The sequence below is a fragment of the Nerophis ophidion genome, linkage group LG26, assembly GCF_033978795.1.
Source record: "Nerophis ophidion isolate RoL-2023_Sa linkage group LG26, RoL_Noph_v1.0, whole genome shotgun sequence".
Classification (NCBI taxonomy): domain Eukaryota; kingdom Metazoa; phylum Chordata; class Actinopteri; order Syngnathiformes; family Syngnathidae; genus Nerophis; species Nerophis ophidion.
In genome coordinates, this window is record NC_084636.1 from 28,944,951 (window position 1) to 29,017,039 (window position 72,089).

At 41.1% G+C, this 72,089-nt stretch overlaps 4 protein-coding genes and 2 long non-coding RNA genes across 13 annotated transcripts in view; 3 read left to right on the forward strand and 3 right to left on the reverse strand.

Moving 5' to 3' along the window:
* The window catches only part of ssbp3b (single stranded DNA binding protein 3b), a 46,885-nt gene extending 46,188 nt beyond the window's left edge, over positions 1-697 (reverse strand). For 2 of the 5 annotated variants that reach the window (XR_009804408.1, XM_061888211.1), the window contains exon 1: positions 469-697. Coding sequence is in view for 4 of the 5 variants with exons in the window: in XM_061888211.1 (XP_061744195.1) it covers positions 469-524 (56 nt within the window). In the remaining variant the exon portion in view is untranslated. The remainder of the gene's footprint in view (positions 1-468) is intronic. The other 3 variants (XM_061888212.1, XM_061888213.1, XM_061888214.1) reach the window with 3 other exon arrangements.
* Positions 698-4,960: 4,263 nt separating this feature from the next.
* acot11b (acyl-CoA thioesterase 11b) lies at positions 4,961-39,639 on the forward strand. The gene is made up of 16 exons (XM_061888210.1): positions 4,961-5,118; positions 13,613-13,786; positions 16,189-16,258; positions 16,365-16,425; positions 16,511-16,612; positions 21,995-22,130; positions 22,222-22,375; positions 24,191-24,310; positions 24,375-24,513; positions 27,244-27,299; positions 30,731-30,797; positions 30,879-30,962; positions 31,142-31,275; positions 33,280-33,411; positions 37,165-37,291; positions 37,368-39,639. Exons 2-16 carry the CDS (start codon positions 13,615-13,617, stop codon positions 37,560-37,562), a joined length of 1,749 nt encoding a protein of 582 aa, XP_061744194.1. The 5' UTR covers positions 4,961-5,118; positions 13,613-13,614; the 3' UTR covers positions 37,563-39,639.
* LOC133543568 (uncharacterized) lies at positions 13,069-16,242 on the reverse strand. Its single transcript, XR_009804409.1, has 2 exons — positions 16,043-16,242; positions 13,069-15,709 (listed from the first exon to the last, which is right to left on the reverse strand). It is a non-coding gene; the product is annotated as an uncharacterized LOC133543568 (long non-coding RNA).
* Positions 39,640-49,546: 9,907 nt separating the features above from the next.
* Positions 49,547-57,969, forward strand: fpgt (fucose-1-phosphate guanylyltransferase). 2 transcript variants are annotated; one of them, XM_061888289.1, is made up of 6 exons: positions 49,547-49,648; positions 52,276-52,453; positions 52,534-52,701; positions 53,518-53,610; positions 56,296-57,748; positions 57,860-57,969. In XM_061888289.1, exons 2-5 carry the CDS (start codon positions 52,360-52,362, stop codon positions 57,705-57,707), a joined length of 1,767 nt encoding a protein of 588 aa, XP_061744273.1. In that variant the 5' UTR covers positions 49,547-49,648; positions 52,276-52,359; the 3' UTR covers positions 57,708-57,748; positions 57,860-57,969. The 2 variants fall into 2 exon arrangements, with proteins under 2 accessions (XP_061744273.1, XP_061744272.1); XM_061888288.1 differs by lacking the exon at positions 49,547-49,648 and adding an exon at positions 49,669-49,963.
* LOC133543613 (uncharacterized) lies at positions 55,572-60,105 on the reverse strand. 2 transcript variants are annotated; one of them, XR_009804426.1, is made up of 3 exons: positions 59,964-60,105; positions 59,504-59,622; positions 55,572-57,573 (listed from the first exon to the last, which is right to left on the reverse strand). It is a non-coding gene; the product is annotated as an uncharacterized LOC133543613 (long non-coding RNA). The 2 variants fall into 2 exon arrangements; XR_009804425.1 differs by lacking the exon at positions 59,964-60,105 and having other exon boundaries at positions 59,504-59,961.
* Positions 59,527-72,089, forward strand: part of tnni3k (TNNI3 interacting kinase) — a 60,944-nt gene continuing 48,381 nt past the window's right edge. For both annotated transcript variants that reach the window (XM_061888286.1, XM_061888287.1), the window contains exons 1-5: positions 59,527-59,716; positions 59,838-59,946; positions 60,021-60,106; positions 64,661-64,758; positions 72,077-72,089. The exon at positions 72,077-72,089 is cut by the window's right edge and continues 98 nt beyond it. In XM_061888286.1, coding sequence (XP_061744270.1) covers positions 59,677-59,716; positions 59,838-59,946; positions 60,021-60,106; positions 64,661-64,758; positions 72,077-72,089 — 346 coding nt within the window. In that variant the 5' untranslated portion in view covers positions 59,527-59,676. The remainder of the gene's footprint in view (positions 59,717-59,837; positions 59,947-60,020; positions 60,107-64,660; positions 64,759-72,076) is intronic.

The window sequence follows — 72,089 nt, forward strand, 5'->3', positions numbered from 1 at the left end:
TGGTGAACAATGGCTGCCAAGGAGGCTGTGGCACAAACATTAAATGCTGGGGACCCCAGCCGGAATTAACCTGATAGGAGCAACAGTAACCACACCAGTGGTTACTGGTGGAAGATATGTGCCTATAAAGGAACGTGAAAATAGAAAACAAAGCTGGCTATAGCTTCAACATGCAACACAATGAATGCATGCACTATAATGGGAGCTAAGCCATGTTATTGTTTTCATCCACTGCGTGTTATCGACGGATTCAGCTCCCTTAAAATTGTCCTTATTCAATCACTAAATAACACATCGAGTTAACCGTGAATGTGTTTTTAAAAAAGGGCGAGCAGATAAGGCGGTTCATTCAATTCCTTTCTAGCAGGAAATCGCCGCTTTGCTAGCCTCTGTCCAGCGAACAACAGGCACTTTACGAGGCGAGAGAGAGAAAAAAAAGACACATTAGTAAAGGTTTTCTGGCCTTACTTTTCACGGGCTTGGCCATCCGAGGGTACCGGGGTACCTTTGCCTTTCGGGAACATTGTTTTGTGTCGTGGAATAGTCGCTTTCTTGCCCGTTTTTTTTTTTTTTTTGTCGCCCCTCTTATTTCTTCATCCGTGGGATCATCGCGGCCGCGACCCTCTCGCACTCCAACCGCACTCTTCTAGCTCAGCCGAAAACTCAACTCAACCGAGTCTGGGCCAAGCGGTGGGGGTGGGCGGGGCCAAGACTTGACTGACGCTCACATCAGCCAATAGGAGGATGGTGTTTTTATTTAAGGTCTCCCTTCACTGTTGTCGTTGTCGACTGCATTTATCGACCTGATATAAGACAACCTTTTTTTTAAATACAGGTGCATCTCAATAAATAAAGATATAGTACAAACTTTTTTTATTTTATTTTAGGAATTCAATTTAGACAAAAAAAAAATAATAATTAAAGGCTGATTGATTAATTGATTGATATAAACTTGTATTAGTAGATTGCACAGTACAGTACATATTCCGTACAATTGACCACTAAATGGTAACACCCCAATAAGTTTTTCAACTTGTCCACGTTAATTCATGGCTCAGACAAAATGTTTGTAGTATATCTGCTGGTCAGCGCAAGAATCAGTAAATCACAATATTTTGAAATAAATGTTTCACATTATATACAGAGGTGGGTAGAGTAGCCAGAAATTGTACTCAAGTAAGAGTACTGTTACTTTAGAGATTTATTACTCAAGTAAAAGTAAGGAGTAGTCACCCAAATATTTACTTGAGTAAAAGTAAAAAGTATGTTGTGAAAAAACTACTCAAGTACTGAGTAACTGATGAGTAACCTGTTCGTTTAATGATTACGGCAACAAATAATGCACAAAAACATAAAAATAGCAACGAGCAAATTCAGAGCCAGGAATATCTCTTAAGCAACTAAAACAATAATATATATTAAATAATAATACATTAAAATAAAAAAAATTAAGCACATTTAGCCACAATAACTTAATAGCACCATAGGCTCAGTAGGCATTGATTGATTGATTGATTGAAACTTTTATTAGTAGATTGCACGGTACAGTACATCCATCCATCCATCCATTTTCTACCGCTTATTTCGTACAATTGACTACTAAATGGTAACACCCCAATAAGCTTTTCAACGATAATCAATTACTTAATAAATGACCTAGTCGAGGTGATCTACCTCATTTATACATACACACACACATATCATATATATACATATACATACATTTATATATACAGTATATAATTTATATTTATTTATTTTGCTGTTTTTGTTCACATGTTGAAGGTGTTTTAATGAATATACATGCATGTTTAACATATAGATTCCTATCTTTCATGAAGACAAGAATATAAGTTAGTGTATTACCTGATTCTGATGACTTGCATTGATTGGATTTAGACAGTATAGTACTGATAACGTCCACGTTTTGCCGTATTAGACAGAAAAGTTCCTCTTTTCTGTCTAATACCACATGAAAGTCGTTGATTTTTGGCATCTTATCTGTCCAGCTTCCATATTCGTTTTTAAACACTTTACAAGAAATACATTGGCGGCAAACTCCGTAGCTTGCTAGCTTGTTTGCGCTGGCTTTCGGAGACTCTTATTTTGTTAGCGCAGGCGCAATGTAGCGGCACTTTTATTGTGAAGACAGGAACTGAGCGATCAGTCTTTAGGGTTATGACGGTAAGTACGGTTGAAATAAAAAGTGGCTTTATTCCTTTACACTTTTGATTGATTGATTGAATCTTTTATTAGTAGATTTCACAGTACAGTACATATTTTGTAAATTGACCACTAAATGGTAACACCCCAATAAGTTTTTCAACTTGTTTAAGTCGGGTCATGTGACCGCCTGGCTCTGTTTGATTGGTCCAACGTCACCAGTGACTGCATGTGATTGGTGAAACGCAGGCATGCGTAGATCCTACTTTGAAAAACCAAAACAAACATTAATAGATCGATTTAAAAAAAGTAGCGAGTAGCAAGCTGAATGTAGATAAATGGAACGGAGTAAAAGTAGCGTTTCTTCTCTATAAATATACTCAAGTAAAAGTAAAAGTATGTTGCATAAAAACTACTCTTAGAAGTACAATTTATCCCAAAAGTTACTCAAGTAGATGTAACGGAGTAAATGTAGCGCGTTACTACCCACCTCTGGTTATATATATATATATATATATATATATATATATACATTTAATTTTTTGTAAACTGGAATTATCTACGGCCCTGCGATGATGTGGCGACTTGTGCCCGATTGCCGATTGTAGCTGAGATAGGCACCAGCGCCCACCGCGACCCCAAAGGGAATAAGCGGTTAGAAAATGAATGGATATCTTTGTATATGTTTACATTTTTAAAAAAAGCATTGTTCGTATTGTATGTAATTATAATCTTAAAGACAACGCTTTCTCTTATTTTGAGCAATTTTCCCATATTTGCGTTTTTTAAAATTTCATTATACAATGTGCTGCGGTGCTAATCTATATAGTGGGAAAAGTTTATGGACAGTCCTGCTGTGGACCGCTTGTCCCTCTCAGGGGTGCTGGAGCCTATCCCAGCTGCATTCACCTCATATTATTACACAATTGCCTATGCATCTAATTATATTATGTATGCGCAAATTGATGGGTAGCTTTCTTTGAAATCATAGGTCAGGGTGATAGGCACAAATATAAAAAAATCCAAATAAAAAAATAATAAAATATATATACAGTACATATATATACATATGTGTGTATATATATATATATGTATATATATACATATATATACATACATATATATATGCATATGTATATCTATACATATATGTATACATATATACAGTATATATACATATATACACAGGGTGTACCCCGCCTTCCGCCCGCATGTATATATATATATATATTATATATGTATGTATATATATACATATCAATCAATCAATCAATGTTTACTTATATAGCCCTAAATCACTAGTGTCTCAAAGGCCTGCACAAACCACTACGACATCCTCGGTAGGCCCACATAAGGGCAAGGAAAACTCACACCCAGTGGGACGTCGGTGACAATGATGACTATGAGAACCTTGGAGAGGAGGAAAGCAATGGATGTCGAGCGGGTCTAACATGACACTGTGAAAGTTCAATCCATAATGGATCCAACACAGTCGCAAGAGTCCAGTCCAAAGCGGATCCAACACAGCAGCGAGAGTCCCGTTCACAGCGGAGCCAGCAGGAAAACATCCCAAGCGGAGGCGGATCAGCAGCGCAGAGATGTCCCCAGCCGATACACAGGCGAACAGTACATGGCCACCGGATCGGACCGGACCCCCTCCACAAGGGAGAGTGGGACATAGGAGAAAAAGAAAAGAAACGGCAGATCAACTGGTCTAAAAAGGGATATATATATATATATATATATATATATATATATATATATATATATATATATATATATATATATATATATATAGATATATGTATACATAAATGTATGTATATATATATAGAGAGAGAGAGATAGATAGACAGACATATATATATATATAGATAGATATATATGTATATCCATCCATCCATTTTCTACCGCTTATTCCCTTTTGGGATTGCGGGGGGCGCTGGCGCCTATCTCAGCTACAATCGGGCGGAAGGCGGGGTACACCCTGGACAAGTCGCCACCTCATCGCAGGGCCAACACAGATAGACAGACAACATTCACGCTCACATTCACACACTAGGGCCAATTTAGTGTTGCCAATCAACCTATCCCCAGGTGCATGTCTTTGGAAGTGGGAGGAAGCCGGAGTACCCGGAGGGAACCCACGCATTCACGGGGAGAACATGCAAACTCCACACAGAAAGATCCCGAGCCTGGATTTGAACCCAGGACTGCAGGACCTTCGTATTGTGAGGCAGCCGCACTAACCCCTCTGCCACCGTGAAGCCCTATATATGTATATGTATATGTATAAAATATATATATATGTATGCATATATATATTATTTGTATTTTTTTATTGTATTTTTTGTATTTCTTTGGGGGAGGGGAAAAAAACAAAAAACAATTGTCTGTTTTCTCACTACCTGTATTATGATTTCCCTATCAAATGAATAAATCAAAATAAATATTTAAAAAAAACACATGTATCATGCAATAATATGAATTAAATATGCAACGTGCATATGAATTTAACACCGAAATGCACAGTGATTGGGCGCATTGATAGAATTCTGCATGAAAAACTGTAATACATAAAAAAAAGACGATGAAAATGTGTAATAATAATTACTATCATTCATATCATTGTTATTAATATATTTGCCCCAACAATTTTTAAGGTACATTTATTTTTTTTGACCCATTTGTACTTCCGGTTGTGGTAACAGTAATTCCACCTTAAAACATGCAGGAAGCAGTAGCCAGTGTAAGGGAATCTCTCTCTCTCTCTCTCTCTCTCTCCCTCTCTCTCTCTCTCTCCCTCCCTCTCTATCTCTCTCAATGTCTCTCTCTCTTTCTCTCTAGTGGCAGTCTTGAAGTGTGTTGTCACTTAAAAATGGGGAAATGAAGACAACTTCTCCCCGAGCCGTCTTTCGCTACTCACCTACCCGGTTTTTAACGTACTCCTCGCCGGTAAGTCTGCTCACTTCCAATATCAACACTTTTGTTTTCGCCTTTCACGTTTACATGGATACGCTCCAAACTTTTCCAAAACAAAGTTAAAAAAAAAAAAAAAAACACCGCAGGCTTTGTGTTGTGTTTGTCACCGGATCACAAATAGCACCTGGAGTCAGAAGAAAGGTCATTGCAATGATAAGTTCACATGCAAAACCATATATCTCTCCAGTATAATTACTGTTTGTCCCGATGAATATGGGAAAGTTTGAACTTGTTGCTGTCTAAATTCCTGTGGTTTGTAGGCTACATCAGGAACTCCAGGTTTTGTCTTTCCCAATCCAGCGATTATATTTATTATTATACACATAACCATTTTTTAAATATAGTTGGAACATGAAAAATTATTTAATGTTTATAAAACAGGGGTGTCAAACTCATTTTAGATCGAGTAAAATCTACTCCCAAGTGGGCCGGACTGGTAAAATCACGGCACGATAACTTAAAAATAAAGACGACTTCAGATCGTTTTCTTTGTTTAGAAATAGAACAAGCATATTCTGAAATTGTAAAAATCAAAATAATGTTGGGTTTATTTTACAGTTACTGGTTAATAAGCCGGAAGGCAAAGCTCTCAATTTACCGGTCGATCTACGTTCCCATCCTCACCTATGGTCATGAGCTTTGGGTCATGACCGAAAGGATAAGATCACGGGTACAAGCGGCCGAAATGAGTTTCCTCCGCCGTGTGGCGGGGCTCTCCCTTAGAGATAGGGTGAGAAGCTCTGCCATCCGGGAGGAACTCAAAGTTAAGCCGCTGCTCCTTCACATCGAGAGGAGCCAGATGAGGTGGTTCGGGCATCTGGTCAGGATGCCACCCGAACGCCTCCCTAGGGAGGTGTTTAGGGCACGTCCAACCGGTAGGAGGCCACGGGGAAGACCCAGGACACGTTGGGAAGACTATGTCTCCCGGCTGGCCTGGGAAAGCCTCGGGATCCCCCGGGAAGAGCTAGACGAAGTGGCTGGCGAGAGGGAAGTCTGGGTTTCCCTGCTTAGGCTGTTGCCCCCGCGACCCGACCTCGGATAAGCGGAAGATGATGGATGGATGGATGGATGGGTTAATAAGCGGTAGAAAATGGATGGATGGATGGATGGTTAATAGTATATATATTTTATTTGTCGTTATTTATATTTTCGGAATACATTCTGTGATAATGTTCATCGGTCAACTCCATCCATCCCATCCATTTTCTACCGCTTTGTCCCTTTCGGGGTCGCAGAGGGTGCTGGAGCCTATATTTTTCAATCCATCAAGATAAAGAAAAATCAGCATGGTGGAACAGGTCACAATACGAAAGTCTGAGTAGTCCTGGGTTCAATCCCGGGCTCGGGATCTTTCTGTGTGGAGTTTGCATGTCCTCCCCGTGACTGCGTGGGTTTCTTCCGGGTACTCCGGCTTCCTACCACCTCCAAAGACATGCACCTGGCGATAGGTTGATTGGCAACACTAAATTTTCCCCAGTGTGTTTGAATGTGAGTGTGAATGTTGTCTGTCTATCTGTGTTGGCCCTGCGATGAGGTGGATTCTTGTCCAGGGTGTACGCCGCCTTCCGCCCGATTGTAGCTGAGATTGGCACCAGCGCCCCCAAAGGGAATAAGCGGTAAAAAATGGATGGATGGATATATCAAAATCAAATTACAGTATGATATTTATGTAGTTTGATAATTTTCCTCAACTGATGTACTAACATCATGGGGTTTATTTTGTACATATGTTGTTATGGTCTTGGTCAGGAGGGGTGACCCCAGGATGCAGAGATGGGAGACAAGGTGGAATTACAAACATGAAATTATTTAATAAGACAGAAGGGATAACTAAGGGCGGTGGGGCAGAAGTGCACACCATGTAACCTGGACAAAAATAGGTTCCTCAGAGGTCGGTAGGAGAAAAGGCCAGGGCGCACTGAGCAGGGCAAAAGTCCAACAAAAGAATCCCCTTTAACTCAGGGAGTATGGGAAACCAACACAGAAGAGCTTAGGGAATTCAGGACTAAGTAGCAACAACGTACCAGGTCTGGTGAGGTGAAGCAGGCGCATGCACAAGAGTGGTTCAGGATACATTAACCGCCAAGGCCAAGCTGTCAGTGACGAGTCTAAATACTGGCGGGCTAATTGCCAGCAGGTGTGCCTCAAGGTCCGCCCCTCGCCGAGGACGAATCGCTGAATACACAGGTGCAGACAAAGGACAAGGCAGGATAAAACTAAAAGACAACATACCGTATTTCCTTGAATTGTCGCAGGGCTTACAGTATGCGCCTGCCATGAATTACAAACTCGCTTCCCCAAAATAATTAACGCATGCTTAGTATTACCACGGGGTCAAACTCGTGACATCACGAGTGACACTTCCCCTGTCATCATTTTCAAAATGGAGGAGGCTGATTTCAATACTGGTAATTTGAAATCGCACAAAGGGAAGAAGATTAACAGCTATTCAGTAGGATTTAAGGTCCAAGCTTACATCACACTCAAATTTTTACTGCCTACCTTTGGTAAGTGCCGGAGTGAGAAGACGTTTTAAAATAATTAGCGCATGCTTACTTTTACCGCATGCCTTTGGTAAGCGCAAGAGTGAGAAGAGGTTTTAAATTAATTAGCGCCCTGACGGCAATTCAAGGAAATACGGTATGTAGCATCATCTACAAAGATACAAATAATTGCTATTGTGACATCAAGTGGACACATTTAGAACAGCAGTTTCTTTCATTCAAAAATTTCAGGTACATTTTTATACTTAGCAAACTCATCCCGTGGGCCGGATAAGACCTGTTCGAGGGCCTAATCCGGCCCTCGGGCCGTAGGTGTCACACCCCTGTTATAAAATTAAGAAGGCGAGGCCATCCATCCATCTATCTTCTATACCAGGGTTCATACAGGTGAGCTGGAGCTGATACTAGCTGACATTTTGGGTGTAAAAAGGTTCCGTTCAGTTCAGTTTATATCGAACATGCATACGATACAATGTGATGCATCACACATTTCCAGTAGTTTCATTACAGCATGTCTGAAAAGGAGTAGGAAGAAGCATCCATCCATCCATTTTCTACTGCTTGTCCTTTACGGCAGGGTTCCCCAACCTTTTTTCCACCAGGGACCAGTTTAAAGTATGCATTATTTTCACGGACCGGCTTTCCATGTGTGTCAGATAAAAACAGCAAAAAAAATTAGCATGAAAAAACAACTCACCATAAGACTGAAGTAGTGGGAGCCATCGGCGTGTTTCTTTGCAAAGACATGTTGATGGCATATACTGTATGCCAATGTTTCTTAACCATAGGGCAGTGACCCAACACTGGTCACCAAGTAGAATGTAATATACAGGTATCTGTTTTTCAGCCGTGGTCCGTATCGGCAGCAGCGGTACTCTGTTGTAATACACTTTTTCACCACTTGTTGCAGTAATGACAATATCAAACAGTTTAATTTAGTTAGAAAACACATTTATTATTAATTCAGTTTATTTTAACACAACATAATACATATTGTATGCAAATGTATTGTTGATTTGATTAGTACTTATTTTTCAAATCAGCCTTGCCTAAGCCTAAGATTTATTTTTCAAATTGATAATAATCTTTATGATTGAAAAATGCTTTTATTAAATTTGACAAGGCCTTTTCATACCATAGCAATTATATTATAACCATAACCATATTATATCATATCATAACCATCCTGAATGGACTGCCCCACTGACCCTCATAACTGCCTTCTCTTTGGTGCAATAATCTATTCCACCAACCACCCTGTTTTTTCATGTAGATATTCATGTATACATTCATTTCACCCACTGTACAGAGTGTACATTTGTACAGAGTGTATAGTCACATTTTTACAGAGTGTACACTGTTCTCTTCCACTCCTTTCTTTGCACTCCTATATTTTTTATATTTCTATATATTTGTACATTGTTTTCTTGCATGCACACATCACACTGTATGGAATGACCTCAATCTCGTTACCCTGTGTAATGACAATAAAGCTAATTCCGATTCCGATTCTGATTCTGATTTCCTTGTTCTCTTAACAAGGAACAAATAAGTAATAAATAAATAATATACCATAGTAAGCAAACAAATACATAAATAATCTTTGTGTCAATAAAAAAAAGAAAAAAAAACGGGTTCAAGATGTTCATCATAATTCTTGTTCTGTGTACTTTGTGAACACTTGTAGTTTGAACAGTCTCTTAAATTGAATCATATTGGTGCTTTGTTTGATTTATTTGGTCAATCCATTACATAATTTAATTTCACATAGAGATATGGTAAAGGTTTTAAGTTTTGTACGGGCATACACATGTATTGAATTAGATTTTTCTCTGAGTTATATTTCTCCTCTTTTGTTGAGAATAATTGTTGTACATTCTTAGGTAGTAGGTTATAGTTTGCTTTGTACATAACTTTAGCTGTTTGCAAATTCACCAAATAATTTAATTTCAATAATATTTGAATAAATAAAGGGTTTGTATGTTCTTTATATCCAACATTATGTATTACTCTGATTGATCTTTTTTATATTGCAGTTAGTCAATGAAGTGCACATTTGTTGGTATATCAAACACACTTAACGTGCATGTTTTCAAATGTGGGAAAAAAGACAGACTACATGGGCCTCCACACAGGGATATTCCAAGACAGATTTGAACCTGAATCTGCCCTGTGATGTAAATGTGTTAAACACTATACCTCTGTGCAGCCCAGAATCAGCAGTGTGGACACGCTAAATCAGGGCTACTCAACTGGCAGCCCGAGAACGACGCCATTCCGACCCTCGAGTTCAGTTCAAAACTTGAGAGGGAAACAATTTCATATCAAATTCCTAAAAACACTAGAGCAGTGGTGTCAAACTCATTTTCGATGGAGAAAAATCTACTCCTAACTGGTAAAATCGCGGCACAATAACTTAAAAATAAAGACGACCTCAGATTGTTTTCTTTGTTTAAAAATAGAAAAAGCACATTCTGAAAATGTACAAATGATAATGTCATTTGTTTGTTTTTTTTAAACTTAACATGTTGCAGTTCATAGTATTTTATCTTTATTTGTCGTTATTTTTACTTTATGAATAAATTATGTGATAATGTTCATCAGTCAACTCATTGGTGTTAATTTTCACTCCATCAAGATAAAAACATATCAAAATCAAATTACAGGATTTTATTTATGTAGTTTGCTCATTTTCCTCGACTGGTGCACTGACATCATGTGTTGTTTTTTTGTTGTTTTTTAACATATATAGCTTAAGATACAAAGAATTGCTATTGCGACATCTAGTGGACACATTTAGAACAGCAGTTTATTTCATTCAAAAATTTTCGGCTCATTTTTATACTTTGCCAACTCATCCCGCGGGCCGGATATAACCTGTTCGCGGGCCTGACCCGTCCCTGGGCCGTACGTTCGACACCCCTGCACTAGAGTGTTTGTGTTGTATAGAATAACTTGGACCACTGGGAACACCAATGCAGATCCTTGCATTGACATTTTAACCTTGCGAGCAAAAATAGCACACATGTCCAAACTTGTGATTTAGATGACTGAGGCATTTCTCAAGGCATCCCTTCAAGTACTCTCCTTTTTGTCAGTTAATTTCATTTCCTTTATTGTTATTTATGTAACTAAGATGTTGCCGGAGCTTGTTTACTACAGATGCAGTCAGTAGTCATTTGTTCAACAACTTTAGGCATACTATAGTGTTCCTCAAGGTTCCATTTTAGGTCCTCTTTTTTGGACTATTCAACTAGTGGCCCACGGCTTCAGTTCAAAAAACTTGTGAGAGACTCACATTTTTGCAGCAGATTCTTAAAAACACAAGAGTGCTATCATAAAGATGATCTTTGATGAGCTTTTTTGCAGAAGGTCCTTAAAAACAGCAGAGCGCCTGTAACTCTGGCAAAATAAAAAAAGGACTGTAAAGGACGCTGGTTCTCCGGAATATAAAAAATAAGACTGATAGTGGTCCGTAGCTTTCTGGAAATTTAGCTTCTTAAACACTTGAGTTAAATATTCTTGCTATAATTGTACCAGTTCTTTTTTTGGATATACCGTAATGTATTGACCCAGTCCTTCACCTTACAAAAATACTCCAAATCTGTCAGCCAATGAGAGGCATCAGCATAGCCAACCTACAGAACTCGCTACAGATTTTACATTGTAATTAAGTCTGGTTTCTCGCTTTGGAACATTCTATACTTTAATAGTCTTCTTGCAAACCCATTTGGCTGTATACTTGGTGTAATTATGACGCTGGTTTCTGGGCCAAAGCTTTACTAAATCTTAAAATCCATCTGACAAAAACCCATTCAAATTCAACGAGTAATCCAGATTTTGTGATTAAACCTTGCTTAATCAATCAATCAATCAATGTTTACTTATATAGCCCTAAATCACTAGTGTCTCAAAGGGCTGCACAAACCACTACGACATCCTCGGTAGGTCCACATAAGGGCAAGGAAAACTCACACTCAGTGGGACATCGGTGACAATAATGACCCAGTGGGACGTCGGTGACAATGATGACTATGAGAACCTTGGAGAGGAGGAAAGCAATGGATGTCGAGCGGGTCTAACATGATACTGTGAAAGTTCAATCCATAATGGATCCAACACAGTCGCAAGAGTCCAGTCCAAAGCGGATCCAACCCAGCAGCGAGAGTCCCGTTCACAGCGGAGCCAGCAGGAAACCATCCCAAGCGGAGGCGGATCAGCAGCGCAGAGATGTCCCCAGCCGATACACAGGCGAGCAGTACATGGCCACCGGATCGGACCGGACCCCCTCCACAAGGGAGAGTGGGACATAGAAGAAAAAGAAAAGAAACGGCAGATCAACTGGTCTAAAAAGGGAGTCTATTTAAAGGCTAGAGTATACAAATGAGTTTTAAGGTGAGACTTAAATGCTTCTACTAAAAGTGAAAAACCAGCTTGTTAAAAAATGATAGTGATAAATGCAGATTACGTATTGTTTACACTCAGATCCTATGCACTATAAAACTCTACCAGGATTTCACCGCATTTAACAGTATTTTTTTTTTATAGTAAAACACTGTAATCAAGATTTACCGTGACATTACAAGAAATGACAGTTAGAAATTACAATATCCTCATATTTCACAGCAAATTAAATATATTTCACAGTAATCCACTGTAATCAAAGTAAGTGGTGGTATGCTGCGAAACCGAAAGAGTAGTTAACTATAAAATTTCAATTGTAAAGTTAGAGCGGGGGTCGGCAACCCAAAACATTGAAAGCGCCATATTGGACCAAAAATACAAAAAACTAATCTGTCTGGAGCCGCAAAAAATGAAAAGCCGTATATAAGTCTTATAATGAAGGCAACACATAATGTAAGTGTCTATATTAGCTATGATAGCCTACTATCAAAATGTTTTTGTGTCGCAGGCTGAAGCAAATCTTCGTTGACAGAAATTTAGAAATTTAATATTTATTCTACACATTTTTACAACATTATGCACTATTAGTGAATCAGAGGCTACTCAGAAGGTGAGATAACCCCTGGAAATTACTGGCGTTTAATGACCAAAGGTATATATGTGTGTGTCCAAGTTAAAGGAAACGGCAAGCTGTCTTCTTTTAATAAATTTATTGCAATCTTTGGCAAGCTCGTTAACGTTTCCTGTGGTCTGGAACAACAAGGAACACAAACAACAATCTGAAATGCAGCCAATATTACATACTGATAATGTGCCATGAGACATGCAAAAGTAAATTATATACAAAGAGGATAAAAGCAAAGGATATTAATTGACCTCAAATATACCTACAAATGAGGCATAATGATGGAATATGTACATACAGCTAGTCGAAATAGCATGTTAGCATTGATTAGATTGCAGTCATGCACTGATCAAATATGCCTGATTAGCACTCCAACAAGTCAATAACATAAACAAAGCTCACCTTTGTGCATTCACACCCAGCATAAAACTTTTGATTGACAAAATGAGACAAAGAAGGAGTGGAAGATTTTACATACAAACAAACTGTTGGGTCACAGACCACACTATGGTGAGTTCAAGAATGGTTTTCACCAAATGCTCTCATCAGTGAAGCATACACACAAACATATTAAACAGTAAGCTTTCAAACAATTGAAAAGGTGTGTGTCATTTTTGTCCTCAAACAAAAAAACATACAGAAACAAAAATTTTCCCAAACCTTTTTCAATTTTCAATCCTTTTTTAAAAAATGCTCCAGGGAGCCTTTAGGGTGGCACTTAAGAGCCGCATGTGAGTTAGAGCATTTACTTATTGTGATTAAGCATAAACAGACATTCCACAGTAAATTACTGTAGGTGTTGCTGTAAAAATAATGCAGTTATTAAACAGTCTGCTGTGAATTTAGAACTAAAAGTTTTACAGTGTGCAACAGCTTAACTGCAATGACATGTTTGACACCGTGACTCGCTGTCACATGTCCCCTGTCTGTGTAGTCATGATGTCAGAGGTGAACGACGACCACAACGTGACGGAGAACGGCGAGCCGTACAGAAACCCCACGGAAGTGAAAATGAGTCAAATAGTGCTGCCCTGCCATTCCAACCACTGCGGCGAGCTGAGCGCTGGGCAGCTTCTCAAGTGGATGGACTCCACTGCCTGCCTGTCAGGTAAAGGCAAAGAGCCTCAATTAGAATGTGTCAAACTGATAACACTAAGGACAAAAACAACAGTATCCTATCACCTTTCTATATTTCCTGCACTTTGTACTTTCCCTCCTTTTCAGGGAATATCTGAGCTCATAATGCAACATCATCATCAAGCCACGCACACATACAGTATACCTAAATGCATATGATAGTAAAGGTCCCATTTTTTAGTATATTCCAACAAGTTTAGATAAGTCTCAGAGGTCCCACAACAGCATATTGGAAGAATCTTGCCCCAAATCTAGACGTGATGCTGGAGTGTAGACAGTTTTAAAAGTGCTTTTAACAACACGCTGGTTTGTGTGTCTGTAGCTTTAAATGGTACTACGCTGTATTTGAGTGTGTTTTACATAACTGTAACTCTGCACTTGACCAACATGACAAATGCAGTATATCACACACAACAAGGTGACATTAAGGCATGGGACATAATGTAATGGTTCAGTGGAGAAGGAGAGGGCACTGAGGCAGGGACCTCCTTTAGCCTTAGGCGTATTTATTAATATAATAAAATGATGTGTGTCGTAATTCCAGAGGTGTATGGTGTGACTATGTGGTGCGTCTAGCTCAGGGGTGTCCAAACTTTTTCCACTGAGGGCCGCACACTGAAAAATCAAAGCAAGCGGGAGCCATTTTGATATGTTTTTATTTCAAAAACCAATACAATATATGTGTAAAAATATACATTTAGGCCTCCACTCAGGCTTGATCCCAGGGACCCCAAAATGTAACATTATTTTGTACTATTGTTATTCAAGGTTTAAATCTATAGATCAACATTAGGTCTATTATTTTTAAAGATTTAAGTTGTATACCCTTTTTGTCAAAGAAAACCCTGTTTTGTTATGGGGGAAAAAAACACCAAATATGCAATAGTTTCCCCCAATAGAATTTTAAAGTGGAATATTTGAGATTATAGAATAATTGGAGCCTTAAAAATGTCAACACACAACACCCATCCATCCATCCATTTCCTACCGCTTATTCCCTTTGGGGTGGCGGGGGGCGCTGGTGCCTACCTCAGCTACAATCGGGCGGAAGGCATGGTACACCCTGGACAAGTCGCCACCTCATCGCAGGGCACTTTCAAAAGACCATTGATTTCAATTTGTTATTATTTTTTTAGCAATGACACACTAAAAAAAATCGCACTAAAATTATTGGGGATCCAATAGGGTCCTACTCATTAAAAATAAAAAACTTTTTTTTTTTTACTATTAACTGTCAACAATCGTCTTGAGATCAACTTCAGATCATCTGTCAATTATAACTTTTACTGTTGTTTATGTTTTTTGTTTGTTCTTATTAGGCCCTTCTTTAGAAAAAAAAACAAAAAACTTTATTTTTCATATGGCAAACACAAAATATGCAACATTTTCCCCCAAAAATATCTCAAAGTGGAATATTTAATGTGACATTGATTTTGGTTAAAAACATTTTTTTAAAGAAAATAACAGCCTGCATGGCAGTTTTGTGTTATTAGAGTAAACATTGCAACATTTTCTTGTCACATTTCACCTCTTTACTCTTTTATACCACTTTTTCAGTTTTTTATTTTTTTAATCGTATTTTTATAATGTGCTTAAAGCCGTTAAAAAATTACCCGCGGGCCGCAAATGGCCCCCGAGCCGCATTTTGGACACCCCTGGTCTAGCTAGTGAGTGTTACCGTACAATGTTGAAGGTGCGTGTTGTGAGAGGTGCGGAAGTCCAGAAGGGGCAAGGCAGGCTCGGAGGTCCGTGGGCAAGCAAATGGTCAAGGACAGGAGCGAGGCGTCAGAATCCGTGTCCAGGCAAGAGGTCGAGATCCAGGAAGGCAGCAGGTAGTCCAAAGGGGATCCAGGGAGACGAGAGACACAGCTCGAAACCAGAGAATGGCGCGAGGCTGCAGGATGACGCCACAGGACAAGACACCATGAGCGCAGAGGAGGGGAAACAGAGAGCGAGTAGGCACATGAAAAGGAGCTAGAGACGTGTAGGCTTACTAAAACAATACAGGTAGCTACATTCTGGCACTGAAACACAGGACACACTGGCTTAAAAAAGCCGTCAAGCTCTAATCAGCGTCAGGTGTGCAGATTGCAGAGGCGCAGGCGCAGCAGGAGAGGAACAAAACACTAGAAAACTACAGTGCTAACATTAGACTCACTTTTTAACAACAACGTCATGCTAGATTAGCCCAGTTGCTGAAGAAAAAAAACGAAATGATCATACTCACAGCTCGTACGTCTATAGCTGACTGGCGGATTGTCGGATGTGTAGTGAAGCCTGCTTTTGAAATTTTTTTTATTTACAAAGTTCACAAAGTCCATTAGAAAGGAGGTTTGTATATTGTAAACAATTGTTCTTTTCCTCCCTTCTCAGCTGAGAGACATGCCGGCTGCTCCTGTGTTACTGCGTCTGTAGATGACATCAATTTTGAACACACCATAGGGTAATGATGGCTGGGGGTTCAGCCTGTGTTGATAGTGGCATCACCTCTCCATGTTGATGGTAAAGACAATCGTTTGCATGTGTGTGTGTGTGTGTATATGTTGCAGGGTGGGAAATGTAGTCACCATCATAGCAAAGGTCAACAGAGCTTTCACATCCAGTATGGAGGTTTGTGTTAAATTATGACACAGTAGTGCATATCCAAGTTTATTGCAGACTTATTTCAAATAATGTGTTTTTTGCTGTACCTCAGGTTGGAATATCGGTGACATGTGAGAACCTCTACACTGGCAGGCATTGGAGGGTTTGCCAAGCCTGCGCCACCTTTGTGGCCAGGAGAACTGGAGCTGGGAAGGTATGAGGAGTGAGATGCAAGATATGGAACAATAACAAAAGTATACAGTTGTGGTCAAAAGCTTGCATACGCTTGTAAAGAACATAATGTCATGGCTGTCTTGAGTTTCCAATAATTTCTGCAATTCTTATGGTTTGTCACAAAAAACGTTCATGAAGCTTTGAACTGAACTCTCGCGGGCTGTGTTGGATCCACTATGGATTGAACTTTCACAGTATCATGTTAGACCCGCTCGACATCCATTGCTTTCGGTCCCCTATAGGGGGGGGGGGGGTTGCCCACATTTGAGGTCCTCTCCAAGGTTTCTCATAGTCATCATTGTCACTGGCATCCCACTGGGTGTGAGTTTTCCTTGCCCTTATGTGGGTTCTTCCAAGGATGTCGTAGTCGTAGTGGTTTGTATAGTCCTTTGAGACATTTGTGATTTAGGGCTATATAAATAAACATTGATTGATTGATTGATTGAAGTTTGGTTCTTTTATGAATTTATTATGGGTCTACTGAAAATGTGACCAAATCTGCTTGGTCAAAAGTATACATACAGCATCATATATTATCAATTATGGTGATATGGAAAAGTTACAATCAAATCAAATTAGATAGATGGATAGTACTTTATTGATTCTTTCAGGAGAGTTCCCTCAGGAAAATTAAATTAAATTATTTAAAATGACCTTCATGGCATGGCCTCTTAACTTCCTGTGTGTGATTATGATTATGATACGACACCTGTTGACTTCTCTGAGCCCATCAAGATAGGGCTCATGTGATGCAGTCATTAGACCCGGTTACAAACGTGACAATGGCAAAGTTAAAGACTCAGCACAGATCTGTAAAAAACTAATCATTGACTTAAAAAAGTCAGAAGAGTCACTTGGAGCCATTTCAAAGCAGTTTAAGGTCCTAAGAGCAACTGTGCAAACAGTTGTTTGGAAGTATAAAAGTGCATGGCACAGTTTTGTAACAATAAGAGTTGTAGAAATTATTTAAAACTGCATGACAGCCATGACGTTGTGTTCTTTACAAGTGTATGTGGTCAAAAGTTTTGACCACAACTCTTTATCAGTCAGTTAATCCAGAGTCCTCTTAGGCACACTATTTCACGGCTTTCACTCCTTAGAGTAGTCAGTGTACAGCTTGTATAGCAGTATGGATTGACTATACACTGAAAGTGACTTAACACTCTGCGGTAATTATCAATGTAGCTGGCATGGTGGTCGCAGCATCACAATACGGACCTGCATGAGTGCTGCTGGCACAGGGGAGCTGTGGTTCATTGACTGAAAGATGAATTCCAACTCAAATGAGTAGCAAGATGATTGTGTTGACCCCAGTCAAACATAGTGGTGGTTACTGCGTCTGTATGCTGCTGGCAAAGGGTAGCTGCGGTTCATTGGTGGAAGATGAATTCCAACTCAAGTAAGTAGCAAAGTAATTATTTTGACCCCAGTTAGCATCCCAGCGCGAACCTCAGTGGGAGAGTGGCCGTGCGCAACCCGAGGGTCCCTGGTTCAAATCCCACCTAGTACCAACCTCGTCACGTCCGTTGTGTCTTGAGATAAACACTTCACCCTTGCTCCTGTTGGGTGCTGGTTGGCGCCTTGCATGGCAGCTCCCTCCATCAGTGTGTGAATGTGTGTGTGAATGGGTAAATGTGGAAGTAGTGTCAAAGCGCTTTGAGTACCTTGAAGGTAGAAAAGCGCTATACAAGTACAACCCATTTATTTATTTACTGCCAGCACAGGGGGAGCTATGGTTCATTATTTAAAGATGATTTCCAGCTCAAGTATGTAGCAAGATAATTGTCTCGACTTCAGTCAAACATATAGGTGGTAACAACACGATACGGGCCTGCATGAGTGCTGCCAGCACAGGGGAGCCGTGGTCCATTAATTTAAAGATGAATTCCAACTCAAGTGAGAAGCGAGATAATTGTCTTGACCCCAGTCAAACACGGTGTGGGACTGTATGAGTGCTGCCGGCACAGGGGAGCTACGGTTCACTGATTGAAAGATAAATCCCAACTCTAGTAGCAAGATAATTGTTTTGTCTCCAATCAAACATAGTGGTGGTAGCATCACGATACAAGGCAACTCAAGTGAGTAGCAAGATAATTGTTTTGACTCCAGTCAAACATAGTGGTGGCTTCATCACGATACAAGCCCGCATGAGTGCTGCCGGCACAGCGGAGATGCGGTTCATTGATTTTGAGTTGAATTCCAACTAAAGTAAGTAGCAAAAAAGTAGTTTGACTGCGATCGAACATAGTGGTGGTAGCATCACGATACAAGGCAACTCAAGTGAGTAGCAAGATAATTGTTTTGACTCCAGTCAAACATAGTAGTGGCTTCATCCCGATACAAGCCCGCATGAGTGCTGCCGGCACAGCGGAGATGCGGTTCATTGATTTTGAGTTGAATTTCAACTAAAGTAAGTAGCAAAAAAGTAGTTTGACTGCGATCGAACATAGTGGTGGTAGCATCACGATACAAGGCAACTCAAGTGAGTAGCAAGATAATTGTTTTGACTCCAGTCAAACATAGTGGCTTCATCACGATACAAGCCCGCATGAGTCCTGCTGGCACAGCGGAGATATGGTTCATTGATTTTGAGTTGAATTCCAACTAAAGTAAGTAGCAAAAAAGTTGTTTGACTGTAATCAAACATAGTGGTGGTAGCATCACGATACAAGCCCGCATGAGTGCTGCCGGCACAGCGGAGATGCGGTTCATTGATTTTGAGTTGAATTCCAACTAAAGTAAGTAGCAAAAAAGTAGTTTGACTGCGATCGAACATAGTGGTGGTAGCATCACGATACAAGGCAACTCAAGTGAGTAGCAAGATAATTGTTTTGACTCCAGTCAAACATAGTAGTGGCTTCATCCCGATACAAGCCCGCATGAGTGCTGCCGGCACAGCGGAGATGCGGTTCATTGATTTTGAGTTGAATTCCAACTAAAGTAAGTAGCAAAAAAGTAGTTTGACTGCGATCGAACATAGTGGTGGTAGCATCACGATACAAGGCAACTCAAGTGAGTAGCAAGATAATTGTTTTGGCTCCAGTCAAACATAGTGGCTTCATCACGATACAAGCCCGCATGAGTCCTGCTGGCACAGCGGAGATATGGTTCATTGATTTTGAGTTGAATTCCAACTAAAGTAAGTAGCAAAAAAGTTGTTTGACTGTGATCAAACATAGTGGTGGTAGCATCACGATACAAGCCCGCATGAGTGCTGCCGGCACAGCGGAGATGCGGTTCATTGATTTTGAGTTTAATTCCAACTAAATTAAGTAGCAAAAAAGTTGTTTGACTGCGATCGAACATAGTGGTGGTAGCATCACGATACAAGCCCGCATGAGTGGTGCCGGCACAGCGGAGATGCGGTTCATTGATTTTGAGTTGAATTCCAACTAAAGTAAGTAGCAAAAAAGTAGTTTGACTGCGATCAAACATAGTGGTGGTAGCATCACGATACAAGGCAACTCAAGAGAGTAGCAAGATAATTGTTTTGACTCCAGTCAAACATAGTGGTGGCTTCATCACGATACAAGCCCGCATGAGTGCTGCCGGCACAGCGGAGATGCGGTTCATTGATTTTGAGTTTAATTCCAACTAAAGTAAGTAGCAAAAAAGTTGTTTGACTGCAATCAAACATAGTGGTGGCTTCATCACGATACAAGCCCGCATGAGTGCTGCCGGCACAGCGGAGATGCGGTTCATTGATTTTGAGTTGAATTCCAACTAAAGTAAGTAGCAAAAAAGTAGTTTGACTGCGATCAAACATAGTGGTGGTAGCATCATGATACAGGGCAACTCAAGTGAGTGGCAAGATCATTGTTTTGACTCCAGTCAAACAGTGGTTGTAGCATCACGACACAAGCCTGCATGAGTGCTGCCAGCACAGGGGAGATGCGGTTCAAGGATTTGGAGATTAATTCCTACTAAAGTAAGAAGCAAGATAATTGTCTTCACCTCTGTCAAAAATGTTGGTGGTAGCATCACGACACGGGCCTGCATGAGTGCTGCCGACATGGGGCGCTCCGGTTCATCAATTTAAAGATGAATTCCAACTCATGTGGCTTGCTTGACCCCATTCAAACATGGTGGTTGTAGCGTACACGGGTGTTGCCGGCTCTGGGGAGCTGCGGCGCATTGAGGGAAAATAGGAATTCCAACATTCTGACGACGAGACATATCCCCTCTATGGCAGTTTTCCAACAAAAACAACTCCAGCATGACAATTGTCTTGCTGAGGAAGCTGGACCAAGTGACCAAGGAAGGAAGGAAAGACAAGCGCAAGATGTCTAACTTTCAACATCTTCACCAGTGATGTCCTCATTTAAATGTAGACACTTAAAACACAGTTTGGACTTGTGTTGCCAGCTATATAGATCGTAATGGATGGCGGTGTGTCAGCTGTACACTGACTATTCTAAATGTCATCCAAGCTCCTTGTCTATAGTATGGTCTCATCCATCCATTTTCTACCGCTTATTCCCTTTTGGGGTCGCGGGGGGCGCTGGCGCCTATCTCAGCTACAATCGGGCGGAAGGCGGGGTACAAGTCGCCACCTCATCGCAGGGCCAACACAGATAGACAGACAACATTCACACTCACATTCACACACTAGGGCCAATTTAGTGTTGCCAATCAACCTATCCCCAGGTGCATGTCTATGGTCTCATGATAAATGTTACTCACTTTTCCTCATAATGTAGGTCAGTGGTACTCAACCTTTTTTCAGTGATGTACCCCCTCGGAACATTTTTTTCATTCAAGTACCCCCTAATCAAAGCAAAGCATTTTTGGTTGGAAAAAAAGAGATAAAGAAAGTAAAATACAGCACTATGTCATCAGTTTCTGATTTATTAAATTGTATAAAAGTGCAAAATATTGCTCATTTGTAGTAGTCTTTCTTGAACTATTTGGAAAAAAAGATATAAAAATAACTGAAAACTTGTTGAAAAATAAACAAGTAATTCAATTTTAAATAAATATTTCTACACATAGAAGTAATCATCCACTTAAAGTGGCCTCTTTAGAGATTGTAATTGAGATCCGTCTGGATTCATGAACTTAATTCTAAACATTTCTTCACAAAAAAAGAAATCTTTGTCCACAAAAAAATCCAGCTGTCAACACTGAATATTGCATTGTTGCATTTCTTTTCAAAGTTTATGAACGTACATTCATATTTTGTTGAAGTATTATTCAATAAATATATTTATAAAGGATTTTTGAATTGTTGCTATTTTTAGAATTTTTTTGAAAAATCTCACGTACCCCTTGGCATATCTTCAAGTACCTCCAGGGGTACGCGTACCCCCATTTGAGAACCACTGATGTAGGTGACCCTGTTCCACATCCTCTTACATTGCAGGTCAAGCTAAAGCAGGTGACTCCCCGCACACAAATGGAGCAGATGGAGTACAGCCTGGCAGCAGAGCGGAGGAGGATGAGGCTCATCCACGCTGAGATCATCACAGACCTGCTGAGCAGCAGCACGGCTCAGCTGGGTACCTAAGGTTTCCTCACGCATTGCACTTCTGGAAGGCATCTGCACCGCTGAAATGTTTGCTCTCTCCCCAACCCTCGCTCTGGCAACAGGAGATTGCCAGGAGTACCAGGACGCCGTGCCGGCCGAGCGCACCCGAGTGGAGAGTGTAGAGCTGGTGCTTCCACCCCACGCCAACCACCAAGTCAGCACCTTTGGGGGCCAGATCATGGCTTGGATGGAGAATGTAGCCACCATTTCTGCAAGGTATTTTTGTCTATTATTGTAGCTTTCATGTGGACTTTACTGAGTTGGAAGTAGATTCATTGCAATTACTATGCAGAAGAGTAAGTAGGGGTTAGTACATGTGCCTCACAATACGAAGGTCTTGGGTTTGATCCCCAGGCTCGGGGTCTTTCTGTGTGGAGTTTGCATGTTCTCCCCGTGAGTGCGTGGGTTCCCTCCGATTATTCTGGCTTCCTCCCACCTCCAAAGACATGTACCTGGGGATAGGTTAAATGGGTTGTGCTTGTATAGCGCTTTTCTAAATTCAAGGTACTCAAGGCGCTTTCGCACTATTTCCACATTCACCCATTCACACACTGACGGTGGAAACCACCATGCAAGTACCTAACCATGACCCTTCAGGAGCAAGGGTGAAGTGTCTTGCTCAAGGACACAATGAGCGTGACGAGGTTGGTAGAAGGTGGGGATGGAACCAGGAACCCTCAGGTTGCTGGCACCGCCACTCTCCCAAACTGCGCCACGCCGTCCCCATGGTTGATTGGCAACACCAAATTGGTCCAAGTGTGTGAATGTTGTGACCCAAAAGGGACAAGCGGTAGTAAATGGATGGATGGATGGAAGAGTATAGCTCGGTTGGTAGAGTGGCCGTGCCGGCAACTTGAGGGTTGCAGGTTCGATTCCCGCTTCCGCCATCCTAGTCACTGCCGTTGTGTCCTTGGGCAAGACACTTTACCCACCTGCTCCCAGTGCCACCCACACTGGTTTAAATGTAACTTAGATATTGGGTTTCACTATGTAAAGCGCTTTGAGTCACTAGAGAAAAGCGCTATATAAATATAATTCACTTAACTTCACTATCACTAGGAAAAAAAACATCAACCATTTTACTGAATAGTTATCAAAAATATACAATGTTCAAATTGAATAATAACAGTTTTATGATTTATTTTTACGGTCAAAAATATAATAATGTCATTAGAATTTCATGGTTTGTTAAGCTTTGCTGTACTGCTTAACAAATGCAGCTGTAATAGGCTACTGCACCAGTCGCCACCACGAAAGGCACAAGCGGTAGGAAATGGATGGATGGATTGAATGGAAGAGCAACATATGGGGAAGAACAAAAAAAACAACCATTTTACCGAATATTTATCAAAAATCTACAATATTCAAATTCAATAATAATCTTAATTATTACGGCAAAAAATATAATAATGTCATAATTTGATGATTTGTTAAGCTACTGTGTTGTGTTTTGTGTTGTGCAACCTTTATCTTTTAGGTCGCCCTAAACGCAGACCAAGCGCTTTTGCCTAAAGCTCCCGATCAGTGTAGACCCGCATTTTGTGTGAAGAAGTGCATGTAAACTCTGCATTAATGAATGACAGGGTGCTTCACATCCCTAAAATGTATTCTGGCCATCCTTGGTATCATCACTACATCACAGCATTAGACCTTGTTTTGCAAAGCAAAAGGGCCTGGGGTTCAAATCCAGATCGTAGTTCAGACAGTGGAAGGTTTCTAAATTTTTAATGTTAGATATATTATTTTTGTTATTATTATTTTGATAAATGTATTTCACATGATTTCATTTTAGTGCAAAACTAATTAATTTCAAATTAAATTCTGCTAAGGGCCCCAATTTAGTTTGGAGCGGCCCTTTCTAGATACTCCTCTGTGTCATTTACATTTAAAAAAATTTAATTTAATTTATTTTATTGTATTTATTTTACAGTTAATCTCTATTTTAAACATTTTTTTCAGTTAATTTTATTTAAAGGTCAAGGTGTTAAAGGCTAAATGTGCGTCTTTGTTTTTTGTTTCTTCTTGACGCAGCCGTTTGTGTAACGCTCATCCCACGTTGAGGAGCATAGACATGTTCCATTTCCGCGGGCCCTCTCACATTGGTGACCGACTAGTGCTGAAATCCATTGTTAACAATGCCTTCAAACACAGGTGAGTCTTCAAAAACAAACAATGCAAACTTATCTTAACTCATCTATGTCTCATCATGTTGTAGTATGGAGGTGGGAGTGTGTGCTGAGGCCTATCAGGGTGGAGAGCCTCAGCGCCATATAAATAGTGCCTTTATGACCTTTGAGGTGCTTGACGGTGATAGGAAACCATGCACGCTTCCCCGGATAAGACCCGAGCCTGTGGTGAGTTATTCATGTTGTCACATCCCAGAGATCTTTCAGTCATATTTTAATAATATATATTCTATGTGGAAAAACAAATGTCATTCTAAAAAAACTAAAGGACACCAAAACGGATCAATTAAATTTGTTTTCTAGCAGGTATTAAATTATAAAATGCTGCAGCTGAATAGACTTTATTGTTACGACCTGTTTCATGTGGTCATTCGTTTAATTTGTAGGTGTCTGTCTGGTGTGTTTTGCATTCTTAATTTAGTTTTACCTCCTGTTTTGTTTGTATTGTGCTTGCGGTAGCTTTACTTTGCTTCTGAGCGCTACCCTCCTCACCTGCGGTTTGTTTGTATTGTTTATCTCACCTGGTGTTAGAGGGCTATTTAGATCAATCTCCCTTTGTTGTTGGTGTTGGATTGTATTTGAGTGCAACGCACACGGTATGGCATCTGCCTCACAATACGAAGTTCCTGCAGTCCTGGTTTCAAATCCAGGCTCGGGATCTTTCTGTGTGGAGTTTGCATGTTCTCCCCGTGAATGCGTGGGTTCCCTCCGGGTACTCCGGCTTCCTCCCACCTCCAAAGACATGCACCTGGGGATAGGTTGATTGGCAACACTAAATTGGCCCTAGTGTGTGAATGTGAGTGTGAATGTTGTCTGTCTATCTGTGTTGGCCCTGCGATGAGGTCGCGACTTGTCCAGGGTGTACCCCGCCTTCCGCCCGATTGTAGCTGAGATAGGCGCCAGCGCCCCCCGCGACCCCGAAAGGGAATAAGCGGTAGAAAATGGATGGATGGATGGATGGCACACGGTATGTGGACTTTGAGATTTTTTTTTCCCACCTTGGATTTAGTATTGTGTGTTCGCTCGCCCAATCCAGCTTGCCCCTTTTGTTGATACACAGCTTTCCCTAAGCCGTATCCAAACTTTGTTTGTTTGGTACATTTGGACATTTAATTCTCATTTACTTGCACGTGGCCGGCAGTCTCCTAGTTTTTTCAAATATTTTTTAATTTCTGACCTTCCAAAATGTTGACACACACACATTGGACCAAGGAGTCTCTTCTGTCCATCGTCTGTCTTTGCAGCACGCGCACTGATCTTGTAGCCATGTATGGAAATGTCAGTTTGCACGCCCTTTCCACACATAAAACGCAAAATAGTGCTTGAAAAAACGGGAAAAACGAGTGTTGATAAATCTATTTGCACGTACTAAATTATTATATTCATTTTTCCTCACAGTATTGTGGCCGTTTTGATGATCAGCATAAATTTAGCATATTATTGAAGACAGAAGCAAAATGGATTGCACGCCTTATTGTATACTCTCTAAACAGACGCAATCCACTTTGCAAACGTTTTGTTTCCCGAATCATGTATTGTTTTATTTTAAGACTCTCTTAGTTCTGTTGCAGCACCCCTGGTTTTGTGTTTCTTGATTGCCATGGGTGCTGATTATTTTCACCTGCCTATGATTAGTGTCCGGGATGCTCACCTGCTCCCGGGCACTAATGAGAGAGTTTTTTTTATTCCTGCCTTTCGCCATACTCGGTCTGGCTGTTTTGTTTGCTCCTGCAACAAGTTACGTTGGTTACTGGTTGTTTTCTTCTTTGTTCCGGAGAACCCGACGTCCACAGTTTCCAAAAACAATTTGAAATGTGAACTCGTCAGACCACAGAACACTTTTCCGCTTTGCACCGGTCCATCTTTGAGCTCGGATCCAGCAAAGCCAGCAGCGTTTCTGGGTGTTGTTGATAAATGGCTTTCGCTTTGCATAACTTGCTTGAGAAATGTTGTTCTTAAACGGTTGGACAATTTGCTCACGCATTTGTTCACAAAGTGGTCACCCTCGCCCCATCCTTGTTTGTGAATGATTGAGCATTTCATGGAAGCTGCTTTTACACCCAATCATGGCACCCACCTGTTCTCAATTAGCCTGTTCGCCTGTGGGATGTTCTAAATAAGTGTTTGATGAGCATTCCTCAACTTTCTCGTTTTTTTTGCCACTTGTGGCAGCTTTTTTGAAACATGTTGAAGGCATCAAATTCCAAATTAGCTAATATATGTAAAAATAAAGTTTTCCAGTTCGAATTTTAAGTATTTTGTCCATGCAGTCATTTCAATTGAATATAAGTTAAATGATTTTCAAATCATTTTATTCTATTTTTATTTACGATTTACACTGCGTGCCAACTTCACTGGTTTTGGGGTTTGTACATATGTCATTTCAAATTGGGAGACAGACATTATGATAACACTTAGCCTGTTTGCTTATAGCTTTACAGCACTGTAAGGCGTTAAAAACAAAGCTAATAAACACACCGTTGCGATTTGCTTTCATTTCAAGGCACGTTTTTTTGTTTGTTTCTTTTCGTTTTTCTCTCGATCCTTTGGCTTGATCATTTACGGTTGGATGTTGAAATCTGTTGATGTTGTAAAATACGACTGAATATAATGTACTATATTTTTGGTCCTTCATGAAAAGTATATTTAACTCAAACACTGCTAAAATGGCTGACGGGAGTTGGGATTCAGATTCATTCAGCATGAGGGAGCGTCCCCCGAGAATCACATTGTTTCCAATAGACTTCAGTAGAAAGAGGCTTGAATATGGTCTATAAAGCAACATTTATGCACAATTTTGGACCGAACCACCATTGCAGGTTATGTTGACCACAAGGAAGCGTTTTAAATGTAGATTAAAAATCACAATATGACCCTTTTTTGAATTGTGTTTTACAGGATGGTAAAAGGCGTTATCAAGAAGCCATTGCCAGGAAGAAGATACGCCTTGATAGGTGAGTTGGAGCCAACCAGCAGGAATCTTACAAGACTTTAAAGTTAAAGGCCTACTGAAACCCACTACTACCGACCACGCAGTCTGATAGTTTATATATCAATGATGAAATATTAACATTGCAACACATGCCAATACGGCCGGTTTAGTGTACTAAATTGCAATTTTAAATTTCCCGCGGAGGTTCTTGTTGAAAGCGTCGCGGAATGATGACGCGGAATGATGCGTGCACGTGACGTCTCGGGTCGGAGGGGACATATTAGCGCAGCACCACTTGCGGCTAAAAGTCATCTCTTTTCATCGCATAATTACACAGTATTCTGGACATCTGTGTTGCTGAATCTTTTGCAATTTTTTCAATTAATAGTGGAGAAGTCAAAGTAGAAAGATGGAGGTGGAAAGCTTTAGCTTTTAGCCACACAAACACACGGTGATCTCGACCACTTGTCAACCGGCAGGTTTCGGTGAGAAAATTGTGGTAAAAAGTCACCTCTTACCGGAGATCAGCGGAGCTTGCGCCGTCCATGCAGCTGCCGTGACTTCCCTCAGACACTGGCGTCAACACACCCATGGACACACCCCTCCGACTATCAGGTACTATTAAACCCACTAAAACACTAGCAACACAATAGAAAAATAAGGGATTTCCCAGAATTATCCTAGTAAATGTGTCTAAAAACATCTTCAATCGCTCCCAATGCAATCGCCTTTTTTTTTTAACTTAATTATTTTTTTTTTTCTAGTCCTTCGCTATCAATATTCCTCATCCTCGCTCAAATTAATGGGGAAATTGTCGTTTTCTCGGCCCGAATAGCTCTTGCAGTTGGAGGCTCCTATTATAAACAATGTGAGGATGTGAAGAGCCCTCACACCGGTGACGTCATCGTCTGCTACTTCCGGTAAAGGCAAGGCTTTTTTATTAGCGACCAAAATTTGCTAACTTTATCGTCGATGTTCTCTACTAAATCCTTTCAGCAAAAATATGGCAATATCGCGAAATTATCAAGTATGACAAATAGAATGGACCTGCTATCCCCGTTTAAATAAGACAATCTCATTTCAGTAGGCCTTTAAGTACCAATGATTGTCACACACACACTAGGTGTGGTAAAATTATCCTTTGAATTTGACCCATCACCATTGATCCCCCCCTGGGAGGTGAAGAGAGCAGTGAGCAGCAGCGATGGCCGCGTCCGGGAATCATTTTTGGTTATTAAACCCCCAATTCCAACCCTTGATGCTGAGTGTCAAGTTTTAGTAGGATTTGATACAAACATAACTATTGCGATTAAGTAGGTAGCGGATATTTACTAGATACTAATGAGATCATGTTGCTTGGTAACCCAACAAATAATTACAACCAAGGGCGGAGCATCACATTCTGGGCCCTCATACACAAAGACCCCCAATCCCACCCAAACCCAACGTCGAAATGCCATACACGCACACTTGGTATGTTTACAAGTACTAAAGTATTTATTGCATGGATTTGATTAAAACCATCTTTTTAAGGTAAAATCCCTAATCAGGTTGTTGTTTTTACAGATGGGATTAGCATATCTCGATAACCCCCACCAAATAATTTGGTTTTGTTTAAAAACAATTACAAAAAGGTATGCCAACAACTTCAATATCAAGTGGCCGGAATATTAATTTATATGGTCATATAACCTGTCAATATTCACTTAAACGGGATTCTAAATTTTCCTTTTCTTTAGAGTAAAGATTAGTTTATGCAGATAGGATCATCCTCTGTGGGTAAAATATTATTATTTATTTATTTACTTATTTATTATTATTATTAGTTTATCTCCTGGGGTTTAAGTCTACCCTGTCTTTAAAATCAGAATCAGAAATACTTTATTAATCCCCGAGGGAAAATGAAAGATTTTCAGCACAATCCCATTTAAGAGCAGACAAACGCTACAGGGAGACAGAACAAGATCGCTGACGGATCCGCCAATTTCCGGCACCTCTTACAAAAAGGTGAGTCCAAGCCTGGGCCCCTGGAAGGGGGGTCCAGACAGAGGCCAGGGGGGAAAAAACTCATAGTCATAGCACACATAAGCATGTGCATGTTCAGAGAATCTGTAGAAATCACTGCACGTAAGCGATATGTAACGGACCTTCGTTCCTTCAGGCGGTACTGCATCAAAAAGCGACATCAGTGTGTAAAGGATATCACCACACGGGCTCAGGAACACTTCCGAAAACCACTGTCACTAAATACAGTTTGTCGCTACATCTGTAAGTGCAAGTTAAAAGTCTACTATGCAAAGCCAAGGCCATTTATCAACGATACCCAGAAATGCCGCCGGCTTCGCTGGGCCCGAGCTCAGCTAAGATGGATTGATGCAAAGTGGAAAAGTGTTCTGTGGTCTGACGAGTCCACATTTCAAATAGTTTTTTGGAAACGGTGAAGGTCGTGTGCTGCGGACCAAAGAGGAAAAGAACCATCAGGACTGTTCTATGTGCAAAGTTCAAAAGCCAGCATCTGTGATGGTATGGGGGTGTATTAGTGGCTAAGGCATGGGTAACTTACACATCTGTGAAGTCACCATTAATACTGAAAGGTACATACAGCTTTAGGAACAACATATGTTGCTATCCAAGCATGGACGCCCCTGCTTATTTCAGCAAGACAATGCCAAGTCACTAGTTACAACAGCGTGGCTTCATAGTAAAAGAGTGCGGGTACTAGACTGGCTTGCCTGTAGTCCAGACCTGTTTCTTATTGAGAATGTGTGGCGCATTATGAAGCCTAAAATACCACAACGGAGACCCTGGACTGTTGAACAACTTAAGCTGTACATAAAACGAGAATGGGAAGGAATTCCACCTGAAAAGATTCAAAAATGTCTCTCCTCAGTTCCCAAAGGTTTGAGTGTTGTTAAAAGAAAATGTGATGTAACACAGTGGTGAACATGCCCTTTCCCAACTACTTTGGCACATGTTGCAGCCATGAAATTCTAAATTAATTATTATTTGCAAAAAAAAAAAATAACGTTTATGAGTTTGAACATCAAATATCTTGTCTTTGTAGTGCATTCAACTGATTATGGGTTGAAAGGGATTTGCAAATCATTATATTCCGTTTATATTTACATCTAACACAATTTCCCAACTCATATGGAAATCCAATTGTTTTTACATTCTCCTGTGCTTTGATGAAAAATACTTTATTTTGTTAAGTTGAAAGTGTGTTTATCTGTGTTGTGCTCAGAATCTATAACAGCATGTGACCCGGCCGAGCTTGTCAAGCATAATACGCTCATTGTTTCACCGTGAAGCAGCCTGCCTCCATTCTAATCTCAATTAAGCCGTTTCATAGCTAAATGTCGGACTATATAGCAATAATCAGTGGCCTTTGAACCACTCAGGTCTTGATTTTGTTCCTGGAAATGTACTGTAAATGCTTCACTTTGTGCACAGGAAATACATCATCTCCTGCAAGCAAACCGAGGTGCCGCTGTCTGTACCCTGGGATCCAAGTAACCAGGTATCGATTGACGTGCAACTTTTGCAAAGCTTGACCATTGGATATTGTCTGCAAACTTCATAGAGTGCTTTGATTTTCCAGATGTATTTGAGCTACAACAATGTATCTGCACTGAAACTCATGGACACCAGAAACAATTGGGTGTTGACCTCAGAGAAAAATAAAGTGAGTACTATTGGTTTCGCATTGGGATTTGTATTGCGTTGGACAAAGTGCAGAGTCATGGTGAGTCTTACGCAAGCAAAGCCCATGTTGTTCTGGCTACCACGTGGGGGACTGCCCTGCAACAAAACACATGTGCAGTATCTTGTCCCACTTTGACTCACACTGGATCTAATTTGTAGGTCAGACTGTACACGCTGGAGGAGAACCAGACGTTGTGTTTCAAAGTGGAAATGTACGTCACTGTCTCGGCCGAGCAGACGTTCCACCTGCTGTCAGATCTCAGGAGGAGGAAAGAGTGGGACCGGCATTATGAGTCAGTCCACATTCCTTTGACTTTATTGCATTTCGCATGTACAGTCGTGGTCAAAAGTAAAGAACATAATGTCATGGCTGTCTTGAGTTTCCAATCATTTCTGCAACTCTTATTTTTTTGTGATATAGTGAATGGAGCACATACTTGTTGGTGTCAAAAAACATTCATGAAGTTTGGTTGTTTTATGAATTTATTATGGGTCTACTGAAAATGTGACCAATTCTGCTGGATCGAAAATATATATACAACAATGTTAATATTTGGTTACATGTCCCTTGGCAAGTTTCACTGCAATAAGGCACTTTTGGTAACCATCCACAAACTTCTGGTTGAATTTTTGACCACTCCTCTTGTCAAAATTGGTACAGTTCAGCTAAAATTGTTGGGTTTCTGACATGGTCTTGTTTCTTCAGCGTTTGTCCACACGTTTAAGTCAGGACATTGGGAAGGCCATTGTAAAACCTTAATTGTAGCCTGATTTAGCCATTCCTTTACCACTATTGACGTGTGTTTGGGGTCATTGTCCTGTTGGAACACCCAACTGTGCCCAAGACCCGACCTCCAGGCTGATGAGTTTAGGTTGTCCTGAAGAATTTTGAGGTAATCCTCCTTTTTCATTGTCCCATTTACTCTCTGTAAAGCACCAGTTCCATTGGCAGAAAAACAGGCCCAGAGCATAATACTACCACCACCATGCTTGACGGTTGGGATGGTGTTCCTGGGATTAACATATTGTCGGGTATTTGGGTCAAACAGCTCAATTTTTTTTTCATCCGACATCATTATGGACAAAGATAAGACCTTATGGAGGAAAGTTATGCAGTCAGATGAAACAAAAATTGAGCTGTTTGGCCCCAATACCACAACACCATTCCTACCGTCAAGCATGGTAGTGGTAGTATCATGCTATGGGCTTGTCGTGCTGCCAATGGAACTGGTGCTCTACAGAGTAAATCGGACAATGAAAAAGGAGGATTACCTCCAAATTCTTCAGGAGAACCTAAAATATTCAGCCCGGAAGTTGGGTTTTGGGCATAGTTGGGTGTTTCAACAGGACAAACATATGTCAAAAGTGGTAAAGGAATGGCTAAATCAGGCTAAAATTAAGGTTTTAGAATAGCCCTCCCAAAGTCCTGACTACAATGTGTGGACAAGAAACAAGTCCATGCCAGAAAACCAACAAATTTAGCTGAACTGTACCAATTTTGTCAAGAGGTGTGGTCAAAAATTCAACCAGAAGCTTGTGGATGGCTACCAAAAGTGCCTTATTGCAGTGAAACTTGCCAAGGGACATGTAACCAAATATTAACATCGCGCTATGTATACTTTGACCTTTTCATTCCATTCCCCCATTCCATTTTCTACCGCTTATTCCCTTTTGGGGTCACGGGGGGGCGCTGGCGCCTATCTCAGCTACAATCGGGCGGAAGGCGGGGTACACCCTGGACAAGTCGCCACCTCATCGCAGGGCCAACACAGATAGACAGACAACATTCACACTCACTTTCACACACTAGGGCCAATTTAGTGTTGCCAATCAACCTATCCCCAGGTGCATGTCTTTGGAAGTGGTAGGAAGCCGGAGTACCCGGAGGGAACCCACGCATTCACGGGTAGAACATGCAAACTCCACACAGAAAGATCCCTAGCCTGGATTTGAACCCAGGACTCCAGGAACTTCGTATTGTGAGGCAGACGCACTAACCCGTCTGCCACCGTGAAGCCCTTGACCTTTTTTTTCAGTAGACCCATAATAAATTCATAAAAGAACCAAACTTCATGAATGTTTGTTGTGACCAACAAGTATGTGCTCCCATCACTATCACAAAAAAATAAAAGTTGTAGAAATTATTGGAAACTCAAGACAGCCATGAAATTATGTTCTTTACAAGTGTATTAAAACTTTTGACCACTACTGTACATTGTTAACAAGTGACTTCAACCTCTACCAAAACTTCTTACTGGTTAGAGTGTATCGTTGACTAATTTGCGGCTGTCTTCTAGGGAGTGCGAGGTGATCACGCAGGCAGACGAGGAAGACACCATTTATCGCATCGCAACCCCCTCCATCAGTAAAGGGGGCAAAGGCCAGGACTTTATCTTGTTGGCATCCTGTCGGAAACCATGTGATATCAGGTGTGTGGTGTCACATTGCGACACATCTTATAATGAATGCATTGACACACCCCTATTTTAAAATAGCAAGTTTACAGTTTGTACAACAATGTAAATTCACTACTCAAGGTTTGTCTTCATAGCTGGCCATACAAGTGAGGAGCCAGATATTTCTGTTTTGCCTACAGTTGAGCAAAGTGGTGGTAGCATCAGGGTTTGGGGATGCACTCCCGATCCGATACCGATACTGGCCTATCCGAGCATGTATTAAAGTTTAAAGTTATTTAGCCTACTTAGTTGTCAGATTCATGTTGAAAAGGGTTTTAGTACTCTTGATAACAACTAGCCAGCTCAATTAGGTGAGTTTGAATATTACACAATGGCTGGTACTCAAGGATAAACACAAAATAGAAAAAAATATACGTGACAAACAGAAATGGCATCATTAAACAGTAAAAAAAGTGAACAGTATAAAGTGCAAATAATGCTGTAAACATTATTAAAAAAAGCAAAACACACAAACGAGTGGGATAAAATGTCTATAACTCAGCATCAATTCTTGTTCTTGAACAAGTGTAAACTGAAAAAAAACCAAAAAAAAAACTATATACACACTCCTTTCAATTGTTTGCCCCAGTCAGGGGGGGGGCAAACAATTGAAGTTCAAGCATAATGGGGAGATTCTTTCTAACAACGACGAGCCCTTCAAGATGCTCAGGTGTCAGCCTGCTCCTGTGTTCATCAATGATGAGTGAGGCTCTGCTAAAAAGCCTCTCACTCTCAAGAGTCATTAAAATGTCTTACAACTTTACCACCACGCTTAACTATATTGTGACATGTTTTGCACTCCACCTCTTCATCTTTTTCGTTTTGTGGGGTAAAATAATCCCACACAGCTGACATTTTTACCGTAACTTTTAATTCACATGGGCGTTTTAACGGTTAGAACACAGACCTGTGGATGTACTCATTTGGACATTAAACCTTGTGCTGTGTTATTTAAGGGCGTACTCACACTGGCTTGCTTGTGTAAGCCAGCTGGTTCGGACCCCCTGCCACCGCCAACCCATAAGAGGCCAGTGTGCTGGTCACGAGGCTAAAAGCCACACTACTACCATATTTTCCGGACTATCAAACACACCGGTCTATAAGACGCACCTACTTAATTTTAGAAGGAAAAAAAAAAATATTCCATATATTAGCCCCACCGGACTATGAGGTGCAGATATATATGTTGTGAAATGAGTTATTTACACGGAAAGATTTTATACTGGGTGTGAGTTTTCCTTGCCCTTTTGTGGGTTCTTCCGAGAATGTCGTAGTCGTAATGGTTTGTACAGTCCTTTGAGACATTTGTGATTTAGGGCTATATAAATAAACATTGATTGATTGATTGATTGATGCATAAGTGTTGCCTGAACTGGGGAGTTGCGGTTCTTTTGAGGAGAAACATCCTTTTGGAAACTGGGCTTCTGGTTTCTGCCATGATAAAGAAGCGTAGCCCCAAATACACTTCCAAGATGACATGTGACTTATTGCTTGTATTCTGTCATGTGACTTCTTCCCAGAAGTGTAAAACAGTGTTGGTTAACCACGCCAAGATTACAGTTGTGCAGTATGCAAACGCAAGGGGCCTTGATCTTCCTGCAAAAAGTAGATACGATTAAAAAAATCTCAATGGAATACATCCCTATACTTTATCCAAACGCACGGAGAGGGGGGGGTTGGTGCTAGCGAGGTGTATAATATAGCCAAGAGTCATGGATGCATTGGAATTCTGGGTAATTCTTATGTTGCGTTTCTAATGTGTTACAGAGCCAATGTTCTCCAGAAATGTGTTTGGTGTGGGTTCACAGAGTGTGGCGCATATTAGTAAGAGTGTTAAAGTTGTTTTATATCACAACCATCAGTGCGATCTGTATGGTTGTGGATCAAGACCCCTGGTTTACACATAGTAAAAGCAAAAAAAAACCTCCTCCGTCATTTTGCAAATGACGACAGGGGAAGCGTCACTCGTGACATCATGGATTTGACCCGGCATTAAATGTGTGTGTGCGTGCGTGCGTGCGTGCGTGCGCGCGCGTGTGCTTGCGCGTGTGTGTGTGCGCGTGCGTGCGCGCGTGCGTGTGCGCGCGCACAAGGGTAAGGTTAGGTGGGATTTACCCTGAATAACCTTAGTGTAGAAGGGGCCTAAGCCTGTTGTGGGGCGGTATAGCTCGGTTGGTAGAGTGGCCGTGCCAGCAACTTGGGGGTTGCAGGTTCGATTCCCACTTCCGCCACCCTAGTCACTGCCGTTGTGTCCTTGGGCAAGACACTTAACCCACCTGCTCCCAGTGCCACCCACACTGGTTTAAATGTAACTTAGATGTTGGGTTTCACTATGTAAAGCGCTTTCAGTCACTAGAGAAAAGCGCTATATAAATATAGATCACTTCACTTGTGTGTAGCGAGTTAGACAATAATTGCTGTTTGTTGAATCATTTTTTGTGTGTAGTACAGTTTGTAAATCTATACTGCTGTAAAAGCTCTGCACCAGGGGTGCCAACACTTTTTCTGCAGGCGAGCTACTTTTCAATTGACCAACTCGAGGGGATCTACCTCATTTATATATATCATTTATATTTATTTATTTATGAAAGAGACATTTTTGTAAACAAGTTAATTGTGTTTAATGATAATACAAGCATGTGTAACACATATAGATGTCTTTCTTTCACAAAGACAAGAATATAAGTTGGTGTATTACCTGATTCTGATGACTTGCATTGATTGGAATCAGACAGTAATGATGATAACGCCCACATTTTCAAATGGAGGAGAAAAAAAGTTGTCCTTTCTGTACAATACCACATGAAAGTGGTTGGTTTTTGGCATCTAATTCATCCAGCTTCCATACACTTTACAAGAAAAACATTGGCGGCAAATTCCGTAGCTTGCTTGATTGACATTCAGGGCACCCGAGGGTCTTGTGAGATGACGCTGGCTGCTGCCAGTTCATTATTATGAAAAATGACAGAGAGGAAGGCGAGAAACACTTTTTATTTCAACAGACTTTCGCGCCGTCCCTTCCGTCAAAACTCTAAAGGCCGACTTCACATTTCCTATCTTCACAATAAAAACTCTGCTTCATGCTGCCTGCGCTAACAAAATAAGAGTCTCGGAAAGCTGGCGTGCACAAGTGATGTGCACGCCAGCTTTCTGAGGGATCGCTTGTGCACGCCAGTTTTCCGAGACTCTGTATTAAGTTAGCGCAGGCAGCATGAAGCAGGGCTTTTATTGTGAAGATAGGAAATGTGCAGTCGGCCTTTAGAGTTTTGACGGAAGGTACGGCGCGAGAGTCTGTTGAAATAAAAAGTGTTTCTCGCCTTCCTCTCGGTCATATTTTCATAATAATGATCTTGCAGCAGCCAGCGTCATCTCACAAGACCCTCCGGTACCGTGAATGTCATTTAAGTGACGTCTTGGTGAAGATTGATGATCACTAATTTTTAGGTCTATTTTTTTTAAAAGCCTGGCTGGAGATCGACTGACACACCCCCCGCGGTCGACTGGTAGCTCGCGATCGACGTAATGGGCACCCCTGCTCTACACTGACTACTCTACGTTATATCCAAATTTAATTTCTTTAGTATTGTCCCTTGACAATAAAATGGTTGCGAGAATGAATAATACTTTTCTAAGAATGTCCATAATTGCTGCATTTCATTGCTTTTGCCATCTCGGATTGTAAAATGCTTTTCTCTTTACCTCTCCATTTCTCAATATTTTTCTTAGGGATCCATATTTGATAGCGCTGCGTTCTGTCACTTTGCCCACTCACCCTCCAACCGAAGACTACAACAGGGGAGAGGTGCTCTGCGCTGGCTTCACCATCCGGGAAGAAAGCAGCGGCGTCACCAAGGTTAAACATTCGTCAAGAGTTTTCTTAATAGCAGCAAAAAAGGTGTGTATTTTACCCAGAATGTGTTTTGCTGTAGGTCACCTACTACAATCAGGCCACACCGGGGGTTCTTCCTTACATCTCTACGGACATTGTTGGACTCTCCTCGTCTTTTTACAGTGCCTTTTCTGCCTGTAGTGACTTCCTAGAGGCGAACAAGGACAGCTTGCCTGCTTCAGTACTGCAGCTCATTAGTGCAACTGATGTCCTTACACTACAAAAGGAACAATAGATAACCTCTCTGACTATCCATGGTCTGTTCTTAGAATGATGATAGATGACTTTTGACTATTTTACCCATATTGTGTGACTATGCACAAAGCCCGTTTCCATATGAGTTGGGAAATTGTGTTAGATGTAAATATAAACGGAATACAATGATTTGCAAATCATTTTCAACCCATATTCATTTGAATATGCTACAAAGATGACATATTTGATGTTCAAACTCATAAACAAATAATCATCAACTTTTGAGTTTGATGCCAGCAACACGGGACAAAGGAGTTGGGAAAGGTGACAATAAATACTGATAAAGTCGAGGAATGCTCATCAAAGACTTATTGGGAACATCCCACAGGTGTGCAGGCTAATTGGGAACAGGTGTGTGCCATGATTGGGTATAAAAGCAGCTTCCTGTGAAATGCTCAGTCATTCACAAACAAGGATTGGGAAACGGTCACCACTTTGTGAACAAATGCTCGAGCAAATTGTCAAACAGTTTAAAAACAACATTTCTCAACGGGCTATTGCAAGGAATTTAGGAATTTCATCATCTAAGGTCCGTAATACCATCAAAAGGTTCAGAGAATTTGTAGAAATCACTGCACGTAAGCGATATGTAACGGACTTTCGTTCGCTCAGGCGGTACTGCATCAAAAAGTGACATCAGCGTGTAAAGGATATCACCACACGGGCTCAGGAACACTTCAGAGAACCACTGTCACTAAATACAGTTTGTCGCTACATATGTAAGTGCAAGTTAAAACTCTACTATGCAAAGCCAAGGCCATTTATCAACGATACCCAGAAATGCCGCCGGCTTCGCTGGGCCCGAGCTCAGCTAAGATGGACTGATGCAAAGTGGAAAAGTGTTCTGTGGTCTGACGAGTCCACATTTCAAATAGTTTTTTCGGAAACGGTGAAGGTCGTGTCCTCCGGACCAAAGAGGAAAAGAACCATCAGGACTGTTATAGGTGCAAAGTTCAAAAGCCAGCATCTGTGATGGTATGGGGGTGTATTAGTGGCTAAGGCATGGGTAACTTACACATCTGTGAAGGTACCATTAATGCTGAAAGGTACATACAGCTTTTGGAGCAACATATGTTGCCATCCAAGCAACGTTATCATGAACGCCCCTGCTTATTTCAGCAAGACAATGCCATGTCACTAGTTACAACAGCATGGCTTCATAGTAAAAGAGTGCGGGTACTAGACTGGCTTGCCTGTAGTCCAGACCTTTTTCTTATTGAGAATGTGTGGCGCATTATGAAACCTAAAATACCACAACGGAGACCCTGGACTTTTGAACAACTTAAGCTGTGCATAAAACAAGAATGGGTAAGAATTCCATCTGAAAAGCTTCAAAAATGTCTCTCCTCAGTTCCCAAAGGTTTGAGTGTTGTTAAAAGAAAATGTGATGTAACACAGTGGTGAACATGCCCTTTCCCAACTACTTTGGCACGTGTTGCAGCCATGAAATTCTAAGTTAATTATTAATTGCAAAAAAAAAATTAAGTTTATGAGTTTGAACATCAAGTATCTTGTCTTTGTAGTGCATTCAACTGAATATGGGTTGAAAGGGATTTGCAAATCATTATATTCCGTTTATATTTACATCTAACACAATTTCCACACTCATATGGAAACAGGGTTTGTATGTGACAATAAGTGGGCATTTTCTCAAGGGCCAGGAAAATGCATTATGTGTGTGTTTTTGTCAAATCTGGGTGTAGGTTACGATAGAATGAACAGTTTTTAAGCATGAGCGCGCAATTCTTCTTGGATTTAGCGCAGCTGTGTGTTATTAGGCCCAACTAAGTGTGACTTATTTTGTGCAATAATAATTTCTAAGCCACATTTTCTTAAATGGTGCAACGAGGTTGCAGAGTCAGACCAATATTTTTGCAAAATGTCCTTCGAATATGCAATATATATTTGGTGTATATTGGGGTAGGTACTTTTAATGTTTTAAAGATCATAGGATCATGTGTTGTGTTTTGATGTTTACTTTCAATGGCCAAGTATCTCCAATGGCAGTTTGTGTTGATTTAACTGGAACAATAAATATTGAAGCATCTCTCTCACAATTTGACAGTCATTTCCAGAGTAAAAGAGGTATAATCCACATTTACAGAGAAGTTGGCAATCGTAGCTCCATTTTAAGACAAATTATAAAAACATTTGGATCCTGTATGCCAGGGCTATTCAAGTGGCGGCCCAGTGAGCTAACCCGGCCCGGAAATTACCACGTACCAGCCCCCAGGTTCAGTTCAAAACTTGGGAGACAAACATTTTAGCAGCATATTATTAAAAAAGTGTTTTATAGAGGAACTCTGATAACTGTAAACCCCTTTTCAGATCCTTGCACTGGCATTTTAATCTTGTTTGCAAACATAGAACACTGGTGTCCAAACGTGGGATTTACATAACTAAGGTGTTTCTCAAGGCATCCCTTTAAGTCCTCTCTTTTTTGGCAGTTACACATTCTGCTTCAGTGATATCCTACTTCCATCCATCCATCCATCTTCTTCCGCTTATCCGAGGTCGGGTCGTGGGGGCTGCAGCCTAAGCAGGGAAGCCCAGACTTCCCTCTCCCCAGCCACTTTGTCCAGCTCTTCCCAGTCCTACTATCCATCCATCCATTTTCTACCGCTTATTCCCTTTTGGGGTCGCGGGGGGCGCTGGCGCCTATCTCAGCTACAATCGGGCGGAAGGCAGGGTACACCCTGGACAAGTCGCCACCTCATCGCAGGGCCAACACAGATAGACAGACAACATTCACACTCACATTCACACACTAGGGCCAATTTAGTGTTGCCAATCAACCTATCCCTAGGTGCATGTCTTTGGAAGTGGGAGGAAGCCGGAGTACCCGGAGGGAACCCACGCATTCACGGGGAGAACATGCAAACTCCACACAGAAAGATCCCGAGCCTGGATTTGAACCCAGGACTGCAGGACCTTCGTATTGTGAGGCAGACGCACTAACCCCTCTGCCACCGTGAAGCCTACTACACCTCTCAAAATACCATGATTTATGTCACCACATGGACACAGCTACAGATACTGTACAGAAACACACTTGCACACTACTGCGCATTCAATCCCCTCAACAGTGTACAAAACTGTCTATTTTTCGGCGCATTTAACATTCAATAAACCCGCGTCAGCAATTATAACATACCTTATGTGGTACTGTCAAAATGAAAATAAATCAAATATTTCAACTCACAATCTGTAGCACCCGTTTGACACCGTATAAGGCAGTGGTACCGCTCGAGTCGGTTGATTCGAGTGGAAATGGTGGGCAAACCATTTCACTGCCGGGATAACTTAGCGAGCTTCCAGTGTCGGCTGACATTGTCTCACAAGATGTAGTTTCTCTTAAGTGTCCTTCTTGAAAATGCCCTTGCAAATATATATCTGCCACCTACTCAACATTTTGCTCTCCTTCTTTGTGGGTTCAAGTGAGTTTTCTGTGGCTTTTTATGGCTCCGGCGCAAATTCCTGTTTTCTCAACTTGTGATTGGATACTCACTTGGATACCCCCAAGTGAGTATCCAATCAGAGGACACGTAAATGTCACGTTCAACATGAGGCCCGCTATAAGGCCTTACTGACAATTGTCTATCAACTGTATGTGCCCGTTCACTTACAGTGCACAGACATTGTTGATTCTGGAGATTTGGCAACATAAGGGAACAATTATGATTGGATACACACTAAAACTAAAAACAACAGCACTGGAAGGAGCATAATATGACATGAAGAGAATCTGAATACTTTTCGATATTTAGCGAAAGTAAATAAAAATTGACTTTCATCTTTAACTATGATCATGATTTCTGGTTATGTTAGGCCAGCAGAAAAGGCCTTGCTGTCCCTGACAGCACACCACTGGACTTTTGTGTTGCAGTAGCTTGTTTACTTCAGCTGCAGTCAGTGGTCATTTGTTCAACTTCTTTAGTTATACTTGTGGCGTTCCTCAAGGTTCCATTTGACCTCCTCTCTTTTTCATCATTTGGGCTATTCAACTAGTAACCGTTGAGTTCACTTAAAAAAAAAAACTTATGAGAGACTCAGATTTTTGCAGCAAATTTTCTTAAAAACACTAGCATACTGTCATAAACCTACACAGTGACCTTGTGGTGAGAGTGTCCGCCCTGAGATCGGTAGGTTGTGAGTTCAAACCCCGGCCGAGTCATACCGAAGAGTTTAAAATTACTTCCCTGCTTGGCACTCAGCATTAAGGGTTGGAATTGGGGGTTATATCACCAAAATGATTACCGGGCGTGGCCACCGTTGCTGCTCACTGCTCCCCTCACTTCCAAGTGGGTGGAAGAAGGGGATGGGTCAAATGCAGAGGGTAATTTCACCACACCTAGCATGTGTGTGACTATCAGTGGTACTTTAACTTAACTTTGGAGATGTTCTTTGACTAGCTTTTTGGTGCAGAAGGTCCTTTAAAAACAGCAGAGTGCCCCTGTAACTCTGACAAAACAAATCGACCAAAATCAAATGTCTTCTGTAGAGAACGCTGGTTCTCTGGAAATATACAAAATAAGACTTAACAGTGAATCAATCAATCAATCAATGTTTACTTATATAGCCCTAAATCACTAGTGTCTCAAAGGGCTGCACAAACCACTACGACATCCTCGGTAGGCCCACATAAGGGCAAGGAAAACTCACACCCAGTGGGACATCGGTGACAATGATGACTATGAGAACCTTGGAGAGGAGGAAAGCAATGGATGTCGAGCGGGTCTAACATGATACTGTGAAAGTTCAATCCATAATGGATCCAACACAGTCGCGAGAGTCCAGTCCAAAGCGGATCCAACACAGCAGCGAGAGTCCCGTTCACAGCGGAGCCAGCAGGAAACCATCCCAAGCGGAGGCGGATCAGCAGCGCAGAGATGTCCCCAGCCGATACACAGGCAAGCAGTACATGGCCACCGGATCGGTCCGGACCCCCTCCACAAGGGAGAGTGGGACATAGGAGAAAAAGAAAAGAAACGGCAGATCAACTGGTCTAAAAAGGGAGTCTATTTAAAGGGTAGAGTATACAAATGAGTTTTAAGGTGAGACTTAAATGCTTCTACTGAGGTGGCATCTCGAACTTTTACCGGGAGGGCATTCCAGAGTACTGGAGCCCGAAATGAAAACGCTCTATAGCCCGCAGACTTTTTTTGGGCTTTGGGAATCACTAATAAGCCGGAGTCCTTTGAACGCAGATTTCTTGCCGGGACATATGGTACAATACAATCTGCAAGATAGGATGGAGCTAGACCGTGTAGTATTTTATACGTAAGTAGTAAAACCTTAAAGTCACATCTTAAGTGCACAGGAAGCCAGTGCAGGTGAGCCAGTACAGGCGTAATGTGATCAAACTTTCTTGTTCTTGTCAAAAGTCTAGCAGCCGCATTTTGTACCAACTGTAATCTTTTAATGCTAGACATGGGGAGACCCGAAAATAGTACGTTACAGTAATCGAGGCGAGACGTAACAAACGCATGGATAATGATCTCAGCGTCTTTAGTGGACAGAATGGAGCGAATTTTAGCGATATTACGGAGATGAAAGAAGGCCGTTTTAGTAACGCTTTTAATGTGTGACTCAAAGGAGAGAGTTGTGAAGGGAGAAGTCCAGCCCCGCAATCCCTGAAATTCTGAAAATGCCACAGTTCTGAAAATGTGGCTTCCTAAATGACGTAGTTGAGCATCCCTGCTGTGTGGTCTAAAAACAGTGACATGCACAAAGCTATGCAGTGAAGTAATTTGCCCTTGATACGTTTGTAGGCCTGAGAAAAGCAGTGGTTAGGTGGTGGCTAATGACCAGCACTGCAGTGCCAGCTCTTCTCTGTTATTTTAGGAATGTAGTATGCCTTTGCCTGGCATCCTGCACCTGTCTGCCCCCACTGGCCTGGCTTTCTCACATCAACATGCTTACTTCCATTCTTGGACAATCATGTGTAAATAATATAAAGTATATATATAGTATTAAGGTATGACGCAATTAATGCACATGTCAAATTTTGTGCTGTAATACAAAAGGGTTGGCTGACCAAATGTACAAAGTATAAGGTGTATGGGCAGCCCATGGTTAATGTTGCCAGAAGGCACAGTTGCATGACTGTGGTCTGCGTCTAATATCTACTTGTTCATATCTATGCAACGTGTCTACATATACTAGTGGCCACTTTCTTATTTGCCAGTGGTACCTGTTTTTGTAAGCTCCATGAGAACAGACTCAGCAATGGTGTGACTCTTACACAGGACAGTACTGTCATCTACTGTACATAGAATAGAATAGAATGTACTTTATTGATCCCTGGGGGCTGAGGGATATTCAGCACCACAGTTCGCTCACAATAAACAATGATAATAATAAATAATGTAATATATACAATATATTATTCCATCCATCCATTTCCTACCGCTTATTCCCTTTTGGGGTCGCTGGCGCCTATCTCAGCTACAATCGGGCGGAAGGCGGGGTACACCCTGGACAAGTCGCCACCTCATCGCAGGGCCAACACAGATAGACAGACAACATTCACACTCACATTCACACACTAGGGACCATTTAGTGTTGCCAATCAACCTATCCCCAGGTGCATGTCTTTGGAGGTGGGAGGAAGCCGGAGTACCCGGAGGGAACCCACACATTCACGGGGAGAACATGCAAACTCCACACAGAAAGATCCCGAGCCTGGATTTGAACCCAGGACTGCAGGAACTTTGTATTGTGAGGCAGACGCACTAACCCCTCTGCCACCGTGAAGCCCACACTGGCTGGTCCGATGGCAGTGAAGTCTCATTGAATTGCTACAGTGAATTACAGAACAATATATTATATATACAATATATTAAATATGAATAATATAAATATATTCTACATATATTCTACAATTAAGTGCAGGCAAGGAACAAAGGCATTATACAGTCTGATCTGAAGCCCACAGTAAAGAGACGTAACTTCATCACGTCGCCTGGTTATTGACTCCACCTCAATATATTACACCTGCGAACGAGCAAAATGAAGAAATACGCTTGCAAGTTCCAAAACGAATGGAAACAAGAATTTCAGTTTATCCAGGAGAGTTCGAAGGGGAAGGGGTATGTTGCCTGTAAATTTTGTAGAACAGACTTCTCCATTGAACACGGTGAACAGATATACTCAGCCATGAATGAAGTACTGGCTGTCCAGAGTCGAGACCCAGGATGGACCGCTCGTCGGGACCCAGGATGGACCGCTCGCCTGTATCGGTTGGGGACATCTCTACGCTGCTGATCCGCTTCCGCTTGAGATGGTCTCCTGTGAACGGGACTCTCGCTGCTGTCTTGGATCCGCTTGAACTGAACTCTCGCGGCTGTGTTGGAGCCACTTTGGATTGAACTTTCACAGTATCATGTTAGACCCGCTCGACATCCATTGCTTTCGGTCCCCTAGAGGGGGGGGGGGGTTGCCCACATCTGAGGTCCTCTCCAAGGTTTCTCATAGTCAGCATTGTCACTGGCGTCCCACTGGATGTGAATTCTCTCTGCCCACTGGGTGTGAGTTTTCCTTGCCCTTTTGTGGGTTCTTCCGAGGATGTTGTAGTCGTAATGATTTGTGCAGTCCTTTGAGACATTTGTGATTTGGGGCTATATAAATAAACATTGATTGATTGATTGATTGATGAACGGTCAGCGAAGTGCCCTCTTTGGGGATTGTAATAGAGATCCATCTGGATTCATCAACTTAATTCGAAACATTTCTTCACAAAAAATGAGATCTTTAACATCAATATTTATGGAACATGTCCACCAAAAAATCTAGCTGTCAACACAGAATATTGCATTGTTGCATTTCTTTTCATAGTTTATGAACTTACATTCATATTTTGTTGAAATATCATTCAATATATATAATTATAAAGGATTTTTGAATTGTTGCTATTTGTAGAATATTTTTAAAAAAAATCTCACGTACCCCTTGGCATACCTTCAAGTACCCCCAGGGGTACGCGTACCCCAATTTGAGAACCACTGAGCTAGGGAATGTAAGAACTCAATTACCCAGCATGCTACAGTAGTGAAGAGCATGCGCGGTAGCCTCGTTGAGTGTTGGACGGGAGGGCACAGCACGCATGGGCTCCCCGGTGGCCGGGCAGACCTTCGCTGCTGTTGCCCGGACTCCTTGTTTTTTTTCTATACTTATTAAATATATTATTTCAGTTCCAAATAGCATCACTGACATCAACGGCGACGTTTGATGATTATTTCCATCCATCCATCCATCTTCTTCCGCTTATCCGAGGTCGGGTCGCGGGGGCAACAGCCTAAGCAGGGAAGCCCAGACTTCCCTTTCCCCAGCGTCTAGCTCTTCCCGGGGGATCCCGAGGCGTTCCCAGGCCAGCCGGGAGACATAGTCTTCCCAACGTGTCCTGGGTCTTCCCCGTGGCCTCTTACCGGTTGGACATGCCCTAAACACCTCCCTAGGGAGGCGTTCGGGTGGCATCCTGACCAGATGCCCGAACCACCTCATCCGGCTCCTCTCGATGTGGAGAAGCAGCGACTTTACTTTGAGTTCCTCCCGGATGGCAGAGCTTCTCACCCTATCTCTAAGGGAGAGCCCCGCCACACGGCGGAGGAAACTCATTTCGGCCGCTTGTACCCGTGATCTTATCCTTTCGATTATTGACAAAATAAAAAATCCTGCGGTATAAGAGTCTTTGGCATCTTTGGCAGTCTGCTCTTTGTAGTTTTACATTTACTCAGGTGGTGTCTTCTGTCATACACACACACATATTTATATATAAATACACACACACACACACACACACACACACACACACACACACACACACACACACACACACACACACACACACACACACATAAATACATGTAAATATATATACACATATACACATATACACACACATATTTATACATATATCTACACCCACACATATATATACATGTCTATACATTTATATACACACACATATATACACATTAATATATACATTTCAGTTCATCTTCAGCATTGGAGCATTCACACGCAATTCTTTCAGGAATTACCTCATCTAGTTTTAAATTTCTAATAAAAAAAAGGGAAAAAACAATACAAAAAAAGATACAACAATACAACATTTCCACATTTTTTAACCTATTCAAATTATTCCACCTTCAACACATTGCACCATTCTGGAAATTCAAACTTCCCATTTTCCTAGTTCAAAAAAAGTCCAGGATTTTCCAGAATTCCAGTTTTCCCAAACAACTACTCCTTCCACATTTTTCAACATGTTATAACTTTCAAGGCTCTGGCTGTTATTAGAACATTGACAATCTATTTTGCTGTCTGACACTTTGTGGACAGCATATCAAAATCACCAGTCAATGGCAAAACCAATATGGAATGTCAGCTTTTTACAGAACTTTCATCAGATTGTTTGCTTTAACAATTTTGCTACTTGGGAGACTGACACAGGCATTCTGCTTTTACACACACCACCCTGACCTACAGTTTCAACATTTGGTACTTCTTAAAACCGTAACTTAAAAGGGTTGGCTGAACAGCTACCAAGGTACTATGCAAATGGCGTCTATGTTAATTACCGAACCGGAACTTAAAAAGGTTGGTTGAACATTTATAAGGACTATGAGGCCAGTCTGCGGCCAGGCAGAGCCTTGCTGCTGTTGCCCGGAGGGCACAGCACGCCTATCATAGGTTTTTTAAACCTATGATATAGGTTTAAAAAACCTATATCATAGGTAGTGGGCTGTTTTAGGGAATTTTTGATTAAATTATCCGTAGTAGCAATATTAATAATGTGTGTTTATTATGCGTAGTGCACTTAAAATAATTATGACCATATCTAGGAATTGATATGATGCGAATTTTCCGATTGTTTGCTTGGTGCTTTGATAAACTGAACGCATATACATGGTACAATATTGTGATGTAATGAGAACTACCCTACCCAGCATGCAACAGGAGTGACGCGCATGCGAGGTAGCCCGGTATAGGTTGTGTCACCATGACGGCATCTTGTATGTTGTGATATGCACGCTCTGAAAGCAAACGTTAAGAACTCAGCCAACACGCCTCGTCTGCATTATTCATAAATAGACAGACAACACATATACTCCGCTGCTTCACAGGCCGCTGGATGTAGCCGGCAAAGTATTCCCATGCTAGTTAGCCGGTCTAGCAAGCACGCGTCATTCAGTCCAAAACGGCCCGATCTATCCACATTCAGAATTGTCTGGCGGTTGTAAGTGATCCCGGAGTGACCACGCTGTAAGCCAGCCATGAAATTTGCAGAATTGTCCGGTATTTTTGCCAAATGTTCCATCTTTACCAACAGCCCCTCCACGCCGAAGCCCGTCCGGGCGCCGCCATCTTTATAAGAAAAGGCGTTAACAAAATAAAAGCATGTAAATAACATACGCAAATGCGCGATAAAATAATTGTCGGCAATAATAGATTGATGAGTTAACTCGTAATTAACGCATTAATCTGCCCACCCCTAATATATATTATATATATATATATATATATATATATATATATATATATATATACACACATATATATATATATATATATATATATATACACACATATTTATATATACATATACACACACATATATCTACACCCACACATATATATATATATATATATACACGTACATACATATATACACACACACATATATACACATTAATATATACACACACAGATATAGATATATATATTTATATGTATACACAAATATATACACACACACAATTTCTATATATAGGTGTGTATATATATATATATATATATATATATATATATATAAAATGAGTGCAGCATAAAGCGAATAAATTGTTGATAAAAAATATAAATGACATAATATAAATAGGCCCCCAGGCAAATTATTTTAACCCAATGTGGCCCCATAGTCAAAAAGTTTGGGGAACCCTGGTCTATCTCATATTCATGAAAATAAACACGGACGCGAACTGAAAAATATCGCTCTCATCACGCTTGTATCAATTCAGAAGCGATACTCAACTTCGTATCGACATTAATCCTACTTGGGTCGATACCACCACCCTTTGATAGTGATGGGATCGGCAGTTCTTTTGACTGTACTGAATCACTAGAATCAGTTCCTTAAATTGATTCGTTCACCGAATCACTTCTGCGTGCAGGTCGGGGAATCATGAGTCAGTCAGTAACAGCTTCCCCAGCTGCAGATCTCGCTGTGTGTGAATCTGACAAGATAATAACAATTTATTTTAAAATTTGCTACAAATATAGATAGGCGCCAGCGCCCCCCGCGACCCCGAAAGGGAATAAGCGGTAGAAAATGGATGGATGGATGGATATTATTTTCTTTTTTTTCCTTCTTTTTTTTGTGTCCTCTCCATGAAGTGTCCATGACATTTTAAAATGGATCTGAAAACAAAATTTAAAAAAAAAAGTTTTTTAAAGTGATAAAAATTACATACACATTTACAAATGGTATTATTATTTTTACATTTTAACATTTGACACGACGACCAAATTGAAACTTGTTCTTAAATGTGTTTGAAATGCAATTACTTTCTACATTATTACATTACATTTATTTTAACAATTCACAGTGGATTTGACTAGATGGAAAAAATGTGCTACAAGTTTTCTTTTTTCACATTACATTTTATTATTTTAACATGTAATGTTTCTAACAAAACATACATGTTTTAAAAATGTAATAAAAATCACTCTTCCTTTTATATCACATCCAATGTGGTGTTTTTTTTTTTTTTTTTAACAATTATGATCACTCTAAAAAGCGGTATATAATAAACACGATATGAAAAATAGATTTAAAAAATGTGTGCTGGTCGGCGAATCATGACTCAGGCAGTTAGAGTTTCCCCAGCCGCAGATCTCGCGTTAGCGAACGTGATTCACGTCGCGACACAGTCAGTTCCCTGCGTCAGTACGTTTGCGAACGTGAATCACGTGACTCGCGCCAGTCCCACTCATACCGGCATGGTCGCAGTGGAGCTTAACTGAATTTAGAAAGGAAATAATCAGTTCAGGAAGTGATTCGGTTCAGTACGTTCACTCAAAAGATTCGTTCTTCAGAACGAATCGTTCGCGAACTACACAACACTATCACCATGCCGGGAGCGCGGATGTTGTCATGACCATGCTTAGGACTACCGTTGAGAACTCAGCCAACACGCCTCGTCTGCATTTATGACAATTAGACGGACTGCACACCATTGTTGTTACGTCCTTTCGTCTATATATGTGTCAAAATATGCGTGATACGTTAACAAGCGAGCGCAATCTGGAATGTTGTGACGTGATGACGTCACGACGCGTGCGCGGCTCCAGCTGTACGTGCACGCTTCTGTTTTGACCGAGGTATGTCGCAAGTGTTCGCTTCTTCAAGTCGTGTAAAAAATAATGTTGTGAAGTCATAATACTGTTGGTAACAATGTTGAGACGTGTTGTGTACATTTAGGCCGAGGTCGAGTTCGCTACAATGAACTTTTGGTCGACAGTCTGCTGCTGAGTGTTAGCTAACGTTGCTAAAAACACAGTTACGGGCTTCCTCTTCCTGTTTCGAGCTTGTACGTCAATCAATCAATGATTATTTATATAGCCCTAAATCACTAATGTCTCAAAGGGCTGCACAAACCACAACACAAACCACAACGACATCCTCGGTAGAGCCCACATAAGGGCAAGGAAGACACACCCCAGTGAGACGTCGGTGACAGTGACAATGATGACTATGAGAAACCTTGTAGAGGACCGCATATGTGGCCAAACTACACTTGTTTTAAAATATAATTATCAATTATTCTTCTGTTGTTTGATACTTTACATTAGTTTTGGATGATACCACAAATTTGGGTATCAATCCGTTACAGGATCATACATTGGCCATATTCAAATTCCTCATGTGTGCATGGACATATTTCCTGAGTTTATGATATCCATCCATCCATTTTCTACCGCTTATTCCCTTTCGGGGTCGCGGGGGGCGCTGGCGCCTATCTCAGCTACAATCGGGCGGAAGGCGGGGTACACCCTGGACAAGTCGCCACCTCATCGCAGGGCCAACACAGATAGACAGACAACATTCACACTCCCATTCAAACACTAGGGCCAATTTTTTAGTGTTGCCAATCAACCTATCCCCAGGTGCATGTCTTTGGAAGTGGGAGGAAGCCGGAGTACCTGGAAGGAACCCACGCATTCACGGGGAGAACATGCAAACTCCACATAGAAAGATCCCGACTGCAGGAACTTCGTATTGTGAGGCAGACACACTAACCCCTCTTCCACCGTGAAGCCCGAGTTTATGATATATATTTAAAAATATATCAATAGCAATACCAAAAAATATCGACGTAATCCTAGTAGTATCGACTAGATTCGCTACTGTACTTGGTGTGTGTGCATATATATATATATGTGTGTGTGTGTGTGTATGTTAATATATATATATATATGTATATGTTTGTGTGCATATATATATGTGGGTGTGTGTGTGTGCATATATGTATGGGTGTGTTGTATATATGCTTGTGTATATATGTATATGTGTGTGTATATATATATGTTTATCTGTGTGTGTGTGTGTGTGTATATTTATATATATATATATATATATATATATATATATATATATATATATATACATATATATATATTAGGGCTGCAAATCTTTGGGTGTCCCACGATTCGATTCAATATCGATTCTTGGGGTCGCGGTTCGATTATATATCGATTTTTTTCGATTCAACGCGATTCTCGATTCAAAACGATTCTGTATTCATTCAATACATAGGATTTCAGCAGGATCTACCCCAGTCTGCTGACATGCTAACAGAGTAGTAGATTTAAAAAAAAAAGCTTTTATAATTGTAAAGGACAACGTTTTATCAACTGATTGCAATAATGTAAATTTGTTTTAACTATTAAACGAATCAAAAATACGACTTATTTTATCTTTGTGAAAACATTGGACAGACTGTGTTGTCAAGCTTACGAGATGCGATGCAAGTGTAAGCCACTGTGACACTATTGTTCTTTTTTTTATATTTTTATAAATGTCTAATGATAATGTCAATGAGGGATTTTTAATCACTGCTATGCTGAAATTATAACAAATATTGATACTGTTGTTGATAATATTCATTTTTGTTTCACTACTTTTGGTTTGTTCTGAGTCGTGCTTGTGTCTTTTTTCAATTGCTCTGTTTATTGCAGTTCTGAGTGTTGCTGGGTCAGGTTTGGTTTTGGAATTGATTGCACATTTATGGTATTGCTGTGTATTGATTTGTTGGACTGATAAAAAAAAAATCGATTTAAAAAAAATGAGAATCGATGCTGAGTTGCACAACGTAAAAATCGCGATTCGTATTCGAATCGATTTTTTCCCACATCCCTAATATATATATATATATATATATATATATATATATATATATATATATATATATATATATATATATATATATGTATATATACATATACATAATGTGCCTGAGTGTAGTTGTGATAGGCTCCATCTCCCCCGAAACCCCGTAAGGGTTAAGCGGTAGAAATGGATGGATAGATATATGTATGTATGTACAGTATGCATGTGCTTCTGTTGTGACAAAGGGAAAAAAGAGAAGTACACAGAATATGTCTACAATCCTCATTGTTGTTTCTGCTCACAGATGATGCAATAAAAGCATTCAGCGACGCAAGTTCAACTCCTTCACTTAAAACCTACAGGACAGCGCAATTTCTACACATATGAAATGGCCCTTGTACGTGATGACGTGAACCAAAGGTCTATCCTTGACATCAAAAATGCAACAGTCGAAAAGCTTATGAAATTTAAGTCTTTGTGCGGTGAGTTTTCAAACTGTTTGATTGTTTAATATGTTTACAGCTATTAATTTCAAAATGTCTTGTGCCGTCTTTACCTGAAGGTCGGCAAGTGGACAGTGGTACATTTTGGGACGTGGTGGTCGTGACTGCCATGGACGAGAGACAGAAATATTCCTACGAGGATCAGATCAAAAAAAAGGTTGACCGCAAAGTACTCCCGCTTGGTATTCCCTACAAAGTCTTCTCAGATCCCCCTGGATGTAAAATAGGTGAGTGTGGCAACCTGCTCAATTAATATAGTCCTTACTCAAATGCTTGTTTGCTAGTTCAATCAGTTATTATATACATAATAACTTACATGTAAGTATATATATAATGTAATAATGGGCACATTTATAATAACATCTAATATTAACATATTTTTATAATTTAAGCATATGCAGCGCATTAATTTAAAAAACACATCACAATGTTCACTTTTTTTTCAACTATCACTTGTAACTGTCACTGTCGACTTTATGAGAGCCAACAAATATAATAAAACATCACCTACTGTACAATGTCTGCTGTTGTTAGGATGCCGACTGCTAGGATGTTCATATATATTCCATTTAGATGAAGAATGACTCATAACCCTCGCGAAGAAAAGTGGGGTGGAACCAAGCATTTAGTTACTTGTTTGTCTTTGGCCCTTGGCACACTGCAGATACAAAATTAAACAGAAGGAACCACAAAAACTGGAAAAACAGCAAGGGTATAACAGCAACAGGCATTAACAACAAGTGGTGTTGTCGGCAGCTGCGGAAAGTAACTTGTAATAAAACTCAGTTACTCATAAAATAATCTGTCAAGTAAATAAGTTATTTTTTTAAGAAGTAATCAGTAATCAGATTACTTTTTTCAAAGTACCTGGCAACACTGGACATTATAAGTTTGCTTCTTCCTGCACACAATGTTTCTTTTTGTAATTTTCTTTTTTTGGAAATGTCTTTTTTTTTTCTATGGTGTAGATAAAGAATGCTTTTGGTTTGTTTTGAAAAAATCTAAAAACTAATTCCATGACCAATGTCTCTTTTGTTTTCAAGGCAATGGAGGCTCCACGCTGCACGCTCTGAAGAACCTTAGAGATATCTATGGCAAAGCTCTTTGCAAAATGAAAGTCCTTATGATCCATGCAGGTCAGTACAACTAATATCAATACAGTGAAACCCTTTTATATTACAACCCACGTAGGTCGACCAATTTCATGACAAATATGTTGACATGAAATTTGAGACCCTACAGCAGGGGTCGGTAACCTTTTTGGCTGAGAGAGCCATACAAGCCAAATATTTTAAAAAGTACATATAATATTTTTTTAAGACTGAACACAACTAAATGCGTGCATTTTGAAGTAAAACCAACATTTTTAGAGTATAATAAAATAAGTATCTTATTCTTTTTAATAACACTGTTATTCTGAAGCGAACAAACAATAAATAAAATACTTCTTACCATTAATGCGACTTCTTGAACAGGTGCGGTAGTAACCCGATGGATGGATTAAAATGCATGAGAATGTTTTATATTTTGAACGTTATTTTTGACACTGTAACTACCAGCAGAATTATTCATTACTTATCGTGTTAAACAATGTCAGCTAAGATTTATCTGAGAGCCAGGTGCAGTCATCAAAAGAGCCACATCTGGCTCTAGAGCCATAGGTTCCCTACTCCTGCCCTACAGGGTCAGTTCTTTGGAAAAACTGTCAGTTTACGCCGACACGTGTTGTAATGTTGTTAACTTTCGAGCAGCATGAAATAACAGCAACACCCTCCATTAAAACACAAATGCAGTGATTACTTGTTTAGTTCAAACTAAACTTCAAAATAAAAGCACTGCAGTGTTAACCTTGATTCTACCACAGTAACTAACAAAATGCAGTCATTAAAAATATATATTTTTAGATATTTAGCCACCAGAAGACATATTGTAATTGTTGTCAAGACTTACAATGAAATTACTTCAGCCGCGCTGTTAGATAAGAGTTGCGCTATGAAGGGGATATTGGATATCAATGATATAAATTTGGTCAATGATGGGGTTTTTAATACTGTTATATTCTGATAATGCAGGTTAATGACACATTCTAGTTGTGTCTGCAAATTTGTCAGCAACAAGCGAACAAACAAGTCTTCAATGCAATGTAGAATTCTAGCTCGTGGCTAACTTTCGTCCACGGTGCAAGGCCACTTCTTAATCAGCAACCCTTGCCTCCGTGGCGGCAAATAAACCACGTTTCTTACAATTACCATCCCTGGTGGACAAATAATAGCTTAACATGTTACATTACACACCATAGGAGGATAAGCTAGAACTCTAGAATGTAAACAAAGGTGGGTGGATCAATACTAATATCAAGAGTAACAATAACAAGTACAATATCATTATTTGTTCAATAGGTTAGATCAATATTTTTTATTATCAAATATATAAGTCCCTGGGCTCAGGAAGACTTAAGGGTAAAAACCAAATGATTTAAATCAGAGCCATTAGTAGGAAATAATTTGGATATTTAATTGATATTGTTACATCACCATCCTGTGTTTTTGTTTATTACTGTGATCTAAACTGTATTAATAAATGTTTTCATTCAATAATATTGAACATCTAAAGTAACAGTATAGAGCATTTATGTGGCCAATAGTGCCTCTGTAACTACTTAGGATTGGATCAATACTCAAATTTGTAGTATTTTCTAAAACTGGTGTAAAGTACGGTATTCAAAAAACAAAAGAATAAGAGTTTATTACATCTGAACAGAAATTTAGAACCATGTTACAGCATAATGAAACCATCTATGACAGTAAATTAACAGTATATTCATAAAAGTTTTGACAAAATAATGCAACCAGAAATGACGCAATACGTTACCGCATATGTCAGCAGATAAATTAGGAGCTTTTGTAACCCATTTTGAAATTATATCATCATTTACATACCAAATATTATATCTTGATATATATCGTTATCGCAGGAGCCTGCAATATTTTTTACAATATAGATTTATACCGCCCATCCATAGACAAGAGTACATCATACATGGAAACAGAAAAACTGAAATCTGCACAAATGGAGGAAAATGACAGCAACTATCTGATGGAGGTTGAAAAATCCTTTATTACCTATCACCTCTTATGTTTGTGTTCAAAGTCACAAGAAACAGGTTTTACTGTGCATTAAATACGAAGAGTAACACAGAAGTGCAAAAACACTTCCACTCTGGCTCTGTACGTTTCAATATACTGTGTAACACCCACAATGACCTTATTAGACACCAGTTTTCAAAGATGACTTGCAACCACACAACACCGTATTTTTCGGAGTATAAGTCGCACCTGCCGAAAATGCACAATAAAGAAGGACAAAACATATATAAGTCGCACTGGAGTATAAGTACCATTTTTTAGGGAAATTTATTTGATAAAACCCAACACCAAGAAGACATTTGAAAGGCAATTTAAAATAAGTGTAGGTTATATGACGCATAAATAACCAACTGAGAAGGTGCCTGGTATGTTAAGGTAACATATTATGGTAAGAGTCGTTCAAATAACTATAACATATAGAACATGCTATACGTTTACCAAACAATCTGTCACTCCTAATTGGTAAATCCGATGAAATCTTATACGTCTAGTCTCTTACGTGAATGAGCTAAAATATATTATTTGATATTTTACGGTAATGTGTTAATAATTTCAAACATAAGTCGCTCCTGAGTACAAGTCACACCCCCCGGCCAAACTATGAAAAAAAACTGCGACTTATAGTCCGAAAAAAACGGTATATATGTTCATGAGAACCCTAAAATTTCCCTCCAGGAGGGTTGAGTCAGCGCCTGCCCAGTGCCAGCGCCTTCGGGAAGATCTTCACCACCTTGCCGCTGGGTGACCCACTCTACCAAATGCTGGAGCTCAAGCTGGCCATATATGTGGATTTCCCCTCTCACATGAAGCCTGGCGTGCTGGTGACTTGCGCCGACGACATCGAGCTCTACAGTATCGCAAATGACGAAAGGCTGGTGTTCGACAAACCCGGCTTCACTGCTCTAGCCCACCCCTCGCCGCTGTATGTTGGCACTACCCACGGCGTGTTCGTCTTGGAGCCACCTGAGGACTCGGCTTTTCGAAAAATGGAGACGAAAATCTGCTTGCGCTTTCTTCACAAACCGAGCATTGAAAAAATGCGAGAAAGCGATGCTGTTTGTAAGAAGAAAAGCGATTGTTTTCCAATATGTGATCCAGAGTTTGTCTACACAGACAGCACCTATTACATGGACTTTGATACTTCTCAATGTCTCCTTAATGTGCTCAAAGAGCTAGGACCTTTAGAGTGCGAGATTGACGCATACAGCGATTTTCTCCAAGCGTTAGGCCAGCAAGCCACGATGGAACACACCTGCAACACAGCCAACGTCACCAAACATGATAGTAGCCTAGTGGACGTCCGCCAAAAGATTTTCCATCTTCTCAGAGGGACTCCGTTGAACGTGATTGTTCTCAACAATTCAAAGTTTTATCACATAGGAACCACGTCGGAGTACCTCTCTCATCTCACCGATGTTGATGGCTTGAGGAGTATGCTGAACCTCCTATCGTGGAATTTCAGTGTGCTCTCTAATAAAAACATAAATGAGGATTCCTGTGTGCTAGCCAGCCTCCTCCTTTCCAGTTGCTCTGTAGGAGCCGGGTCCGTGGTGGAGTACTCCAGACTGGAAGAGGGGGTGTCTGTAGGCAAGGGCACACTGGTCAGCCGATGCTGGGTCAGTCCAGGCTTGTCAGTGCCCGACGGAGTCTCTATACATACACTTTGTGTGACCCAGCAGAACAGAAGCGGCTTTGTAACAGTCGCTTTTGGAGTCGACGACAACCTAAAGTCCGGCGTGGAAGCTGCTGCGTCTATGGAAGGACTGACCCTGTGCGGGGTGACTCTGGACGCCTGCACATCCAGCTGGGGGCTGGGAGACCAAGTCTTGAGGTTCTCCGGTGACACGTCCCGCTGTAGTTTGTGGAACGCCTGTTTGTTTCCAGTTTGCTCTGATGCAAAGAGCTCGTTCTCTGTGTCTCTCAAGATGCTGCAGGCCGTCCTGGGCGGATCTGCTTTAGAGTTACAAGACAGGAAGTTGATATCACTGCAAGAGGCCCTACAGTGTCAGAATCTGCAGGAGATGCAGAACTTCACAGACAGACTTGGGTATGAAATTGCACAGAGAAGGCTTCCCGCGAAGGAATGAGGAGAGTGACGGTTTTTCTTCAGACTCAAATTAGGATTTTGGTAAGATTACACCTGTAACAACTGTTTTATGAATATATTTTTTTTTAAATCAACCTCTTATCTAGTTTGTTTATCTCCAAATGTTAACGTGCACCACATTTTTCACTGCAGATGGAAGTTGGTCAACCCAAAAACAATCAACTGCAACTATTCTTCTCTTCTATTTCAATATTCCAAGACTTTGTGACAAATAAATACATAATAAATTATGAGATACTTTTGTTGTTGTTTTGCTCATTAATGACTTTGTTCAGGAGAAAAATAGAATGGATGGCCTGATTGTCCTGACAAAGGGAAACACCTTGATGGTGGAATAGTTAAAATCGAATGACAAATGTGGGAGAAGTAGTCGAAAGAAAAAATGAGAAAAACAGTGGTGTTTAACGATGGAAATTCCTGGAAAACCTAGACATTTTTTTTTTATCAGAAAACATTGGTTTTAATGTCCAGGCTGAGTGGAGTGTGTGGAAGTTTGAAAAATGTCCTTTTCATTTTCAATGGGATAAATGTCCAGCAAAACCTGGAATTCTCGGTAATCTGGGATATTTGGAAAAATGAACATGAAATGGTTGCCAGGGTGTCTTACTTTTGACCGAGCCGAACATTTTGATACTCAAACGGTTTTGATCAGATGAAAATATGCACTGTATTGAACAGAAATCAGACCTATTTTGGGCTAACAAATACATAATATTAAAGATGTGAATCTTCCCACTACTCAAGATTCAATTTGATTCCAAATTTTGGGGTGAAAATTAAATTCAGATACAATTCTTGATTCAAATGGTTCTTGATTCTAGTAAACCGGTTCTCGCAATCTATTAATTTGAATGTAAATTATATTAAAAACCTTTTTAAAACTGGTTTGAGCTTACAAAAGCTCCCCTTTTCTCCTGACATATATGCACACTGAGTAAAAGCAAAGATGGCCTCAAAACAACTTTTTAAAAAATCGTTTCATGAAAAATTTGAATCGAGTCAGAATCGTAATACATAAGAATCACGATTCAGATGTAAATAATTTTTTTCCGGCACGCCGACAAAATATATACAGTACATGTTTTATATATAAATCTATATGTTAGAGGTGCTCAAAAATATTGATTCTCATCCAAATCGTGATTCCGATTAATCCGATTATGAATTGATTTATAATTTTCAAGAATCGATTTGGTGTAAATCAAGAATTGTGTTTAATTGAGAATGAATTCTGAATCGACTCTTGAGTTGTAAGATTCCCATTCCGAATATGTGTCTGTAAATGTAATTTATTTTCTACTTTTTTGTCATTTTTACGTCAAAATATTTTGTTAAATGTTGTCTAAATGTTTTTTTTAAACAAAGTAAGTGTACAATTTTTTTGGAACTATGATAAATAAACTGTGTAATGCAAAAATCTAACGCTTTTTTTTTTTTAATATTACAAAATCATGTGGGTTTTTTAAAATGTGTTTATCTTTATGGTTGGGCCTGAGCCCATACATATAATTTGTGATTTAAAAAACATTTATAGTCCAAATGTAACATTATATGGATTCCTGAACTATGTTATTGTTTGCTGATTTTATCACCAACATAAATATGGATTTTGTAGAATGCCTAAGGCAATGTTTTATGAATAACAGCAGGGTCTTGTTCCCCCAAAAGGACAAGATGATTCAGACCCTCCCCCCAAAAGTGTGTCCTCTGTCCTTCTGAACTCTGTCCCCTCACAACACCAGGTGTACCTTTGCTCTCTCACACACACACACTTACCAGCGATGATGGGAGATCAGTTGTCGGGGTTGTTCGTTGGCCGTTATTATTTTTAGCCCACAGCCTTGATCCTCTTCATCTGGACGAGTGCAATTGTGACCGAGTGAGAGATTGTATGCCTGCCTGTTCACCAACGACAACACTGCACATATCATCAGTCACAGACTTTATCGATGGGGAATTACAAATCAAGACCATCACAGACGTGTACAGGTACTGTTACAGCTTTTGTTTGTGAGTTATAGCTCTAGTGTGTGAGGTTCAGTTGTTTTGAATGGTTTGAGCCTATACTTTTGAATCATGTCTAGTAGACCATTTGTGTTTGCTGCTAAAGATGAATGGAAGAAGAAGGTGAGTGAGTCGTACTCGGTGATCCTAGAGAAGCTGGAAGATGACCTCCAGCTTAAAGACAGTGAACTTGTGGACCTCAAACTAGCATTCAGGTGAGCCAACATGAAACTTGCCTGCATCTTGTCTGGGTGGTTCGGGCTTTCCGTTGATTTTCTTTGTGGCTTAGCTCCGACGAGGCGTTTCAGAAAGTGAACTTGAACTACCGAACGGAGAAGGGCCTGTCCTTGCTGCATCTCTGCTGCGTATGCGAAGGTATGTGTGGCCACCACGCACTATTAATAACTTGTCAACAATACACAATCAGACTGAAAGACCAGAATGATACTGAACGACAACAATTGTTTTTTGTATTGGTTGAGAGTCTGTGACCACAGGTAGCTTAAAAGCAATCATTTTAAACCGTATTGTCTTAACACACCACTACAACAGATTTGAAATTTCTGAAGGGACATATTGTACAAAATATTCAAAGCGCTTCACTTTTTCTACATTTTGTTAGGTTGCAGCCTTATTCCATAATGGAATGCATTCATTGTTGTCCTCAAAATTGTACACACACCATAATAACAATGTGAAAAGTTTTTTTTTTAATTGCAAATGTATTACAAATAAAGTTAAAAGTAAAGTCAAGTAGATAAAGTACCAATGATTGTCACACACACACTAGGTCTGGTGAAATTTGTCCTCTGCATTTGACCCATTCCCTTGATCAACCCTTGGGAGGTGAGGGGAGCAGTGGGCATCAGCGGTGCCACGCCCGGGAATCATTTATGGTGATTTAACCTCCAATTCCAACCCTTCATGCTGAGTGCCACACAGAGAGGCAATGGGTCCAATTTTTATAGTCTTTGGTATGACTCAGCCGGGGTTTGAACTCACAACCTACCGATCTCAGAGCGGACACTCTAACCACTAGGCCACTGAGTAGGTGGGTAAAATAAAATTAAAAAAACACATGTACGTAAGTACATACTCTGTTGATGTACCTGTCATGATCGGCTTAGCCGGAATAGGACCCCAACGCAGAGCATAAAAATAATAACAAAAAGAGTACTCAAAAAAGGATTGAGTACGAAATAACTAAGGATGCATACTTAAAGTGTGAGGAACAGAAATAGAACACCTGAAGTGTAAAAGAGTAACAACACAAGACTGAGCCACAGGGAACAAGAAGCGTGTGTGGAGCCAAAGCAGAGGAGATGTGCGTGACTGAAAGGTGAACTATCTGGTAATCTACTGGCGCCAAGTGAAAACTGGAGTCAGGAGGAAATTAGTATCAGGTGTGCACAGGTGGCTATGCCTCATGACCCAGAAACAAGGCAGGGCTGCCAGGTCATGACAGCACCTTTGGCAGTATTTACAGCCATAAGTATTTTTGAATACTATGCCGCAAGCTTGGCACACCTAACCTTGGGCAGTTTCGCCCATTCCTCTTTGCAGCACGTCTCAAGCTCCTTTCAGGTTGGATGGGAAGTGTTGGTTTTCATGCAGGATGCCTCTGTACATTGCTGCATACATCTTATTTTAGTTTAGGAGGTGACCAAGAACCAGATGATCACTGTCAGAGCAACATAATTCTTTCCTCTGTGGAGAGAGGAGAACCTTTCAATAGGACAACCATCTTTGCAGCAATCCACTAATCAGGTCTATATGGTCAAGTGGTCAAATGGAAGCCATTTATTAGTGAAACGTTTCCGAGATGTACCTGAAAGACTCTGACCATGAGAAACACAATTCTCTGGTCCAATAAGACATGGATCGAACTTTTTAGCATGAATTCTAAGCATCATGTTTGGACGAAACCAGTCATCACTTATGACCAGGCCAATACTATCCTTACAGTGAAGCATGGTGGTGGCAGCATCATGCTGTGGGGATGGTTTTCAGCAGCAGGAATTGGGAGACTAGTCAGGATAGAGGGAAAGATGAATGCAGCAATGTACACAGACATTCTGGGTGAAAACCAACGCTTCCCAACTAATCTGATGGAGTTTGAGAGGTGCTGCAAAGAGGAATAGGAGAAACTGCCCAAAGACAGGTGTGCCAAGCTTGTGGCATCGTATTCTAAAAGACTTGAGGCTGTGATGGCTGCCAAAAGTGCATCAACAAACTATTGACCAAAGGCTGTAAATAAAATGTATGTGTGATTTTGAAATTCTTATTACATTTGCAAAACTTTTCACATTGTCATTATTGGGGTATTGTGTGTAGAATCTTGAAAAGAACAATGTTTTCATTCTATTTTGGAATAAGGCTGTAACATAGAAACATGTGGGAAAAGTACATACTTATTTATTACACGCATATAGCCCGAAAGTGAAACAGTGGTACCTTAACTTAAGGGTGCCTCAACAAAGACTATTTTGATATAGGGGCTGTGTCTCCACTAATCATGCTTTAGTGAATTATATTAATACAGCACTTTAAATAGTGAAACCTATTTACATCTTTAAGCAAAATTCAAACCAGGGTTGGCGGCACTGGGAACATGTGGGTAATGTGTCTTGCCAAAAGACACAATGACAGGGATGACAGAGCCGGGGATCAAACCTGGAACCCTCAAGTTTACTGGCACGGCCGCTCTACCAACCGAGGCACGCCGCCTCAAGCAGAAATTTGAGTAACAAGCATCCACACCATTAGTTTCCGCAGCAAATGTCACAGTGAACCCTGTAATAACCGACCAAAACATTTGGTTTTGCCCTCTCGCATTAGCTCATAGCTAAAGTTTAACATAATTTTGTTTTTCCAAGCATGGGAAGGAAGAAAGTGAGCTGAGAAGAAGTGGGTGATATTCACTCAATTAAAACAAATGGATCATCAAAAACATAACAGAGTGTGTAACCAACTTGGCTAAGCAGTTTGAGGGGTATCACAGCAAGTATGCACCATATGGAAGCAAAATTAGTCCAACACCAGCCAAGAATGTTAAATTCATATACCGGTATGTTTATAAGAAGCAGCTGGAAGGAGATACCAAAACAATCCACTCACAAGTTGAATACTGTACATTAGTATTATATTACTTCATAAAAAAAAATTGCATATTGCATTGATTGTCAAACTTTGTTATTTGTCCATGGGCGCCATCTAGGGGTACGCTATAAAAATCCCTTGATTAAAGGCCTACTGAAACCCACTACTACCGACCACGCAGTCTGATAGTTTATGTATCAATGATGAAATATTAACATTGCAACACATGCCAATACGGCCGGTTTAGTTTACTAAATTACTATTTTAAATTTCCCGCGGAGATTCTTGTTGAAAACGTAGCGGAATGATGACGCGTATGATTACGCGTGTTTGTGACGTCTCTGGTTGTAGCGGACATATTAGCCCAGCACCACTTACGGCTAAAAGTCGTCTCTTTTCATCGCATAATTACACAGTAATTCTAACATCTGTGTTGCTGAATCTTTTGCAATTTGTTCAATTAATAATTGACACGTCAAATAAGAATGCTGTTGGTGGAAAGTGGTGGATTGCAGCTGCCTTTAGCACCGAAACACAGCCGGTGTTTCTTTGTTTGTTGTGAAGCTTTAACACAGAGCGGTCAAGCGAACATGTTTCTCTACGTCAACCAGCAAGTTTGTGGTTGGGAAAATTGTGATATTAAGTCGGCTCTTACCGGAGACTTCGGTGGATTATGCGACTTCCTCCTGTAGCTGTCAAAAAGGCAGCTGTGATATTGGCTCCTCGGCTTCTCTCAGAGACACTGGCGTTCACCGCAGCCACCCGACTTTCAGGTATGACTTTATAATCTCACTAAAATACTATTAACACAATAAGTAGATAAGGGATTTTCTAAAATTATCCTGGTAAATGTGTCTAATTACATCTAAAACGCACCCACTGCCGCCACCCGGAGCCGTCGCTTTTTTTTTTTTTTAAGTGCCTCACTCTAACTTTCCTCATCCACGAATCTTTCATCCTCGCACAAATTAATGGGGAAATCGTCGCTTTCTCGGTCCGAATAGCTCTTGCTGCTGGAGGCTATGATTATAAACAATGTGAGAATGTGAGGAGCCCTACAACCCGTGACGTCACGCGCACATCGTCTACTACTTCCGGTAAAGGCAAAGCTTTTTTATTAGCGACCAAAAGTTGCGAACTTTATCGTCGATGTTCTCTACTAAATCATTTCAGCAAAAATATGGCAATATCGCGAAATGATCAAGTATGACACATAGAATGGACCTGCTATCCCCGTTTGAATAAGAACATCTCATTTCAGTAGGCCTTTAAATTACAATGTTTGATTACAGTGTTACTGTTCAAACTGTGTATAATGTTACTACGGCCAGAAATATTAAATATTCCTGTTAAAACCTTGTTTTTACTAATACTTAGTTCTACTATGCTACGCTATTTTAATGTTGGTGGAAAAAAGTTTGAGAGCCACTCTTATAAAGTATTGTTTTTCATTGAAGTTTTCTAAAAGTTTTTTTTTTTTTTTTTTAAAGTATTTCCTTTTTAAAAGGCATGTCACATGTTAAAATTGTGTGTTTTGGGGGCAGCAAAGCACCAATTAAATACATGTAAATTAATTTCAATGGGTGGTATTGACTGGATTGTTTTGAATTACGAGCTCCGCCACAGAATCAATTAAGTTCCTAATTTGCGGCACTATTGAAGTTTTATTTACAATAATCTACATTTTCAGATTTTTAAAAAAAAATTAGATAGCTCAAGCTTTGACTTGTTTCAAATCCAAATTGTGATAGCGTATAAAAGCAACAAAAATGTATCACTCTCCAAGTACTTGTTGACTTATCTATACATTATTTTGTGTGTGTCTCCAAGGTAACAAGGGACACATCAGTTCTTTAATGGTCAAAGGTCTACGTCCTTCCAGACTGACCAAAAATGGATTCACTGCACTCCACTTGGCCGCGTACAAGGTACACACTATACACCGTAGATATAATTGAGCTACTTTGCCAATAAGGGTGCCTTCACAAATGTTATGTATAGGTTGGTTAAAATGAATTCTGGTCCGTTTCTTTGGTCAAGTGTGACCATGATCATCCGAACCCTGGTGTGGTCGGTTCACCTGAGCTCAAACTTGAACCAAAGACAAGATTGGACAAGTGTTAAACGACAGCCAAAAAAAAGCATGCAAAAATGACTAATACGGTACGTAACATGCATTGTGTCTTCCCTACTTCTTTGTGTAAAAGGGTGATCTTTAAAATATTTTTTAAGGAGCTTTTTGTGAACTGTATGATGGTAAATATAAGGATAGTCAACATGGTCAACCCAGCAAACAGCATTTGGATTTGAAGTATTTAGGTTACATCATGTAATGTGTCATTTTCTCACATTGGTCTAAGCCAGGGGTGTCCAAAGAGCCCATTTGCGGCCTACAGCTCGAGTTTTGTTGGCACTTAGCATATTGTCGAGATATTATTAACAATACATTTCTAAGGAAGAAAAAAACAAAAAACAAAGCGGAAATTTTGATACTATTAACTGAAAATATTATGATTTGTCAAGCTGACACAGTTTTGCATTTTAAAATATATTTAATTTGAGCAATTTGTATTTATTCATAAACATTTTTAACAAATTAACAAAATATAAAAATGGCCCCCACTGTTGTCTATATTTTGTTTTATAGGTGACAAATATTTAAACGCTGATTTTCTTTGTTATTTATGACACAAAGCTAAGATTATTCAGATACTTAAGCGCTGATTAACCTACACTGTATTGGTTTTAATATCTTTAATGTACAAAATGTAATAAAGTGGCCCCCACATCCGTCAATTTTTATGTGTGAGGCCCTCGCTAGAAAGAGTTTGGACACCCCTGTAGGTTAAAGTATTGAGCCACATGTGGGATCGCAGCCTGAGGCCTAATGCAATAGGTTGTATTCAGAAACGTGACCTTTGAGCAAAGTACACTAAGTGGTGAGCCACCAAACCAACATGGCTGCTGTGCGGCAAACAGAGTGCGACCTATCTGAGTATGCAAGGGGCCTAGATCTTACCACTAAAAGCAGATACGAAATGCAAACTATGCAATAAACATGTCGATCCTGTTCTGTCTCCCTGTAATGTTTGTCTGATCTTGAATGGGATTGTGCTGAAAATTGTAATTTTCCTGAAGGAACTCTCCTGACGGAATAAATAAAGTACTATCTATCAATCTATCTAAACTATCTGGTGCTCCAGACTTCATTCTACAGGACAAAACAGATGAAAACTTGGAAAAACATGGAGGCCTACAACTTCAACAGCCATATTTGTTGTCTTTTGGTTACACTTCCCGTTTACGAGTACACTGTTTTTCACTGTCTTTATCAAAATATAACTATGGATATCAACATTGTTTATGCACTGAAATCGTAATTTACAATTTCTGCCTTTAGTTCAGTTTATTCATTTATATTGCACATTTAAAATCAACTCCAGTTGGCCAATGTGCTGTACAGACATAAGAAACAATTTGAAAAAAAAAACAGGTGCACGCAGTGTTACATTTACATTGTAACTTAGAAGGATGAATAAAATATCCATCCATCCATCCATCATCTTCCGCTTATCCGAGGTCGGGTCGCGGGGGCAACAGCCTAAGCCGGGTTACCCAGACTTCCCTCTCCCCAGCCACTTCGTCTAGCTCTTCCCGGGGGATCCCGAGGCGTTCCCAGGCCAGCCGGGAGACATAGTCTTCCCAACGTGTCCTGGGTCTTCCCCGTGGCCTCCTACCGGTTGGACGTGCCCTAAACACCTCCCTAGGGAGGCGTTCGGGTGGCATCCTGACCAGATGCCCGAACCACCTCATCTGGCTCCTCTCGATGTGAAGGAGCAGCGGCTTTACTTTGAGTTCCTCCCGGATGGCAGAGCTTCTCACCCTATCTCTAAGGGAGAGCCCCGCCACACGGCGGAGGAAACTCATTTCGGCCGCTTGTACCCGTGATCTTATCCTTTCGGTCATGACCCAAAGCTCATGACCATAGGTGAGGATGGGAACGTAGATCGACCGGTAAATTGAGAGCTTTGCCTTCCGGCTCAGCTCCTTCTTCACCACAACGGACCGGTACAATGTCCGCATTACTGAAGACGCCGCACCGATCCGCCTGTTGATCTCACGATCCACTCTTCCCTCACTCGTGAACAAGACTCCTAGGTACTTGAACTCCTCCACTTGGGGCAGGGTCTCCTCCCCAACCCGGAGATGGCACTCCACCCTTTTCCGGGCGAGAACCATGGACTCGGACTTGGAGGTGCTGATTCTCATTCCGGTCGCTTCACACTCGGCTGCGAACCGATCCAGCGAGAGCTGAAGACCCCGGTCAGATGAAGCCATCAGGACCACATCATCTGCAAAAAGCAGAGACCTAATCCTGCGGTTACCAAACCGGAACCCCTCAACGCCTTGACTGCGCCTAGAAATTCTGTCCATAAAAGTTATGAACAGAATCGGTGACAAAGGACAGCCTTGGCGGAGTCCAACCCTCACTGGAAATGTGTTCGACTTACTGCCGGCAATGCGGACCAAGCTCTGGCACTGATCGTACAGGGAACGGACCGCCACAATAAGACAGTCCGATACCCCATACTCTCTGAGCACTCCCCACAGGACTTCCCGAGGGACACGGTCGAATGCCTTCTCCAAGTCCACAAAGCACATGTAGACTGGTTGGGCAAACTCCCATGCACCCTCAAGAACCCTGCCGAGAGTATAGAGCTGGTCCACAGTTCCACGACCAGGACGAAAACCACACTGTTCCTCCTGAATCCGAGGTTCGACTATCCGACGTAGCCTCCTCTCCAGTACACCTGAATAAACCTTACCGGGAAGGCTGAGGAGTGTGATCCCACGATAGTTGGAACACACCCTCCGGTCCCCCTTTTTGAAGAGAGGAACCACCACCCCGGTCTGCCAATCCAGAGGTACCGCCCCCGATGTCCACGCGATGCTGCAAAGTCTTGTCAACCAAGACAGCCCCACAGCATGCAGAGCCTTAAGGAACTCCGGGCGGATCTCGTCCACCCCTGGGGCCTTGCCACCGAGGAGCTTTTTAACTACCTCAGCGACCTCAGCCCCAGAAATAGGAGAGTCCACCACAGATTCCCCAGGCACTGCTTCCTCATAGGAAGACGTGTTGGTGGGATTGAGGAGGTCTTCGAAGTATTCCTTCCACCTGTCCACAACATCCGCAGTCGAGGTCAGCAGAACACCATCCGCACCATACACGGTGTTGATAGTGCACTGCTTCCCCTTCCTGAGGCGGCGGACGGTGGTCCAGAATCGCTTCGAAGCCGTCCGGAAGTCGTTTTCCATAGCTTCCCCGAACTCTTCCCATGTCCGAGTTTTTGCCTCCGCGACCGCTGAAGCTGCACACCGCTTGGCCTGTCGGTACCCGTCCACTGCCTCCGGAGTCCTATGAGTCAAAAGGACCCGATAGGACTCCTTCTTCAGCTTGACGGCATCCCTCACCGCTGGTGTCCACCAGGGGGTTTTAGGATTGCCGCCCCGACAGGCACCAACTACCTTGCGGCCACAGCTCCGATCTGCCGCCTCGACAATAGAGGTGCGGAACATGGTCCACTCAGACTCAATGTCCAGCACCTCCCTCGTGACATGTTCAAAGTTCTTCCGGAGGTGGGAATTGAAACTTTGTCTGACAGGAGACTCTGCCAGACGTTCCCAGCAGACCCTCACAATGCGTTTGGGCCTCCCAGGTCTGTCCGGCATCCTCCCCCACCATCGCAGCCAACTCACCACCAGGTGGTGATCGGTAGAAAGCTCCGCCCCTCTCTTCACCCGAGTGTCCATAACATGAGGCCGGAAATCCGATGACACAACTACAAAGTCGATCATGGAACTGCGGCCTAGGGTGTCCTGGTGCCAAGTGCACATATGGACACCCTTATGTTTGAACATGGTGTTTGTTATGGACAAACTGTGACGAGCACAAAAGTCCAATAACAAAACACCACTCGGGTTCAGATCCGGGCGGCCATTCTTCCCAATCACGCCTCTCCAGGTTTCACTGTCGTTGCCAACGTGAGCGTTGAAGTCTCCCAGTAGGACAAGGGAATCACCCGGGGGAGCACTTTCCAGTACTCCCTCGAGTGTACCCAAAAAGGGTGGGTACTCTGAACTGCTGTTTGGTGCATAAGCACAAACAACAGTCAGGACCCGTCCCCCCACCCGAAGGCGGAGGGAGGCTACCCTTTCGTCCACCGGGTTGAACTCCAACGTACAGGCTTTGAGCCGGGGGGAAACAAGAATTGCCACCCCAGCCCGTCGCCTCTCACTGCCGGCAACGCCAGAGTGGAAGAGGGTCCAATCCCTCTCGAGAGAAGTGGTTCCAGCGCCCTTGCTGTGCGTCGAAGTGAGTCCGACTATATCCAGCCGGAATGTCTCGACTTCGCGCACTAGCTCAGGCTCTTTCCCCCCCAGTGACGTGACGTTCCACGTCCCAAGAGCTAGCTTCTGTAGCCGAGGATCGGACCGCCAAGTGCCCTGCCTTCGGCTGTCGCCCAGCTCACAATGCACCCGACCTCTATGGCCCCTGCTATGGGTGGTGAGCCCATTGGAGGGGTGACCCACGTTGCCTCTTCGGGCTGTGCCCGGCCGGGCCCCATGGGAACAGGCCCGGCCACCAGGCGCTCGCCATCGTGCCCCACCTCCGGGCCTGGCTCCAGAGGGGGGCCCCGGTGTCCCGCGTCCGGGCGAGGGAAATCTGGGTCCATGATGTTTCTTCTTCATATAGGTCTTCGAGCTGCTCTTTGTCTGATCCCTCACCTAGAACCTGTTTGCCTTGGGAGACCCTACCAGGGGGCTTTATGCCCCCGGACAACATAGCTCCTAGGATCATTGGGACACGCAAACTCCTCTACCACGATAAGGTTGCAGCTCAGAGAATAAAATACAATAGTAAAATATATCATAAAAGAAGTGCAAAATATATCACCTAAAAATACTAAATGGCCCTGCGATGAGGTGGCGACTTGTCCAGGGTGTACACCGCCTTCCACCCGATTTTAGCTGACATAGGCACCAGCGCCCCCCGCGACCCCAAAGGGAATAAGCGGTAGAAAATGGATGGATGGATGTAATAAATAAATAAAAACAATGTATAAAACAAGAAACAAAACAACCAAGATATCCTACCTAACTGGATTTGAATGCCAGGGAGTAAAAATATGTTTTTAAACTAGGTTTAAATTGGGTTTAGTAAAAGCTTAATTATATTAAGTTTTACTCACATTTGCTTTTTTATTTAGACTCGCCGAATTGGTTCTTTACGAAACACTCATAGCAAAAATATGTTTTAAGAATTACAAATAATATCAAGATAATACTTCAGTGGAAAATACTAAACGTTAAAAGAATATCAAACAAACTTTTACTGAAGTGATCAATGCAAACTTGCACGTTCTTCCACTCTGCTTTCTTGGACTGGAGTGTGTGCCTCTTTTCTTGTCCTTTGTAAAATCTTGACATTTTTCTTCCTTTTTGAATACCTTTTGAGGAATTCTGAAGAAACTTTCATCTTTTTACGGATTTGAACTGTTCCATCAGCCTAAAACAGGGGTCTGCACCCCGCGGCACTTGAGCCACATGCGGCTCTTTAGTGCCGTCCTAGTGGTCCGTTGTGTCCTTGAGCAAGACACTTCACCCTTGCTCCTGATGGGTCCTGGTTAGCGCCTTGCATGGCAGCTCCCGCCATCAGTGTGTGTGAATGAATGAACGTGGAAATACTGTCAAAGCACTTTGGGCTCCTTAAAAAGGGGTAGAAAAGTGCCATACAAGTACAACCATTTACCATTTACTCCCTGGAGCATTTTTAAAGAAGGATAGAAAATGGAAAAAGATGGAGAAAAATGTTTTTTTGTTGTTTTAATATGTATTTGTTTGAGGACAAACATGACACAAACCTTCCCAATAGTTAGAGAGCCCACTGTTTAATATATTTATGTGTATGCTTCACTGCTGAGAGTTTTTGGTGAACATCGGTTTGCTCTGCTAATTTTGGTGGTTCTTGAACTCACCATAGTGTGGACGTAACCGTTTGTTTGCATGTAAAATCTTCCACTCCTTCTTTTTTTCTCATTTGGTACACCAAAAGTTCATGCTGTGCGTGAATGCACTAAGGTGAGCTTTGTTGATGTTATTGACTCGTTTGGACTGCTAATTAGGCATATTTAGTCACTGCATGATTGCAAGCTAATCAATGCTAATCAATGCTAACATGCTATTTAGGCTAGCTGTATGTACATATTGCATCATTATGTCTTGTATGTATATTTGAGCTCATTTAATAGCCTTTACTTTTATCCTTTTTGTGTATGGTTTACTTTTGCATGTCTCATGGCACACTATCTGAATATAATATTGGCTGCATTTAAGATAGTTGTTTGTGTGCCATGTTGTTCTAGACCACAGCAAACATTACCTAGTTTTCCAAATATTGTAATAAATCTATTAAAAGAGTTATCTCACCTTCTGAGTAGCCTCTGATTTACTAATGGTTACTAATGTTGTAAAAATGTGTAGAATAAATTTTAAATCTCAACATTTCTGTCAACAAAGACGGCGTGGCGCAGTGGGAGAGTGGCTGTGCGCAACCCGAGGGTCCCTGGTTCAAATCTCACCTAGTACCAACTTCGTCACGTCCGTTGTGTCCTGAGCAAGACACTTCACCCTTGCTCCTGATGGGTGCTGGTTGGCGCCTTGCATGGCAGCTCCCTCCATCAGTGTGTGAATGTGTGTGTGAATGGGTAAATGTGGAAGTAGTGTCAAAGCGCTTTGAGTACCTTGAAGGTAGAAAAGCGATATACAAGTACAACGATATACAAGTACAACGATATACAAGTACAATAGTAATTTTGATAGTAGGCTATTATAGCTAATATAGACACTTACGTCATGTGTTGCCTTCATTACAAGAGTTATATACGGATTTTCATATTTTGTGGCTCCAGACAGAATTGTCTTTTGTATTTTTGGTCCAATATGGCTCTTTTAACGTTTTGGGTTGCCAACCCCTGGCCTAAAACAATGCAGGTATAGGGCATTTTTCTTCGAGAAAGTCAAAATGCCGCCCAAAACGCAATGACAACAGACGCTCGCTGGCCCACCACTTCGAACTTCGCATAATTATTAACAAGCCGGACGTGATGTCAAGTGAATACAACCTATACATTAAAATGAAGCATAATTTAGTGCATATAAGAGTTGAATACCACTTGATTGTTTTAGGACAATGGCGAGC

What these genes read in the sequence shown, in the direction of transcription:
- acot11b (XM_061888210.1), top strand. Translation starts at nt 13,615, where the DNA reads ATGATGTCAGAGGTGAACGACGACCACAACGTGACGGAGAACGGCGAG. An exon ending in CTTTCACATCCAGTATGGAG is followed by an intron (nt 16,426 to 16,510) that starts GTTTGTGTTAAA and finishes GCTGTACCTCAG; the next exon opens with GTTGGAATATCGGTGACATG. An exon ending in AACAATGCCTTCAAACACAG is followed by an intron (nt 24,311 to 24,374) that starts GTGAGTCTTCAA and finishes ATCATGTTGTAG; the next exon opens with TATGGAGGTGGGAGTGTGTG.
- fpgt (XM_061888289.1), top strand. Translation starts at nt 52,360, where the DNA reads ATGGCCCTTGTACGTGATGACGTGAACCAAAGGTCTATCCTTGACATC. An exon ending in TCCCCCTGGATGTAAAATAG is followed by an intron (nt 52,702 to 53,517) that starts GTGAGTGTGGCA and finishes TTTGTTTTCAAG; the next exon opens with GCAATGGAGGCTCCACGCTG. An exon ending in AGTCCTTATGATCCATGCAG is followed by an intron (nt 53,611 to 56,295) that starts GTCAGTACAACT and finishes ATTTCCCTCCAG; the next exon opens with GAGGGTTGAGTCAGCGCCTG.